This window comes from Pinus tabuliformis, chromosome 3_2, assembly GCF_031772625.1.
Source record: "Pinus tabuliformis cultivar Carrire ecotype Pingquan chromosome 3_2, CPIR1, whole genome shotgun sequence".
NCBI classification, from domain to species: Eukaryota; Viridiplantae; Streptophyta; class Pinopsida; order Pinales; family Pinaceae; genus Pinus; species Pinus tabuliformis.
Window position 1 is genome coordinate 505,062,694 of NC_142302.1, and position 72,089 is coordinate 505,134,782.

At 36.3% G+C, this 72,089-nt stretch overlaps 1 protein-coding gene and 1 pseudogene across 1 annotated transcript; both read left to right on the top strand.

The window, feature by feature from the left end:
* The first annotated feature begins 9,221 nt into the window (after window positions 1-9,221).
* LOC149181517 (putative pectate lyase 5) lies at window positions 9,222-12,722 on the top strand. The gene is made up of 5 exons (XM_089418337.1): window positions 9,222-9,434; window positions 11,183-11,819; window positions 11,915-12,018; window positions 12,142-12,280; window positions 12,373-12,722. The coding sequence occupies exons 1-5, from the start codon at window positions 9,226-9,228 to the stop codon at window positions 12,592-12,594; spliced, it is 1,311 nt and encodes a 436-aa protein (XP_089274463.1). The 5' UTR covers window positions 9,222-9,225; the 3' UTR covers window positions 12,595-12,722.
* A 19,916-nt stretch (window positions 12,723-32,638) lies between these two features.
* Window positions 32,639-51,695, top strand: LOC149181518 (ubiquitin-activating enzyme E1 2-like; annotated as a pseudogene).
* The last annotated feature ends 20,394 nt before the right edge of the window (window positions 51,696-72,089 follow it).

Here is a 72,089-nt window from a genome sequence, read left to right on the forward strand (position 1 = left end):
GTACCTATTTTGCAACATTATGCAAATGTCTTCCCAAAGAAGGTTCTTGGATTGCCCCCTCATAGAGAGATATATTTTCTATTGAGCTCGTACTTGGAGCAACACCAACATCCAAGGTACTGTATAGGATGAGCACCCCAAAGTTGGTCGAGATGAAATTGCAACTAAAAGAAATGTTTGACAAGGGATACATAAGGCCAAGTGTGTCTCCATGGGGAGTGCCTGTATTGTTTGTGAAGAAGAAATATGGAACCCTTAGAATATGCATTGATTTCAGTCAATTGAATAAGGTGACCATCAAGAATAGGTGCCCCTTGTCAAGGATTGATTATCTCTTTGATTAGTTGAGGGAAGTAACAATTTTCCCCAATATTGACTTGAGGCCAGGATATCATCAAGTAAGAATCAAGGAGGATGACATTCACAACAATGCTTTCAGAAAAAGATATGGGCACTCTGAGTTCGTAGTGGTACCATCTAGGCTTACTAATGCCCCTGCCACCTTCATGTGCCTGATGAACAGTGTGATACATCCCTATTTGGATAAGTTTGTCATCGTGTTTGTTGATGACATACTGGTGTATTCTAAGACAGAAGAAGAGCATGAAAATCATTTGAAAACAATGCTACTATTATTGAGGGAGGACAATCTTTGTGCAAATCTCAGTAAGTGTGACTTCTTCTAGTCATAGATACATTATTTGGGCATATAGTCTCCAAGGAAGGAAACTTAGTTGAAGTTGAAAAGATCAAGGCCATAATGGAGTGGCCAACTCCAAAGAATGTGGATGATGTTAGATAATTCATGGGATTGGCAAGATATTATAGGAGATTCATCAGAAATTTCTCTAAGATAGGCCATCCCATCAAAACTTCGTAGAGAAAAGGAAAAATATTTAAGTGAATGACACAATGTGCAGAAAGTTTTGAGCAGTTAAAGTAGTTGCTTACCAACACACCAATGTTGAGAATTTCAAATCCTAATAAGGATTTTATCATGTGGACATATGTCTGCAAGGAAGGGCTCGATGGAGTCCTAATGCAGGAAGGGAAAGTGGTATGTTATGAGTCTAGTTAAATGAAAATGAGTTGAATTATGTAACCCGTGATTTAGAGTTGGTTTCCACGAATCATGCTTTGAAAATGTGGAAGCATTATCTTCTTGGTAGGGGATTTACACTCACGATAGACCAAATTGGGCTCAAGTATTTGCTTGGCCAACCCAAGTTAAATGCTAGGTAAGAAATATGGTTGGCTTTGCTTAGTGAATTTAATTTTGAAATCATGTATATAAAAGGTAAGGAGAACAAAGTTGTTGATGCCTTACGCAAAAGAATTCAAGCGAATTGCTTGGCAGCTGTAAGTTCCTACAAAACAAACATAGTAGAAAGGGTCAAAAGTGTTGGGTAGTGAGACGAAAAATATCAGTAGGTGAGAGAAAGGTTACTGCAAGATGGTGATGATGAAGAATACCACCTGACTGAGGATTGCCTAGTCATGTTTAAAAGCCAAATTTACGTGCCAAACAACGCTGAAATAAAAAGACTGATCCTGAAGGATTTCCATGTTAAGCCTTATTCAGGCCTTCTAAGGTATCAAAATACCCTTACAACCATTAAAAAAAACTATTGTTGGCCGAATTGCAAGAAGGAAGTGGTTGATTTCGTGGAAAAATGCATAGAATTCTAGTAAGCAAAGACTGAGTGGAAGCCTCCAACAGGATTGTTGTAGCCCATTCCCATTGGGAGGTAATTTCTATGGATTTCATAACTGGATTGCCTAGAACCACCAAGCAACATGATGTAATCATGGTGGTGGTTGACAAGATTATCAAGGTAACTCATTTTGTGGGAGTCAAGTCCACTAATTCTGCAAGTGACATAGCACAAATATTCATAATGGAGATCATGAGACTACATGGTATCCCCAAGAAAATTATGTTAGATAGAGACACTAGGTTCACTTCTAGGTTTTGGAAGGAATTGTTTGCATGATTGGGAACAAAATTGGCATTTAGTACCATAAACCATCCACAGATAGATGGGAAAAAAGAGAGGAATAACAAAATCCTTGAGTACATGTTAAATATGTATGTAATGCATAAGCATAAGAAGTGGGACTAATATCTTCCACTTGTGGAATTCACATATAACAATGGATACCAAGAATCCATAAAGATGAGCCCATTTGAGGCATTATATGTCAGGAATTGCAACACTCCTATTAGCTGGAGTGGTCCAGTGAATAAGGTCCTTGTTAGACTTGATATGCTCAAGGAAATGGAGCAGAAATTTCAAATCATAAAACAAAAATTGATAGTGACACAATATAGGAAAAATAGATAAGCATATTAAAATAGGGTGCACAAAGAGTTCCAAGTTGGGGAACATGTTTACCTGAGAATTAAACCCAAGAGGAGATCCCTAAATATTAGATCATGTGCCAAGTTGGCACCATGGTATTATGGGCCTTTTGAGATCCTTGAAAGGATTGGACTAGTGGCTTATAGGCTGGATTTACCTCCATCATTTAGAGTTCATGATGTTTTCCATGTTTCTTTGCTTAAAATATATGTTAAATATTCTTATTATGTGATTGATTGGTCTGTGTTATAGGTGGAACCAGAGGGAAAGTTCTAGCCAGAGCCAATGTGCATTCTAAATCGGAGGAGTCCCATGCTCTAGAATTGGGCCATAGAGAAAGTCAAGGTGCATTGGAAGCACTTTGGGCTAGAGGAGGCCACGTGGGAAATGAATGATTCCATGAAAGCTAACTACCCTTCTTGTTTGATAGTTAAAGCAAATGTGTATATGATTGTAAATATTGTATAGAGTTGTGTATATAGAGCTCCATAAAACAATATGTGATTGTGTTTTATTTCTGGTTTTGCATATAGGCAGATGAACACTGAGGGAAATTTTCCCTCAAGGGGGAGGGATTTTTTACAACCCCACCCATGGTTCTCTCGTAAACTTTGTTTGTAAATATTTTTACAAATATGTGAAATTTAAAAAAAGGGGATTGAGTTAAAGGGACACAGATTCTAGAGTTGAGGAGGAGGATTGCTTGGTTGGGATGTTGAGGTTTTCTTGTATAGGAAATCTAAAATGTTTGGGACACCTATAAAAAATTGGCTAGTGCATGAATTTAATGAACTAATCATTGAAATTAAATGGCCTACAAGAGAAGGTACAAATCTCATGTTGCTTGAAAAATAGTAAAAGGAAAAAGGAGAAGAGATCCAACAGAGGTTGCACCTTACAAGGAAGAAAGGATGAAGTAGTAAATGCGACTCAGGAAAAGAAGGAAAGGATGGTATTCAAACAAATGCAGGCAGCAGGAGAGAAGACACACATAGAGGAGAGCAATCAAAGACATAGAAATTTGATTCAAATGTAGGGAGAAACGCAAAAGATAAGAGAAGGTGGGTGGTCCTCAACTTCCCTGGAGGTTATGTGTTGAGTCGCTAGTCTTTGGATCCCTGTAACAACTTGGGGCCCTTGGAGATTGTGGGTTGAGGTAGAACTCATGGAGCCCTGTAACAGCTTGGGTCCCTAGAGGCTTTGGGCTGGAATAGAATATCTGGAGCCCTATAATAGCTTGGGTCCCTTGGAGGCTATGTGTTCAGATAGTAGACTCTAGAGCCCTAGATAACTTGGGAAGAGGTCACTCCTAGAGCAACATCAAAGGAAGACTGGATTGAATACATCTGGTTACTGCATTATCGTTATAGTGGATTCTAAACTCCTTGGAAGGGAGTGAATCACTGTGTATGAATTTTTGGGTGAGATAAAAAGTCTCTAGACTCCCTGTGCTGAAGAAGATGATCATTTTTAGCTAATGTGATTGAGGAAGACGTCCTATCGAATTCCCTGTTTCAGTTGGAAATTGGTGTTCCATCCACTTAAACAAGCACCCCGCTTAGACGCTGAAATCTGGCTTGGGGGTGAAAGATGCAAGTAAGTGTGGCTGCAATTGTTTATGGTTGCATGGAGAGTCCTTGTTCCTAACTCAGCTACCTTGCAAATTTAAAGATAAGTAGACCCTGCACTTGTTTTAAATATTAATGAATTTATATTGCATTATGGTTGAACTAACACTGTACCTATGGATAAAAAGGGAGGCTATCAATGTATGGACATGTGATTGCACCCATGTGGGGAATATGTAACTAATGGATATGTTAAAAATACCTTTGCATGTGTATTGCCTCCCTAAAAATGAATGATGTTGTTAAACAAACTAAGTCAATGTGTGCATCTGAACTGGAAATGAAGTACCGTGTGATATGATTGTTGGTGTATACAATGAAAGGATCCATAAGGATCTAGAATATGACTTGGAAACCTTGGGCATATAGATCACCTTTTATTATTATGAAGTAATTACAAGGATACTGCTTGCTTGACAAGTTCCATGGTTACATGCATGTAATTAATTGTATAGCTACAAGCCTATGATTTTTACATAGGAGGCATTGCTCAAATGCCGGAAGAATTACTTTATCTTCTAAGTACAAGGATAGCCAAATCCCTTGCGTCTAGGCTTAGTTAACCTTACATTATGAGCAACCTAAAAGTCTTCTTTTAACTTCTTAGTGTCGTCGGTAGGGTATCAAATGGTTTTTCATAGTGCCATAAAGCATTTTGTTGTCTTGCATTGAAGTTAGAGACCCTTGGCATGTGGTAGAAGAGGTGAATCCATTTAAGGATTCATTGCAGGCCCATGAGAGATTACAATTGTAGGAGAACCTACATCGGCATGCCGAGGAGTTCCCTGCTTCGGTACTGGGAATATTAGATGGCGAGGAACTCTTTTAAGTGACCTGCACCTAAGCTTAGGATGGGTCAAACTGTTGGGTGTGTTAGAAAGCCACTTTTGTCATTGCTACCACCGAGAAACAACGCCATTCTTAATGGTTACAGAACCAATATAGTAGAGCTTTAGCCAGATCAGCCGGTGAGGAGTGATTGATGAAGTGTTGGGGAAAACTTCTACAATTTTGTTCAAATTCAAGATCAGACTCATAACATAGAGGTTGACAAGGTTTCCTTGGACGAGGCATGGGCAAAGCTCAAAGCATTGCAGGAGGTCAAGCCTTAACCTTATAACAAAATTTGGGCAAACCTTATCCTTGCACCAATCAAAACAATAGTCGTGGTGGTCTCATATTGACGCACTTGATTTGTTGCTAACATGATTGGTCGTGGGTGTACTGATGTGGACCGGAGGTGGAACCCGAAAATTTCACCCTGAAAAATCATGTTGAGCACCAGAGGAATGAGGTGTCAGGATGATTTGGTAAGATGACATGTGCCCAATGGTTATGTCGTTGGCTGGAGGGGTGGCCCACTATCCACATAATCTTGGAAGCTTTGGCTGAAGGGATGAAAGCAAGGTGCAACAAAAGCGTCAGGATGATGTCATCTGATGTCACCCTAGAAGTCCCACCATGGAGGAATGTTGGGGTGGGATAGTTGAACGTGACAGAAAAATCCTTACAGGATGGCATAAGGCAAGTGTGTGGCAAGGCCCACACTGTTGTAGTGGTTCCATGGCTGGAAACTGGCCCACATGACCATTCAGCTCGATGGGTTCATCCCATAAGTTAAAAGGAGGATTCAATTGTATGCAGTAAGACACCAAAGAGCGAGGTAACATGTCCCTGAGGGACCCACCTAACAGATTAAATGGCACGCAAGGAGATGAATACATGAGCGTTGGATGTGAGCACTGGGACGATGTTGTGCTATAGCCACGTGGGTCCATTGGAGAAATGACAGAAGAGAAGGGGGAGGCCCACAAATTCCATGCAAACCCGAAGGTATTACCCTTGAGGTGAAAAGGGATATTAAAACATATGTGCCAAGAAATGGTTATGGGATGACGTGAGCCAACCACATCATGGAGGGTGCACCCTATTAGTGGAGAGGAGGTCCCACCTGCCAAGTCATCCCAATGGTTGAACCTAGACATATCGAAAAGAGTAGTAGGAAAAGGTGTCGGGATAATATGGCCAGGTTGATGTGAGCAGGTAGCAGTGATAATCAACATGCAGGCTTCGAGCTAATGAGGAGGTGGTGGAGGTGCCCACTGTCCACAAAAGCTAGGTATATAGACCCCGACAGTAACTTAGGTGCACACTTTGGAAATTGATGAGAGAAGTTAAGCGGGGTGAGGTGACTGGTGGAACCCACTCAAGAGGCATAAGGGTTCCATGAATAATGGTGTCAGGTTGGTGCAAAGAATGGAGGTTGCTGCATTTGACATGGGCCAATAATATGTGTATATCTATAATTATACATAAACACACACAAAGTGGAAGCTCCAATTGCGAGGCTCTTATGACGAGTTAGGAAGCCTAAATGGAGTGTGGATAAGAAATAATAATAATAATATATGCTTTATCCCATTCCTCTAATAGTAATTAATTGAGGGGTTAAGTATGTTACAATTCTAAATTTTCATTTATCATGAGTTGATAGAGAGAATTGAAAACCTTGTTTAAAGTGCAATAAATATGTCATTAAAATAAATCAATGCCAATTTGCTTATTTTTTATAATTAAAACATTTTATATAAAAAAAATAAAATATTATATTTAATTAAATATTTAAATATTTAATTATTATTAAATATATATTATATTTAAAATATCACATTTCAATTCCATACATTTCCTATAAACTTAATACCTTTCAAAATAATATATAAAAAAATAACACATAATAAAATATAATAAAAATATAACCAACAACTAAACATGTGGCAAATATCAAATTTATATAAAAACAATTAAAAAAATTCACAATAACTAATTAAAGTCTATTAACACATATATGTTAATATATTACAAGGACGTAAACCACTATATTAATACTCAATTCCTAAGATATAAACCATATATATACACAATATTTCTATATCATTGACTAGTAAAAAAAAATCTAATTTATAAATAAGGAAAATATAATTAACACAATAATTAATTTTTTCATACATACAAAATAATAATAATAATATATTGATTATTAATTTAACATCTCATAAAAATATAACACAAAAACATATTACCAAATTTTCATACACAATTATTCTATGATTTTTCTCAAAAATATATTAAAAAAACTATTACAATATAGTGTAATACAAAAAACACATACCACACTTTCTAACCTAAGACATATAACACACTTTCTAGCGTATAACACACATTCTCTTCTGATCTATATGTTAAATATGTATTTTCTTATGATCTATATAGAAATGTAAAAAAACAAATTAATTAACTACCATTTTTATATAAACATTAATACTCACAATCAATTAAAATTACTACTTTATACATGATATTTTACTCCACACTCTAGGCCTTATATATGGTTATCCACTTAAAAAGACATATGTTTCACTCTTATCTTCTTTAAGTGATACATATAAGACACATATTACACAAATACCAACACATAATCATGGCCAACATTATGTCAAATATTTCGTGATATTATCATATGATATCATGGCATCGTCATATTATATATAGATATTTTTTTTGGTAGGTAAACACCCATAGGCGATTTGAACTAGTGACCTATGGCAAGGAGTGCCTTAACAGTGCACCCATTCACCGTCAATCCAAAGTTCCATAGGCTATTAGATATAGATAATTAAAAATTAGTGCAATTATATTAATAAATGTGATTTATATATCTTGATAGGCATTATTTTCCACTTTTTAAAAACCACATTTATTAATATAATTATGTTAATATTATTATTATAAAACGTAACCCAACCACATAAAATCTAATATTATTAATTTTAAAATAATAAAAACTAATGTAAGCCAACCTGAATAATAAAATCTAAAACTTAATTATTTAAAGTAATAAATTTAATTAATAGAATAAATTCTAAAACCTAAATATTATAAATAATAAACCAATAAAACTTAAAATAATAAAACAAAAGTAATAAAACCTAAAATAATCTAGTAAAACCTACTGAAACAAAATAAAACTCTAAAGTAATAAACTAATAAAACCTAAAATAAAACCTCATGAAACAAAATAAAAACCTAAAATAAACGAGTATAATAAAAAACTAAAGTAAACGAATAAAACTTAAATAATAAACTAATAAAAGCTAAAGTAAGTGAAGTAATAATAATAAGAGATTATTTTTTATTAGATTCTCTAAAAAGAAATGCACATTATTATTAGGTCAATAACAACAAATTTGAAATGATTTATATGGGATGGAATGAAATTTGATACATGTTATGTCACTGAGTTGATAAAAGGCGCCTCTGATAACGGGTCGGCCGGAGACTTTAACCCTTCAGAATGTTCACGGAGTTGGACAGTTGAGTGGATTCCCATTTGCTCCGAATAATTTGATAAAAGATAAATCTGTGAGGAGCATGTCAACAAATTTCATGTGAATAGCCGCTCTCGGCTCAAAAGTCGTCGTAAATAAATACCTTAAAACACGGGAACAACCCCGTTTATTTTGGGGTTGCATGTGAGGCACACATATATAATGTGCAGTCTTTAGGAACGATTTGGATGGTGGGCAAGGCCAATGATAATACTCTGTATTGTTGGTTGTTGTAGAATTTTTTTTACCAAAAGAGAAATCCTAATTTGCACTTGAGTCATTCATATGAATAATACAACCCCTAAAACTATGCCAGAGTGGTGGAATTAAGAATTTGGCCTTCTTGGAGTCAATAATTTTCCCTTATCAATGTTGGTGTTTTGAACTGCCGTGATTTTGGGGCATGTCATTCGTAGAAGAGATACATGACCGTTTTCTAGGTACAGTTGTGTCATTCACATGGTGACAACTGTTGGATGGCCAATTTAGTTGACTAGGTATCAAGACTAATTCCTATTTCTGATGAGTCTATTCCTTCTTAGGAACTCGTTATTTGTTATATAAAGGGGCGAAGTGTTCATGCAGATTAGTGCACCCGCCCTGAGTTCAGCTCATATTTGGTCATTCCATTTGCAGTCGACTGACAGTCGAGATTCCTTCTGCTGTTACAGATTGTAGGAATTAGCCCAGCAGCATTTCATCTATGATCTTGTTCGCAGAATAAACTGAGTAGAGATCCCGTATTATTGATGATTTATATGTATATGATCATAGTTTGATATCGTACTTGCTGCAGTGTGTGGACTAATTAGAGCGTTGAACGGTTCAACCCCTTCTGTAACCAAAATGCCTGGCTATCGAAGTGCACTCGCATTGTTTGTTTTGCTATGGATTTTCTGTATTGGATCCGAGGCGGGCAATAGCTTTAGAATTTTCAAAAAATTGACGGGCACTGTTCCTGGACGGCCGGTGGTGGTAGCTGGGACTAAACGTGGACAACAACATGCAACGAAGTACGTGGAAGAGCCTGATCGAGTAGTTGAAATGGTCGAAAGGTAATTTCTGTAATACAATTATTCTAATAGTGGGAGTTGGCTTGTAATGGCTAAGCTATGTGTTAATCAGATTCATCATCGTTTGTAATAAAGATTTCATTGAATTTTCAAGTGATAAGGCCGTAGTCTATTTGTTTTGTTACAAGTTTTTCCGGCTAATTTTCTGTTTAATTTGCTTAGAATTATTAGGCAAATTCAAGTTTCTAAATCTTTTTTAAGGTGATAATATATTTATTTTAGATAACACAAATCAATATATGACTTAAAATATTTTGGTGAGAAATTTAAAAGTGTAACGCTGCTGATATATAGCGTTTATGGATCAAATTCAAGTCTATATTTAGACAACGTTGATATATAGCGTTTATGGATCAAATTCAAGTCTATATTTAGACAACGTTGATATATAGATGGTGAGAAATTTAAAAGTGTAACGCTGCTGATATATAGCGTTTATGGATCAAATTCAAGTCTATATTTAGACAACGTTGATATATACATGGTTGATTGGGATCAAATTTATGTCTATATATAGAGAGTTAATTCCAACTACTTGCTAGGGGTTACAATTGTCCATCTAAGTGCTACAATGACTTAGAGTTTAGTCCAGTTTAGTTGAGTTCCAATTCAGTCATTTATTATTGATGTTTTTTATTATTGATAATATGAATAAGAGTAGTATCTCTATTCCAAGTTTTCCATTTTTTAGCATAGTATCAAAGAGGATTTTATCTTTTTCATCTAGCATAGTGACATTTTAGTTTAAATTTTTGTGATTGTAATTAAAGAATAGTGTTGGAAAATCTAATTCCAATTTCCAATTACGTGCTTGTCATTATTGTCCATTTACATGTCATAGTCAACTAAAATTTAATCCAATTTAATTGAATTACATTCGATCATGTTTCTTATATAATTTATTCAATCATTTATTATTGATGTTTCTTATATAATTTATTTAATTATTGATAATATTGAAAAAAATAACATCTCTGCTTCACTTATTCCATTTTTAAAATAGACAAAGTAGATATATAGAATGCTGATAGGGATCAAATTTAAGTCGATATATAGCGCTTAGACAAAGCCATATCAGAAAACCCTGATAGGGATCAAATTTACGCCAATTTATAGAGCGGGATTAAATTTACGCTGATATATAACGCTTAGACAACGCCGATATATAGAGCCCTGATAGGGATCAAATTTATGCCAATGTATAGAGCGCTGATAGGATCAAATTCAAAATCTTTTACATCTGACTGCACGGCGCCGGTTTCTTTTGAGGCAATTGTATATCCACGCCCGCGCTGCAATATAGAACCTTGCCTCAGTCGAGGCCATTATATATTGCGATGCAGAGAACATTGTAGAAGCATTGTTTAATGAGGCAATAAATTTGTGTGGATGGTTAATTTAGGGTAGGAATTTGGTTAGAATTTTTTTGAATAAATTTGATTGTGATAGTGTTTGGATATTTTTTTAAGGTGGAAATGGTATTATTAGTATTAAGAATTTCTATCCAAAATTTTGAAACTTCACCAAATTTCCAAAAAAATTTGCCAGATTCTCTTAAAATATTACCCGAATTTCATTGGTGGCGGGCTGGAATGCAGGTCAGGCGGGTTCCAGAATGTTCTAGGATTTCTGTCCGTCGGGTTTTTCCACAATGGAAATAAGGACGTCCGTGCATAATGTGTTACATAAGGGCAGGAGCATTAACACTTTATTTATGGCATGTATTGCAGGAACATTACCAGTTCGAAAAGGGAGCTAAGTTATCTGTCTTGCGGAACGGGGAACCCCATTGACGACTGCTGGCGCTGCGATCCAGATTGGGAAAACAATCGAAAGAGGCTTGCAGACTGCGCCATTGGGTTCGGGAGGAACGCCATTGGAGGGCAGAATGGCAGATTCTATGTGGTCACTGATCCCAACGACTACGATGCGGTCAATCCCCGGCCCGGCACGCTGCGCCATGCCGTTATTCAAACGGAGCCTCTGTGGATCACCTTTCAGAGAGACATGGTCATCCAGCTCAAAGAGGAGCTTATCATGAACAGTTACAAGACAATCGACGGCAGAGGCGCCAATGTCCACATTGCAAACGGCCCTTGCATTACGGTACAGTATGTGAGTCACATTATCATTCACGGGATTCACATCCATGACTGCAAGCCTGCGGGAAATGCCATGGTGAGGGATTCCCCGACACATTACGGGTGGAGAACGATCAGCGATGGAGATGGAGTTTCCATCTTTGGGGCAAGCAATATCTGGGTAGACCATTGCTCCTTGTCAAGCTGCACCGATGGGCTCATCGATGCCATCAGGGGGTCGACTGCAATTACTATTTCAAACAACTTTATGACCCACCATGATAAGGTTTGAATCTGAATTTCAGCTTTGAAATAATAAAGGTTCAAACTTTTCTATCAATGTTCGTCCAGTTAATCTATTTGCTATATTAATTGTTGCAGGTCATGCTTTTGGGCCACAACGACGATTATACTCAGGACGTTAACATGCAAGTAACAGTTGCTTTCAACCATTTCGGAGAAGGACTCGTGCAACGCATGCCCAGGTATCCCAAAACGATCTGAATTCACGTTTTCCATTTGTGTTTAATGTATGGACAATCTCATAAACAATAGAGGTTAGAAGTTTATCTGCAAAAGAAGTTTAATGCACTGATGCTGAAAAGCAGATGCCGACACGGCTATTTTCATGTGGTGAACAACGATTACACGCAGTGGGAAATGTACGCCATCGGTGGAAGTGCGAACCCAACAATCAACAGCCAAGGCAATCGATTCCTCGCACCCGACTCTCACTCTTCCAAGGAGGTAAGCGTTGCTTCCTCAATTCTGTTCAATTCATTAATGTCAACATTAACATAGTAAGTAGATGTAGTTGGTGAATATAAATGAATGAACAGGTGACGAAGCGCGAGTACACATCGGAGAGTGTATGGAGGCAGTGGAATTGGAGGTCAGAGGGAGACTTGATGTTGAACGGGGCGTTCTTTGTTCCGTCGGGCGCGGGTGCATCGTCCAGCTATATGAAGGCTTCCAGTCTCTCAGGGAGGCCTTCGTCTCTCGTCGCCTCCCTCACAGGGAACGCCGGCGTTCTGACATGCAAGAAAGGCTCTGCATGCTGATTCCAACAACACAATGCAGACGGCCACCTTAAATTTCCCTGCCTCTCTGAATTAGCTCTACTTTCCTTCTTTGTGTTATAACAGCAGTACTGAGGTCAATTAATGTGACGAAGCTCATCTACCTTCCAGCCTGGGCGTCCATGAATGGGCCCCTCTTCTCCTCTTCATGGAGGCTAACGGGCAAGTGAAGACGCCTTGTAGAATTGTCGTTTGCGTTAACAATTTGTGGTGAGAAGCAAACAAGTTTGCTTGTTTTATTTTAATCAAGCCGTACGCACAAGAATTTCCGTATTTGGTCTTCTCGTTAGCATGAAATATTTCCGTATATGGTTTTTCAGTTTAGCATGAACTGTATTTATGTTATTTTCGTTTTGGATTTGAATATGGGATAGAGTTAATTATCCAAGGTGCGAGGAATGTTAATACGAGGAGAGGTGTAAGGAATGTTAATTGGAGTAGAGATATTTGGAAGGAAATAATAAAGTCAAATATATGGACAATTAAATATAATCAAAATTTGAATTTGAATTTTGAATTTGAATTTCTATTGTAGCAAGAGATATTAAATTTAAGAAAAAAATTTACATTAACATAAATGTTCTAGAACAATGGCATAGTAAATCTTTCCCCTTCCCACTCTTTCCACATTCTACACTTTACTATATGACATTTGAGAAAATTGAAAAAAAAAAGAAACTTGAGAAAGAGATGCTCATTTGAATATCACACTAGGCTCACAAGCATTTCTAGACAAATTTGGCTACTATGTGAAGCTCCTTTGAAATGTCGGTATCTTTTTTCATTGCATAAAGACAAGTTACCAAGCAATGCTCATTGTATAAAGTCATTTCATAGGTTAAAATAAGAAGCTCATAAAAGTAATACTCTTTGAGCAACCAATGATATTTTTATTGGACATTGCATACCATGACTATATATATGGGTGGGGGCGAGGAGGGGTACGGGGGGAAGTCACATTAATATTTACAGAGTAATGAAAAGACAAAAAAAACTAGATTGCACATAGTTCAGGTGTTTGTAAGCAATTACCTTGATTAAAGTTCTACATAATATCAAGTTGGCCAATCATCCAACTAACTGCTCAGTAATCCAAAAATTCATATACAAGATTTGGCACTATTTTATTATCAGTAGGTTGCATTCAAAGTGAGCACTTGGAACATCTAGAAATTGATTTTAAAACATCTCTAGAATGAGTGAATAATAATAAAGACTAATTTGTGTACAAGCTACGAGATTCAGAGGTGTAGGAGAGTATAGTGGCAACAAATTCCCATATCAAGATAATGTCATTATAAGGACATACTTTGCAATTTCCATAAAAAATTGTCAATACAGAGGCATAAAGTTGCTATCAATTCACTAAGAAAAAGAATATACAAATGAGAGCATCAACCTGTCCTTGTTACTTTACCTCGGCATTCCTTCCACCACAGTACAAAATCCAAGCTTACAAATTTTCCAATCATTGTCAATTAGTGTCATTAGAGTTCATGGAAGAAATCTCAGGTTTCTAATACAAAATATATTTGAGATATGTAGTTCCATCGTGTTAGTAATAGTAAGAAAAATGTGTACTCTAATTTTAATACAAAATGAAATGAGATTATAAAACATATGTATTAAAGTAAAAATTTGCACATTGCTACTCTACAATAGTTGAAAATTGCATTATAAATAAATACTACTCTACTAAACTTCACCCTCACTTTAACATTGAATGGTCTCCACAGTTAACAAAAAATTGCTTCCTATAGATACAGGGAATAGAGCAAATGGAGAGAAGGTCAAGCATGTCATGGATTCTACACTTAAATATGACTCTCAACATAATAATGAGTCAAAAGTTGGGAGCAATATCTCCCATAAAATATGAGCAAGTTGTATAGCTTGGTAGCCTTCTCAATTTTGTGATGCAGCTCAGTTGCGTCAAGAGAATCAAATATATTCTTCATCCTGGGTCACAAATCAGAATTTGCTTCTACACATGCAAGAGCAATATAAAATATAAAAATACATCAAGTACTTATCTTGGCATGGAGTGATGGATCTACAATTCTTGATAATGGGTGTGATGTAACCAAAATGAACTTGGCACCAACTACCCATTCTCTACACCATTAACCTATGTGAATTCACATTCACATTTCAATTCATTCCTTAACGATTCACAACACTTCATGATCATCTTGATAAAAAGAACTCACCCAATAAAATATAATATAATTTATGTGAAGCACTCACTATCTCACCACTCATTCTCACTCCTTCCACTAAGCATCTCCTCTTCCATAAGATCATCTACTTACATTTCAATTCAACATAAAATAATACCACTTTCTTTCTTAGGAAATAAACACTCAACCTATTTATTTGATAAACTCCTTTTTGCATACAAATTTCATTTTCTTATTAAATGACGTCTCCCCTAATTTCCATGCTTAATGTATTTATGTCCAATGAAATTTCCCATGCTACACTAAGGGTCTACCATACGCTGGAGCGAAGATCCATGCTATGTTAAGAGATTTCAGGGTCAAGTTTGCCTAATTCAACTTAACGCAGATTCAATTCAAACTATAACAATAAAACCCCAAGTCTCATAATTTATCATATGTAGGGTGTTTGTGAGTAGTTGGGCAAGTTTACATTCAATCTCGATTTCCAAGACACAATTATTAAGGAATTGAATCCCAAATCATCTTGTTCACGCCTCTTTTGAAGTTCAACAAAGTTTGAATTTCATATCTGCACCACCATACTAAAAATAACATCCACAATAATTTGACCAAGAGCTAAATGATTTATTGAAGGACAAAATTCTAATTCAAATGAGAATTCTAACTGGAATCAATTCACACCGAATTCACAACTCGGGTGCTCGATTTCATCTCTTCAATGCAATTTTCCCACACTTTTTAACACAGAGAGCCAATTATATTTTTTGTGCTTCTGAGAGGAGCATTGTCCATGGCACCCTTTCAATTTTCAAACATAGCTTGGAACCTTCCTATGATATGCAATCTATAAGGCAGATAAAATGACAATCACGCAACTATGCACAGATTCATAAGACAATTTTGATAGGAAATATGCATCACAAAATACACATATAATTTCAACCAATGATTCTCACATATGTAAACAAAATTCTTCATACAAGAAAATATAGTGAAAACAGTTAGAGGAAACTTACCGAGAGTTCGAAGAATTGGGCTTGAAAGGCTATTATAAGAAAGATTAAGAGTGGCTGACAACAAAGTAAGGTTATAGACATCCTTAAACTAATTTGGGTTTTATTTGGAATGCACTTCTTAGGTAGGCCTTGTATAACCCTTCCTGTTTCAAAAATCAGTTTCAGTGTTCGATCTTGGTGCATCCTTGACACTACTACACCACCACACCTGCTTCAAAGTCAATTACATCCCATTCAGAGTGACATGTTTCTAAGGGCAAGCTTGGAAGTTGAATTCTGCACTTCGAGCCTCTGCCCTGAGTGTCGAAATTCTCTCGAGCATGTGTAGGTGACGAAGCATATCATCAACTTGGGTAACTGCAGCGAAGTACTAGATATGGTAGAATTTCAACTCCGAGTGCTTGAGATAAATGTCAGTTTTTAAGTAGAGGGAGAGATGAAATTAGGCGCTTTCAATTGGCCAGGGTGAACAGTGTTTTCTCACCCAAATCCTGCAAAGGAAAGGCATAAATATAAAGTTTACGCTTATGAATTGTATTTAGTTATAAAAAAAAATTGTTTTTATTAATTTTTTTATGTGAATTTAACTAACTAAAAAAGTATCTCTATAATTTTCAATCCAATTGCATGCCTCGTCATTTTATTTTCTTGAATATTTTGTGTGTAGCACATTTGTCAACACAACGCCAATAGTCAAAATATTGTATAGTACAATGCTTATGCCTAGTTTCATTTGTGTTTTTCACTTGGCTCATTTCATTGCTATCAATAGAACATTATCGAGTTCGGATATTGTAAGATGTACTGATGAACAACCCAGATCCTCATTTTTAGTTCCGCTAATGATTCTGTGGCGATCTCTCATAAGACCACTCACTATCTCTTCGGTTTAGACGTGACTACCTCACTGGCCCAAACACGCTCTTCACATGCACTTAGATAAATGAACTTGAAATCCTCTTCACCCCTGATTCGATTTCCTTATTGTTCGCTTCTAGTAATATTTATTCAAGTTATGTAGTAGATATCACTTATTTTTGGCAAGTACCAATGATTAGGCTTGGACAGCGAGTTAACTCAATATGACCATAATAACTAACACATCTCAATGTTTAACTGTGTGTTCATGTTTGGAATTTCCATTATTGAGCTAAAATACATAAGAGGGTTCAATTTTCTATACCTCCAAGACTTACATTCCTTATATTATGAGGATAATTGTTCTTGGGCTCCTTGTGCTTCATAAAATTACTCCATAGATTGTACTAATTATCTTTGAAGAGATCCATAGATTCCTTAATAATAATATAGATGGAAATTAATAGAGAATCTTCATTTTGTTCCACTCTCAATTCCAAGAAATTTTAAGAACGGGCTGAAGAAGACGGATGGAGGTAGAAAGTTAATGTAATTTTCTATCTATCCAAGAATTACATTTTTAATATTATGAAGGAACGTTGTTCTTGGGATTGTTGTATTTCAAAATATTGTTACTCACATTGTACCTAATCATCTATGACAACCAAAGATCCAAAACAAGTGTGGATTTGAACTCATTCCATTGAATTTTGTTTTTAGCTTAGTATATCAGCTCTAAAATGAAATCTTCATGGCCTGTGCTATGAAACAAAACAAAATATTCATGAAGAAGAAGTACTAGTATAAGATCAAATTGCAAACATACTTGGATACAACATTATAGTACATATTAAAAAATGAATGCACATTAATTGTTCAACATCGATACAACCTGAAAATATACAATTCTTTGGTATAAGAGAATCAGAGCTATATTACAAAAATTATCAAAAAGGGAACTCACAATGGAATTTCATAAATGATACTTATTTTTATAACCAATATATATTTTTCAAAAGATGGCATCCTCCTAGATCCCAAATTTAGGGAAGTTTCAACTCCCTTTATCATTCCTCCCACCCAGAGCATTTGCAGGGCACTCTAGCATTCTTCCATTATGATCCACATTTATAACAAAACTCATAACCAAATTCGAAACAACACAACCACAACATGTTTCAACTCTCATTGTGCTTTAAATACATAAAAAACACCCCATATATTTCTTGCTTGCAATGAACAACAAATTGAAATGAAAGATTCACTTAATCCCTGGAAAAGAGAAGGAAAATTAGTGGTTGTCAAAACACTAAATTTGCCTAAGCTAGACATAATTCAAAAAAAAACTCTGCTAAGCCATTGCCCACTAGTAATTAGCTTCAATCTTCAATTGAAATAATAATTTATCCATGTACAAACATCAAAGAGACTAAATCCTACTGCTAAGGTTAATGGTCTCTTTTTCAAACTGGAACAATACAACAATTATGGTAAGGGATGCAAAGGAACGCCATTTTTTCGATTGGAAACAACTATATTTATCAAAAACAAGTCACAAAATCCCAACTTAAAGGAAATTACATTTGTTAAACAAGTATGCATTTTACCAGTTTACCGACTTGCAAGTCATGTGACAACATCCATCCATTCTTTCAACAACTTGTCCACATTTCTCACGCTGTTACCATTCTTTCTCTTTGGTGAGCCTAAATAACATCAAATCATCTTTTCCTTCTCGCAAGGCGACAATTTCTCCAAGTCAGTGCAATCCAAACCTGTATGCCATGGGACACAATATTGAGCACATAGTAACATTTTTCATTTAGGGCATTCTGAGCTTTTAATACCAAAAATAGCTACCCCCCTTAAGCTTCCTTCCTCAGCCACATCCTTTAACAAAAGTGTCAAGCAATCTTTGAAAGGGAAATAAAACATCTAGGAACTTGGAATCTCTGCTTCCGCTAATGCCAAACACCATTCCTTAAGGGTTTGTTTCAGAAGAATCAATTGACACTATTGAGGCCCTCAAGTGCTTGTTGCAACTGGGCTTAGGGAAATGGATGGTCACCAAATTTTCTTGCAATTTTCTACTGATATGTAGTGTTATAGTGTTTTCTCCTCGAAGGTGTATGAACATGAAACACTTAAGACTGTGGATGAAAAATAGTTTGAACAATATAAATTGCTGCTAAATATTGTAGATCTGCAGCAACTGATAGAATAAAAACCTACCAAAGTCCTGATCTATGCCACAATCATAGTTAAACAACAAAATGAAACAGTAATAATAACTCCAATAATCCAATGGAAACTAGATATACAAAGAATAGATTTTATTATAACACCTGTGAAGGGAACAAATAAATGTTAGTCCCCCTCTATGGGATGGGTTATTGGCTATCCTCAAACGTCTTCAGCTTGTGTAGAGTCTCTCTCCTCTATAACGTGTAAACCCAACAAATAGAGTGTTTGAGCTCAATGGGAACTCAAGTGGAAAAAATGGTGTGCGAGAGCGATAATAATCAGAGTTACAATAGTGAGTGCAACAATGAAAATAATCAAAAGTGAATAATGAATGGAAAACCCTTCTATTTATAACAAAATATTAGGTTATCCTCAAATAATGAGCAATAATAAAATATTATTAACCCCATTCTCAAAATAACCACTTGAAATATTTTATTATATTTGGTTAGGAGGGAAAAAGTATTTAAACTTTTATTTAGAAATAATAAATAAATAAATGATTTATTTATCATCTCAAGAAATATGGGTAAGGAATAATAAGCAAATAATGGTTTATTTAATTATTCCTAAGGGATTTAGTCAAACTTGACAAGGAATAATAATTAATTAGTCCTAGAGAAAAATAAGAGAATTAATAATTTATCTATTGATTTTTCATAACTGGTTCAAACATGACAAGGAATATTAATTAAACAATGGTTTAATTAATTATTCCTGGAAGATAATTAAATAAATAGTGATTTATTTAATTATTTTTCATGGTTTTAATTATAAATTACTTTAACAAATGTGGTTTATTAAGTAATTTCTCATAGTAAAAGCATTTTTACTATGGTAAAATTGGCCTTACATGGTGTACTTTGATCCATCTAGTAAATTAGGCTAGATGATCAATTTTTTGGTGATAACAGATTGCCCCCCAATGTACGAGTGTTAGGATAAAAAACGTATGACCGAAATACGTTGTAAAGACACAATCACTAGACAACAAAGTGGAGTCAGAGAGAGAGAGAGAGAGAGAGACCAATAGTGTTGAAGTGAAAGAGGATAGGGACAGAGGGGGCGAGACCAATAAAAGTCTCCTTTTATGTTGTGGCACTGGATCTCAGTGAGGCGGGGGAGGCATACCTATACCTGCTGAGATGACTTAGTACAAAAATAATAATGCGCCCAGAAACATAAAATTGAGCAATGAAGTACATGTCGAATGGTACATGACACGTTGGCATAACTGAGCCAGAAAATAATACATGTTCCATATACATAATGCACCTGGAAAAACATGAGCCATGAATGAATACAATAATATTTGAGTACATTAGATAAAATGGCCCTTCCCTAAAAATTATGGGTGGGAGGGAGGGTAGGACAACCGAAGAAGCCTTCCTGAGAAGGGAAGGGCTCTGCAAAACTGAATGGATCATCTAAAGGAGATGAGCATGCTATGCACACTATGATCGGTAGGAACCAAAACCATCAAATATGCATAATTTCATTTGAGGTTGTAGCATTATATGGAGGCATTTGAGCATGTGGGGGGCCAACTGAAGGGCCACCACTCATGAGGTCTAAAACATCTCACACACACCCAGGAATCACTGGTACAATCCGCTGCATCAATGGACCATCAAGTGTATGAATCGCGAACATGAAACAACCAAGTCAAAGGGCAATGATTAGTCCCTTTGCTTAATCCGAGGCGTCGAACAAGAATGGAAGCTAGAACCAAGATACAATGCCCTTTAGGCCATTCTTCTTAAATAAATGAGTTGATGTCGACAGAATAGGGCTCACAATAGGTGAGGCAGTGAGGATCGTCAAATAAGGCACGAGGGAAAATAATAATGTGAATCATTGTTAAATTATGGTATGTTCTATGCTTAGAGCATTTTACTTATTTTCTTTAATATTATCTACAGATTAGCAATTATGCAGAAAGTAAAGTGCAGATAGAACATTAAACGATCAACATAAAACAAGCCAAGACAAGAGACACAAGATGTGGCGGCTAGCCAGGGACAAACCCCAATATGGGGAAACCCTTTGATCAAATCTTCTTTTATCTTCAATAGTTCAGTAGAGAGAAATAGTACAAAATCTGATTTCTGAAATTTTATATCAGCAATAGCAAACCCTAGATCAACAAAGTCAAACATAGTCAAATGAGTGGAAATTTACCTCCAATATGCTTAGTCAATTTCCACTCAACTTGCCCTTGAACATCCTAAAGAAGAAACCCTAGAACAACCCCAAAAATTCAGTCAAAGTGCAGATTTCTGAAGTTGACTACAGCCCTAAACTAGGGCAGTCAATATCGGTCAAATCTGAGGTCAAATCACGTTGATTTTTGTGCCAAAAATTGCAACCTGCCTAGGAGAGGCAACCACATCCAATCCACACTTCTTGGAAGGTCAATGCTAGTCAACGCTGGTCAAAGATGACTTTTTGTCCTATTTCTGCATCCTCTTTACCCTAGGACGTCTTCCTTTCAGCCACATGTGTGAGAAAGAGGGAGAGACTCTTTCTCCGCAGGAGAGAGAGAAAGATGTGTGTGATGATGAAGTGTCCAAATGAGGAGAATGCTCCTTGTATTTATATGAAAAATGTTGAGGTTGAATAAACATGACTGTCGGGCTTCTGATCCTACATAAGTTACTTGCCGACTTTGATAATTTTTCCATAATAAAAATAAATTCATATCTCCATAAATACTTATCGGAATTGGATGATCTTTAGATAAATCCTACACCTCTTGATGAGAGGAATCTAGGAAAAATATTAGTAGTCACAAATAAGGTGATCCACATGGATTTTGGCCCCAGTTTCCAATTTTAACACTCGCTCTCAACTAGGGAGAACTCCATCAACAATCCATTTGATTGTTGCTACTATTCATCCATCAAATGCACTGCCCTATACAACTTGTCCCCTACTCTTATTTGTTCTGCTTCGCTCTGCTCTTCTTTGCTCTGCTCAGCTCTTTCTCGAACTATGAAGAAGAAGAAATGACCGAGGATGTATCATACCATCCTCCATTGACCCAAAGTCAGTCTCAGAGTGTGTACCACTCTCACCGATCCCAGATCAGTATCATTGATCCAAAATCAATGGAGGTCATCCTAGTATAGGGAGTATGGTAGATACAACGATGCGTCCATCGATAGTACTACTATGGTCCCTATCCACATTTCCCTGCTCATTGATCAGATGAGAGGTACTTCCCATGAGTCCCAAACTGCATGGGTAGGATGCTTGGACAAGAGAACGAATCATCTTGTCCACAGGAGAACGAATCATCCTATTAGTAGATGCCATGGAGAAAAAATCGTCCTAGCCCACAGGAAAACGAATCATCCTGTCCACAGTCTCCATGGAGAATGAATCATCTTGACCCACAGGAGAACGAATCATCCTGTCCATAGTTGCCACAAAGAACGAATCATCCTGGTCCACAGGTGATCCGGATTTAAACAGGAACGCAACAAATTACAAAGATAACCATATACACAAAGATGCAGCGGAAATAATACTTCATTTCATTAATGGAAAAATACTGAAATATTCTTACAACCAGAAATGGAAATAAACCAGCTAGGGCGATGGTAGCTTATCTCTGAGAAGAGATGTGGTGGCTACATGCCTCTGAACTGTGTTACAATGAGGCTCGAAGGCCTATTTATTGTTGAGAAACAATGGAAAACCCTTAACATTCCAAAACCTAACCCTAGAAGATGAAACGCCAAACTGTGGGCCTCGTTTGGGTAAATTGGTACACCAACTTCCCGGGGTCGTAACTTTGGCATACGATCTCCGTTTGACGCGTAAAATAGCTCGTTAGAAAGATCTATCCAAGCACTGCCACTTTGGGAGGCAACATCGGTCCATGGACCCACATTGCCCCAGATTTCCCAAAAAACGTCGTTTAGGGCCTCAAAACGGCTCTGGAAGTTCAGGACCCGAAAAACTGCTAAAAATAGTAAGTTGTGCTACAATTAAGGAAACTGAAAATGTTGAGAGAAATAATGGTGGGGGTCCAGGTGGACTTGGCAGGTGGCCACCAATATCCACTTGGATCATTCCTCCCCCCTTAGGAAGCAATGGTCCCCATTGCGTTGAGTTCCTCCATGAGATGAGGAAACTTTTGCTGAACTTGTTCCCTGGTGAGCCACTTGCCCTGCTGAAGGAGTTGGCCTGATTTGACAATTCGATACAGTTGGATATTCTGTTGGCGAGTGTTCTTGATCTGTGTGTCCATGATCCGATCAGTTGCAGCTTGTTCCATGCAATCTGGATTTAATTCTGTGGGTGTGAGTTGTTCTGCAATGTCGGATGTGTCTAGCAATGGTGGAAAGTATGGCCGAAGGCGGTCCACATTGAACACTGGGTGCAAGCCAAGGAATGGGGGAATGCTGAGCTCAAATGCATTGTCCCCCATAGCCTTAGCAATGGTGTAAGGACCATATCGGAGTGGTCTCAGTTTCCGATAGGCTCCAGTAAGGCGTTCCTTTTGCAAATGCAACCAGACATTGTCGCCCACCTGAAACTTGTGTGGCACCCGATGTTGATCATGTCGCTGCTTGTACTTGGCATTTGATTTCTCTAGAATGTCATGGACCTACTGGCGAATATGTTGGATGCACTCAATGAAGCTGGTGGCCTTATCTGTTTCAGACTGGAAATGAGCTGAATTTATGTGAGTAGCTGCAAGTGGCATGGCCACATCAATGGGGCATAGTGGCTGGAATCCCAAACCCACCTGAAAAGGGCTATGGTCAGTGGAGCTATGAAGAGCTCAGTTGTAGCTGTGCTGAACATAGGGGAGGCTCTCATCCCATGTGCATGGATGCTTTGAGTTATACATGCGCAGAATGTGCACAATCATCCTATTGACAACCTCTGTCTGGCCATCAGTTTGAGGATGGAAGGCTGTGGACTTTGTGAGTTTGGTGTCCAGCATTGACCAGAGACTGGACCAAAATGTGCTGAGAAACCGACTGTCCCGATCTGAGATGATAGACTGTGGGATCCCAAAGTGCACCCACACTTGTTCAAAGAAGAGTTTAGCAGTGGCTTCTGCTGTGATATTCTTCTTGCAGGCTGCCATAATGGCCATCTTCGAGAACCTGTCGACGACCACAAAAACACAGTCATTTCCATGCTTAGTGGAAGGAAGGCCTGACATGTAATCCATGGAGATGGATTCCCAAGGTCGACTAGGGGTAGGCAACAGGGTATAGAGGTCATGCTTCTTGATGGTCGGTTTGGCAATGGCACAGGCAGTACATGATCTGATGTACTTCCCAACATCCTGTCGAAGATTTGGCCAATAGAAATAATTTTGCAGTACTGCCACTGTTTTCTCGACCCCGAAATGCCCAGCAGCCCGACTGTAGTGTGCTTCCCAAATCATCTTGGCACACTCGCTTGAAGGAACACAAAGGTGACCCAGGTGGCATAACAGGGCATCCTGGAGGTGAAAATCAGGAACATGCCGACCCTCCAAGAGTGTCTGGTATGTGTGGCCGAATTCTGGGTCGCTTTTGTAGAGAAGTGGCCAATCAGAAGTCTCGTGCCCACAAGAGTTGAGCACAGTGGTTAACGCCATGATCGGTGGTCGACTGAGGCAATCTGCAACATTATTGGTGCTGCCCTTCTTATACTTGATATTCAAGTGGAACTGTTACAGGTATGTAGACCACTTCTGATGGCGATCATTCTGCAATTTCCCTTGGGTCCATATGAACTGCAGGGGTCGGTGGTCTGTGTGGATGACCATTTCCTTCCCCAAAATGTAATGCTTCCATTGTCGGCAGACCTGTACAATGGAATACATCTCTTTATCATAAGTGGGGTACTTCCGGACGGTGTCAGAAAGTGTTTCACTGTGATATGCCACTGGATGTCCATGTTGAGTAAGGACTGCCCCAATAGCATAGTCAGAGGCATCTGTCTCGACCTCAAATGGTTGTTGTAAATCTGGTAACGCGAGCACTGGTGCCGTGCAGAGGCGATCGTTCAACTCCATGAATGCCTTATGTTGAGATTCTGACCAAAAGAATTTTGCTTTCGCCCCTCCCTTGGTGACTTGATTCAAGGGCCAAGTAATATGAGAAAACCCCAACACAAACCTACGGTAGAAGTTGGCAAGACCTAGAAAGCTGTGGAGCTCTGTTAGAGTGGTTGGAGATGGCCAATCCCGAATGACTTGGATCTTGGCTAGATCGACGTGCACCCCCTGTTCATCAATGATGTATCCTAGATACTGAACCTGGGTCATGCCAAAAGTGCATTTCTCCAAATTGGCACATAGCTTGTGTTGCCGCAGTGTTTGGAGAACCTGTTGGATGTGGTGGAGGTGCTCTTCCCAACTCTGGCTGAAGATCAGAATGTCATCCAAGTATACTACTACAAAGGAGTTGGTGAATGGCCGCAATATGTCATCCATTAGCCTCATGAAGGTTGCAGGAGCATTCGTCAATCCGAAAGGCATAACCAACCATTCGAAAAGGCCCTCCTTGGATTTCAAGGCAGTCTTCCACACATCAGAGGGTTCGATTGGTACCTGGTGATATCCTGACTTCAGATCGATCTTGCTGAAATATTTCACCCCCTTTAGTTGGTCCAAGAGGTCATCAATCCGCGGGATCGGGTACCTATTACGAACAGTGATCTTGTTCAGCGCCCGATAGTCAATACAGAGTCTCCACGTCCCATCCTTCTTCTGTACCAACACGATCGGGCTCCCACAAGGCGATGAACTCGAACGGATGTGACCTTTCTGTAGGAGCTCTTGAATCTGCCTCTTGATTTCATTGTTCTCTAGAATGGAGCGCCGATAAATTGGTCCATTGGGTAGCGGCGCACCTGGGGTCAGATTGATGGAGTGCTTGACCTGACAGTGCAGAGGAACCCTTGTAGGGGAGGTGAAGATGTCCTCGTACTCCTCCACAACCTTGTCCATCTGTAGTTGTCGTGCAGAGGGACCCCGTCTGGAGGCCGCGGCCACCATCTTCTTCTTTCCTTGAGGGCGTATCATCAGGAAAACAAATTTCCTGGTTTTGGAAATGATCTTACTGCATTGTTTTGCAGTAATCAAAGAGATGGCGGTAGGTGGTGCTACCTCTGGTATCCTGTACAACTTATTTCCCAATGTAATAATAACAGCACGGGGCCTTGATTCATATACATCATGTCGCTTCCACAAGTATGGCTATCCTAATAATACATCACAAACTTCAAGGGGAGCAATGTCACACAATACCTCATCCGTGAAGGGCTTGATGTTGTATGGAAGGTGACACTGCTGGCTCACGCGAAGATCTCGTCCTTGGTGAAGCCACCCAATGGTGTATGGTTGTGGATGTGCTGTGGTCGGTAAGCCCAACCGCTTCACGACCTCTTCCGAAATGAGGTTCTTTTGACTCCCGCTATCAACAATGAACTGTATCGGGGAGCCCTTTACTCACATCTGGGAATGGAAGAGACGCTCCTCCTCCTCTGGATCTTCGGGTTCATTTTTCTGGATCTTGGCGGTAGCAACAGTGGCGTTGGGATCTGCATCAATGATCTGCTTCCCTTTGTCATTCCCCTTATCGGGTTCTGACTCAGAGTCGGAACATGCATCTGATTCTGAAACCTTTAGCTCAGCCACCAGTGACTGCTTGGCCCGACACTCACTTGTGTTGTGAGTGGAGCTCTTATGGAACTCACACCATTTTCCCGTGTCTTTTTTCGGCTTCGCGGCGTTGTTCTTTGCTTGCAGCTTCGGTGGGTTGTCTTGGGCTGTCCCGCCTTGGCTTTGTCCTTTGTTCTGTGGTTTAGGGGCACCTTTCCCCTGCTTTGGATTTGCAGATCCAAAGTCTCGCTTCTTTTGTTTAAACTTCTGCTCGACCTTGACGGCATATCGGTATGCTGCGCCGAGCGAGGAGATGTTCAGGAATTGTATTTCTTCCTGGATGTATTTGTGCAGGCAGCCACGGTATTTGAGTATCAAATGTTGCTCCGAATCCTTGATACCCAACTTTGTACGAAGGGTATGGAAAAGATTGGTGAACTCCGGCACGTCTTGGTCCCTTCCCTGCCGCAGTGTGGTCCACTTTATGTATTCATCCTCATAGCTTCCGACAAGGTAGTACTGCTCCTTGATGGCATCCCGGAATGAATTCCAAGTAGGTGCGGCTGAAAATAGTGAGCCAGTACTTTCATCCTTCTGCTCGCAGTAGGTTTCCCACTAGTCCTTGACGTGGGGGGCTGCTTTGAGAAGAGCGAAAACAATCTTTTCCCGACTCGAAAATTCATGAACAGAAAAATAACCCTCTAGCAGATTTAACCATTTATCTACGGCATCTGCGTCTATATGACCCTCGAATATGGGGATTTCAAAATTAACTTGTACCTTATAGGGCGTGGCGTTTCCAAAGTAGCTGCTGGAAGCCGATGCGTCGATTCTGGGTAGCCGCTGAAGGATCTGGGCAAAGTTGTCCATCATCGCGTTCCGTTGTCGCTCGAGGGCTTCTTCGAGCAAGATTTTGATGGGATCTCTTGCCCCCTCGTCTTTCTTCTCATCCGCCATGGGAGGCCGTCGGGATTTGCGAGGCTGGTCTTGCAAAGGTTCGACCAGTTCAAGCCCTAACTCCTTATATCCCGACCTTGTTGGGGACATGCAAAGAAAAACAGAGAAAAAGCAGACCGCTCTGATACCACTGATTCGGATTTAAACAGGAACACAACAAATTACAGAGATAACCATATACACAAAGATGCAGCGAAAATAATACTTCATTTCATTAATGGAAAAATACTGAAATATGCTTACAACCAGAAATGGAAATAAACCAGCTAGGGCGATGGTAGCTTATCTTTGAGAAGAGATGTGGTGGCTACATGCCTCTGAACTGTGTTACAATGAGGCTCGAAGGCCTATTTATTGTTGAGAAACAATGGAAAACCATTAACATTCCAAAACGTAACCCTAGAAGATGAAACCCCAAACTGTGGGCCCCGTTTGGGTAAATTGGTACACCAACTTCCCGGGGTCGTAACTTTGGCATACGATCTCCGTTTGATGCGTACAATAGCTCGTTAGAAAGATCTATCCGAGCACTGCCACTTTGGGAGGCAACATCGATCCATGGACCCATGTTGCCCCAGATTTCCCAAAAAACGTCGTTTAGGGCCTCAAAACGACTCCGGAAGTTCAGGACCCGAAAAACTGCTAAAAATAGTAAGTTGTGCTACAATTAAGGAAACTGAAAATGCTGAGAGAAAAAATGGTGGGGGTCCAGGTGGACTTGGCAGGTGGCCACCAATATCCACCTAGATCAACAGGAGAATGAATCATCCTGTCCAGTTGCCACAGAGAACGAATCATCCTGGCCCACAAGAGAATGAATCATCTTGTCCACAGTTGCCACGGGGTATCGCAGGGAAAAGGTTGAACCTCTTTACCCTATACATAGTGTACCACCAGGGGATGGTGAGTTGCCCTGTGGTAACATGTCACTCCAAGAAGTACCCCGTGCCTCCCTGGAGCTCCCAGAGCTTAATACATCATACTTGACCCTCATAAGAGGGTCTCTGAACGACACCAAGTCATTCTCGAAAAGTCAAGAATTTGACCTTTCCCAGGGGCTTTGTCAAAATATCAGTGATTTGTTCATCTGTACCGATATGTTGGAGCCTTATAACTCCCCGATGCACCATATCTCGAATATAGTGGTACCTGATATCAATATGATTTGAGCAATCATGGAATACGAGATTCTCTAATAAATGAATCCTTCTCTGGTTATCACATAGGATCATGGTGGTACCCAATGTAAATCCAAACAGCTCACTAAAGAGATTTCGCAACCAGATTGCCTCGCAGGAGGCCATACTGGCAGTAATGTACTCTGCCTCGGTGGTCCTCAAAGCTATCGACTTCTGCTTCCTGCTCATCCAGGACATCAAGGTAGATCCCAAAGATAAGCAACACCTGGAGGTGCTCTTACAGTCCACCACACTGCCTGCCCAATCAACATCAGTATATCCAAGTAGTCTAACATCTCTGACAGTGTATCTTAACCCATGAGTAATTGTGCCATGAACATATCTCAACAGATTCTTGGCACCAATCCAATGTGTGTGGTGAGGTTCAACCATATGTTGACTCAATGTGTTGACTGCAAAGAATATATCCGAACAAGAGTTCACCAAGAACATCAATGCTCCGACGAGTTGACAATACTCGGTAGCATTTCGTAAGACAAGTCCAGCAGCAGTACCGCTTAACTTCTTGAAGTCAAGTTCCATTGGGGTAGTTACGGGCTTGCAGTCCACCATACCAAATCTTTCCAATATCTTCACCACATATTTTCCTTGAGATAGGAAAATCTTCCTTGGCTTCTGCCAGACTTCCAATCCTAAGAAGTAGTGCATAAGTACTAGGTCTTTCATCTCGAACTCAGAAGCGAGCTCCCTTTTACATTTGTGAATGGGAGGGTCTGCACCTGTTAGAAAGAGGTCGTCAACATACAACACTAGTATGAGAGGTTTTTCGTCTTCAACCTTAAAGTAAAGGTTAGCGTCAGCTTCACTCCTAGTGAATCCCAGCTTTATCAAGTAGCTATTGATCCTTTCATACCATGATCGGGGTGCTTTCTTCAGCCCATAGAGGGCCTTCTTCAACCTACACACATGAGATTTTCGATCATAAATATCAAATCCTTCGGGTTGTTCCACGTAGACATCCGCTTTGATCGAACCATGTAAGTTCGCAGTCTTCACATCCATCTGATGTAGGTTCCATCCTTGCGAAGAAACAAGGGCTATGATCGAGTGGATGGTGGTGTATCGAGCAATAGGTGCAAATATCTCATCATATTCTATACCTTCCTTTTGAGAGAAGCCACGAGCGACAAAACGAGCCTTATATTTTTCTGCACTTCCATCAACTGCATGCTTTATCTTGTAAAGCCATTTTGAGATGACAATAGCTTTGTCCAGAGGTCAGAGGACAACATCCCAAACATCGTTTTTCATGATGGACTCATATTCCTTGGTCATAGCATCCTTCCATACTTGATGCTTGATGGCATCTATGAATGATGAAGGCTCATTTTAGATGATCGTGTTCATGATGGTCAGGTATCCCTGATACCTGTTTAGCTTCTTACTTTCATGGAAGGTGCCTTGGGGTGCAATGTGTCCTTTAGCATCATCAAGTGTCCCCCTAAGCCATGAAGGCATCTTTCTAGAAAAGGAAGGCTCAGGCAGAGGGGGATCAATGGGATCCATAGGTTCTTCCACATCAGGCATCGTCTCTTCTTCCTCTTCGTTTGGTTCCCTAGTGTCAGCTTCTTTAGATCCTCTTTGAGTAGGAAGATTGTATACTTTGCTAAGAGCCATATCTTCATCAAAGGTGATGTCATGACTAATTTAAACTTCCCTTTGACTAGCCACATAGAGTCTGTAGCCCTTAGCTATAGTCCACAAATATTCCTTTCTTTCTAGATGCACCCAATTTATTTCTTTTCTCCTTCGGTACATGAAAATATACAGGGCTTCCAAAAATTCTAAAATGAGATATGTCAGGTTTATTTCCAGTGAACATTTCTTTGGGAGTCTTGGAACCCAATGTTTGATGAGGGCATCAGTTTTGTACATATACGACAGTGTTTGAAGCTTCGGCCCATAGAAACTTTGGAAGTCTTTGATCATGGAGCATAACAACAACAGCTTCCACAATTGTTCTTCCTTTCTGCCACACCATTTTGCTCAAGAGTATATGGTGTAGTAGTCCCCCTCTTAATGCCAGTCTCTTTACAAAAGTCATGAAACTCATTGGATTCATATTCAGTCCCATTATCGGTTCTTAGGATTTTTATATTCTTCTCAGTTTGACTTTCGATCAAGGCTTTGAAGTGTCAAAACCAGGAGAACACTTCATCCTTCTTTTTCAAGAAGTATGTCCAAGACTTGCATGAATAATCATCTATGTTCAAAAGAAACCCAGGACAACCATTTGTCCTAAGAAGGAAGTTGTATTTGGTGCCCAAAAAGATACGTCATAGTCTACTGCTAATAAGTGGTGCAGGTGTGTAGGTCTAGTAGTGTGTCTTCCTCCAACAACTGTTGAAAATCCATAATTTTGTCAGGTGGGCAGGAAAGGTGAACTTCCTCTTTCATAATAGGAGGTTCATAGGGCTTGAGATGATTAACATTAACCACATTGTGGAGGAAAAGCTGACAATGCAAATATAAATGATATGCATTCACAACAACCTGCTTCAGAGTATTATAGGGACCATAGTAGATGGGCTTGAGTTTATGATGACACTTCCCCTTTAAACATATTTTGTCTAAATAAAATTAGACTCAATCACCTATGTAAAATTTTACAGACAATTGATTTCTATTATGGAGTTATTTATAGCAACTCGAGGAAGTTTGAAGAGCATCAAATACTTGTGAATGGATGTTATCCAATTTCTAAACAAAGGAGGATGTCATGTGCTTCTTCTTGCACTGGTGATGGGAGACAACTAGAGGAAGAGTGTTGGGAAGCTTATATGGGGCCAACCTTTGGTAACCATAACAACCTGATTATATCTATGTTGTAGGACATGAAAATAAGAATTGCACTGTTTATTTTTGGTGTAGTGAACACAAAGGGCTTGTAATAGGCAACAATTTATTACTTAGGTCTAAACATTTGGTTTTTGTCTTGGAGTGAATTATAGCAAGCCTAGGGGGTGTGAACATCATCAAATACTTGGGAATGGATGCAAGCCAACTTATAAACAAATAAGGATGCCTTGTGCTGCTTCTTGTGTTGGTGATGGGAGATAACTAGAGGAAGAGAGATGGGCAGCATGTAAGGGCCAACCACTGGTAACAATAACAACCAGATTATAAATGTGCTTTAAGACATGGAAAAAAGAACCCCACTGTTTGTTTTTGGTGTAGAAACACATAGGGCTTGTACCAAGCTACAATTTATTACTTTGATCTACCCATTTATTCATTTGAAAATGAAAGGAAGTAGCAAAATGAAGCTGGCAACTCAATAACTGTTGAAATATCTTCTAAAAGGTGTTATAATCATGTGAGAGTAAACCTTTGCATACAAGTCTTCAAACCATTGGTAACCATAACAACCCGATTATAAATGTGCTTTATGACATGGAAAGAAGAATCCCACTGTTTATTTTTGATGTAGAAACACATAGGGCTTGTACCAAACTACAATTTATTACTTTGATCTACCCATTTATTCATTTGAAAATGAAATGCAGTAGTGAAATGAAGATGACAACCCAATAACTGTTAAAATATCTTTTAAAATGTGTTATAATCATGTGAGAGTAAACCTTTGCATACAAGTCTCAAGGGAAGGATTTCATTGTTGATATTGTTTTACATGCCTGATTGTCCAAATTCTCTATTTCCTCCATTTTTTCTTAGCGAAATGAAGCTCACAACCCAATAACTATTCAAATATCTTCTAAAAGGTGTTATAATCATGTGAGAGTAAACCTTTGCATACAAGTCTTCAGGGAAGGATTTCATTGTTGATATTTTTTTGCATGCCTGATTGTCCCAATTCTCTCTTTCCTCCATTGTTTCTTGAAGAGAGTGAATGGACCAACTTCAATTACTTGTAATAGTCTTCTCCTAGTTTTTGTTTATGTATTGTTCTCATAAATCATATAAATTATTTTTTTCCTTACATCAATTTTTTTTGTAAATGTATTCAAACATTTTGCAAGTGGTTCCCATAAGTGTTGAATCCCATGGAAGCTATGTTTGGTGGAATCATTGGGCAGGAGGTTGTAAAATCTTGTTATGAAAAATTTCATCCAATTTTGCAAGTTTTATTTCTTTGGTACCCTACTTACTCTTTCTATGTATTTCTCTTAAATATAAATGGAAGTGTGCCCTTTTATATAGGTCAGGAAGGGCAAGGTAGAAGAGAATTCAATTATTTATTGTCTAATATCACTTTCTATATTCCTACTTGTGTCCTTCTTCTATTTCGATTCATTGGAATCTCTTCCTATAGAACCCCTTGGGCTAGAGGATGTGAGACCTTTGAATAGTCGTTATGATGCTCAAATTTCTGTATTTAGAAAAAAGGTGCATAAAAAGTTGGAAGATGCAAAATTATTTGTTGTGGGGGATGGTGCTCTGGGATGTGAGCTTCTAAAGAACTTAGATTCATGCGAGCCAGGGAAAGCAGACTATAATAGATGATGACATTATTGAGAAGAGAAATCTTAGTAGACAATTCCTCTTTCGGGATTGGAATCTTTTGCAGGAAATGTTAAGAGTGGTAGCATCAACATCCAATGAAATCAACCCACATTTACAAGTTCAAGCAATGGAGAATCGTGTGATCCCAAATACTGAAAATGTCTTTTGTGATTCATTCTAGAATGGTGAGGTTGATGTTTATTTGAATACTTTGGACAATGTTAATGTCAGGCTGTATGTAGATTCAATGTGTGTTTACTTCTAGAATCCATTGCTAGTTAAAACACTAGGAACCAGGTGCAACACCCAAATGGATATCCCTCACTTTACTGAGAATTATGGAGCATCACGAGATCCCCCTGAAAAGAAGGCATCCATGTGCACACTTCATTCATTTCCACATAATATTCACCACCGTCTCACATGGAAAATGTCTAAATTTGAAGGTTTGTTAGACAAAAATCCAGCTCAGGAATTTTTATTTTATTTTTAAATTAGAAGAATGATATCCCACTACTGAGAACTATGGAGCATCACGAGATCCACTTGAAAATTAGGCACCCATCTGCACACTTCATTCATTTCCACATAATATTCATCACCGTCTCACATGGGAAATGTCTAAATTTGAAGGTCTATTAGACAAAAATCCAATTGAGGCAAATGTCTTTATATTAAAATTAGAAGAATACATAGCATCAATCAAGTTTGCAGGGGATACTAAGGGCCAAGAACTTCTAGAGTCTATTGTTGATTGTTTGGTTTCACACAAATGTCTAACATTTAAAGATTAAGTCTCTTGGGCTAGATTCAGGTAAGTAATTAAAACCCCTTCCTTTTTCCCTTCCATCCCCCTTATATGATTATATACTTTTCATTTCCACATTGCATTGCAACAAATATTAACACAATTTACTATTTACAAAAATATCAAATTTCGGTAAACTAGATTTGCAAATCACTAACTCATTTGAGGATTCAGGTTTGAAGATTTATTTTCAAATCGTGTGAAGCAACTTACTTTCAACTTCCCTGAGGATGCAACTACAAGAGAAGGTGCACCATTCTAGTCTTCTCCTAAGCATTTCCCAAAGCCCCTCCACTTTTCTTCCCATGATCCTTGTCACATGTCCATGATTCTTACAACCTCCATTTTAAAAGCTAATACATATGGCATTACCATTCCCATTATAGTCTTCTCCTAAGCATTTCCCAAAGCCCCTCCACTTTTCTTCCCATGATCCCAGTCACATGTCCCTGATTCTTACAACCTCCATTTTAAAAGCTAATACATATGGCATTACCATTCCCAATTGGAATTCAAATCCAAATTCAATCATATTGGCATAGGTGGTTGATAAAGTTCATATTCTAGTTTTCAAGCCAAAAAAAGGATGAAGATTGTCACAGATGAGAAAGCTACATATGTGAACCCTTCTTCTACATTGTATGATGATGATGATAATGATGATGATGAACAGATTGACAAATTCATTGCCACACTGCAACATGGTGTTCAAAATCTACCTTCAAGCTTTCACATGAGTCCTATTAAGTTTGAAAAGGTATTCTCTAACTTTCCTCATTAATGATCCCTATTGTCCTCTACTAATTACACAACTTATCCTCCCTTAAATAAAATATTTCAATTCAAAATTATCCATTGGAAGAAATATTAGTCTAAAATTTTGGTTATTTCTTCATTGCAATGTAGGATGATGATACAAACTTAAATAAAATATTTCAATTCAAAAGTATCCATTGGAAGAAAAATTAGTTTAAAATTTTGGTTAATTTCTTCAGTGCATTGTAGGATGATGATACAAATTATCACATGCATCTGATCATTGGACTTGCTAATATGTGAGCAAGGAACTATAACATACCTGAGGTGAATAATCTCAAGGCCATACCTACCTTAAGTGCCATACTTCTTATGATTAGTATGCATGAGATAATAAAACCAAATCTCAAGGCCATACTTCTTACTACATTAAGTGTCATACTTCTTATGATTAGTATGCATGAGTTAATAAAACCAGTATAACCACCATTGGCTAGACAGATTGGCAAAATTCTTCTTAGACCAAAGTTGCACAATTACATGGGATATTGCTTACAACTATATTTAACGACCTTTTAAAGTCATTTGGGAAATCCCAATTGGGATGAACATTAGTGGCATAACATATGAACAATATTTTTTTATTTGAGACAGTATCTACTCCAAATACAATATGAATGGACAATGGCCAAATCTAAATTGTTAATTAAATGATTGATAATTTTAAGTCTTATGTATGTAAATTACTTTACAATTGAATATCAAATCTTTTATTTATTTATTAAGAAAATATCATAGTTGAATAACAATCAATTTGTTAAACTTAGTTAGAATGTACTAAAAATAAATTAAAAATAACAAAAACAAGTGATACTATATGTCTAGAAAAAACACATAGGTCATTATTAATATGGAACTTGCATTTAGAATATAATTGTGTTTTACATTGACAATAGGGTTCTACTCATTATTAATCAAATATGTATATGTATTAGAAAGAATACGATATTAATGTCTACCATGGATGTCTGTGGTAATTATGGTCTCCACAGTATTATATTAATTTTGTCTCTTAACTTTTATAATCACACTAAGATTGTCTAATGCAAGCAAGTGATGCTAAACAATCACAAGGAACTCCCTCTTTCTGTCACACTTGAAATTATATTAAACGAACTCCCTCTTTGTGTCACACTTGAAATTATGTCAAATGCTCCAACAACTAAAGAAAGTACAAATTATGTCAAATGCTCCAACAACGAAAGCAAGTACTACATGTCTATGTTCATATTTTAAGCTTCTTCATAATAATGTATTAACACATATTAATAAACTATTATACCAATTTTTTTTTATATTTTTATATTTTTTAATTTGAGTTTTAATTGAAAGAAAATGATTCAAAACCAAGCATTCCTTCTAATGGGATAATAAATATGACTTTAATTCTGATTGATAATTTTTTTTCCTATTTTATAATAAAATGTTCCTCAAGTTTATGAAACTTAACTTTTGTGAATAACCATCCTAGATTCATCTTAAGTTTAGATCTTTATAATTATTTATTTTATTTTATTTTATTTTTATGCAATTTGAGTCAAAATGTTTAATTGTTTGATAATATTCTACATTTTAGGTATTTTTCTATTTTCCCATCTACATAATCCAACTAAACAATATTTTCCAAAATTTGCAATTTGAATTAATGGAATCCATATTGTTAATGTAAAAGAGGACTCAACACCCCATAATTCCCCTATTATAACAAGATTGTAGAATATTAATGTTAATATTAAATATTTGCATTTTCATTAATTCAAAATGATTATTGTTATTTCAGAGTAAACATATTTGATTATATTGATTTTTTCTTCCCTTTATTTTGAGTAATTAAAAAATACCATTTCCTATCATTTAAAAAAAATCAGATTTTGAATTTAAGTTTTAATTTAATCATTTGTTTTAAATGGCATATTCAAATTTATTCAAAATTAGATTGTACATGGATTAAGGGAAATGCCAATGTGAGGTTCCCTTGGGTGAGCCCTCAGATTATATTCTATCCTTTTTATCTCTAGCTAGGGGCAGTGAATAGTTAACTAATATACGAACATAACGCTAGTATACGAACATACACAAGGATAAATAATAATACTCATTTTTCTGGATTATATATGGATGTTTCTAGTCAATTTTATTTTAATATTTTTTGAATTTGGGTTATATATATAACTTCTTATATTTATTTAATTTAAATACAGTAAGTTATTTGAAAAAATTTAAATTTGATATTTATATATTTCAATATTTGTATTATAATAATCCTAAAAACAATAAACTAAACTAATTGGAAAAAAACATTAGAAAATTTATTCAAATAGAAAATTGTATCATTTTCACATTAGCTTTTTAATTTAACAATCACTTCCACCCAAAAAAACAAATAGCATAACCTAGGAAAAAAATTATTTGCCCCTAAAAGCTAGAACCAAATTGACAAAAAAAGAGAAAATCCTACAACGATAGAAACCAAAGAACAATGATTTTTCACACGTAACAAAATTACAAGAAGTTCCCACCATTGACTCTTCAGTCAGTCGAAGTTCCCACCATTGACTCTTCAGTCAGTCTTGAACTTCACGCATTGAATTGTAGATTTTTCCCACTAATTGGTTGTTATAAAAAATTCAATTAAAGAAGATTGAGATCTCAAAAAGATGTTGCGATCTCACAAATATATTCAGAAAACTAATAATATCAAACAATCGAGTTTCACAGTGAAACTACTTTATCTTTTTTTTGCTTAAGCAAGAGCAGAAGCTTCTATTCATTTATTTACAAAAAGAAACATAATATACCCAAAGACCAAGGAGGTATGACCCACCAATAAGACAGGCCAACCAAAGCCTTGTTCCTGAGCCATGATCTCAAACAATGGGCCGAGGGCCCACAAAATAAGAAACAAAGTCCACCTAAGACTAGCGACCGAGACTCATTCCGATGACTAACAAGCACACCCTTTAACCATCAATTTGGACCCAATGAGCCCAATGAACCATATTTAATAAGTATATCGGGTCCGTTTGGGGCTCTAACCTTCGAGCACTTTATCTGCCTGAAACCCCCCATTTGCGCGTGATCCCGATGAGGCTATAAGACTAGCATGGAATTTAACCTTTGATTCGGACCCGAAGCTTGATTAATCTCTCGCCTATATAGTTTCGGGTCCAGTTTCCTTGTTATCCTTCTTGTTGTTATCCACGGGAAATGCATTGGATGGCTGCGATTTTGCTGACCTGCTTCCTTTTTATCTACATCCATATCCCAATGAAACAGGGCCCGTGTTCTATCCTTGATGTAATTAGGGTCCATAAGTGTATCTTTGGCCCACCTAATCTTGTTTGTATTCTCCAACTTGAGCACCATTAATATATATATTTCCCGCCCAAAGGCCCACTTTCCTGCCTGAAGGCCCAATGGATACTTACCCTTCTTCACGTGCTTTTCCATAAGCTAATTATCCATGTGGACCAAATTTCTTTGTCTCCCACAGTCTTCATCCTGCGTATTTTCCTTGCTCTGATAGAGCTCTTTGTCTAAGGTCACCTGTCTGGCACGTTGTTCCCTCAAATGTCCTTGGGGAGTCCCTGTCTAATCATATCTTACATTGGCTTTTGAACAGAGCACGCCTTCGTTTGCCGAGATATCCACTAATTTATTGGCTATTCTTCGCACATGGACAAAATTAATGGTTCTCATGTTTTGCAAGTGGGATTGAATACATTGATAAACTTGCAATAACCTCCAATGTCTCGACACTTTGTCTAGTGCTGATCCATTACCAATTTTCTTGACCGAATTAATTATCAATTCAGAATCAGCGTCAATTATGATGTTGTGTAGATTTGAATCCCTTAGGATTTCTAGGTAATGTTCCATGGCCATGAGCTCTACCATATTGTTAGTGGCCTTCCCCAAATGACAGTGAAATATGGTTTTTACGAAACCTCTTTCATCTCTTATGACTCCTCCATATCCAGCCGATCCCGGGTTTCCTTTTGAGGCTCCATCTATATTGCATTTCATAAAACCCTGAGGTGGAGGTTGCCAGAATTCCTTATGAGCTATTATATCACTTACTGTCTTGTTGTTGCCCTTGGGGGTAAGCCCCTGCAATCCCAAATTTAGAAGTATCTTCTCATCCTGATCTTGAGGTTGATTATCAGGGAGATTTTTTAAAAGGGTTCCTATAGTCTCTTTGAGTTATCTTATGATCTGAGTCATGATGTTCTGTGGTGACCCAATCTTGTTCTTGAAGATTCTGTTGTTGCGCTCTTTCTAGACATCCCAAATTATGAATCTTGGAACCAAAGTCCACGCTTTGTTGATTATGTCATTTTCCGAGAAATTTTTCCTCCAATTCTTCAAAGTCCTAGTAATGCTGCCCATGTCCCTATCTATTTGTTTAAAGATTGAAGCCACCCAATTCCATAAGTTGGAGGTGAAAGGGCATAGGTTGAGAAGTTGATCCATTGTTTCTTCCTATAATTCACATAGCTGGCACTTGGATGGTCCAGCTACCCCTCTTTTCCTAAGATTTCCCCAAGTTAGAATTCTTTTATGTTGCACTAACCACATGAACAATTTAATTTTCATCTAGTTTTGGTTCTGCCATAGGTCCTTCCATACCTTATTAGGGTTTGGGAAGTCTAGCCCCAGGGCTATTCGCTTGGCCTCTTTGAGGTTAAAGTTGCCTTCATTGTTTTTACCCCATCTTAGTTGATCTGGAGATGTTGATATTAGAATCTTTCTCTATTCCAAGATGACTGTAAGAGCTTCTGCCTGGGCTTTCAATGGGGAGTCATCTCTGTAAACTAGGTTCTTCCATTTTCTCCATTTTCCATCACTTCTTTCCTGATCCCAAAAGTCATTTACTTTGAGTAACCCTTTATTATCAGTTTCATTCTTGAGATTGACAAATTCTTCTTTTAATAGTCTAGGTTCCTGTTGCCAATTATCCTCCCAAAACCAAGCGAGGTTTCCATCTCTGATTTCCCAGAAACTGTGTTTCTGAACTATAGCTCTATTTTCCCAAGCTTTGTTCCAAATGTGGGAGCCTTTGATGAGTCCCATCATCCTAATGTAATCCCTTTCTTGCCAATTGCTTGCATATTTCTGTTTCCATACTTTGGCCCAAGGGGAGACCGATTCTTTTAGCCATCTCCACCATAGTTTCGCCCCCAGGACTTTGTTTAGTATTTCAGGGTCATCAAGTCCCAATCCTCCATGTGTCTTAGGCTTACATATTTTATCCCAGGCTACCAAAGCCCATTTCTTTTTCTCTTCCCCTTTGCCCCAAAGAAAATCCCTTTGGATATTTCTGATGTGTTGCATTACTCCTTTAGGAGCTGGAAGGACTGAGAGCATGAAGATGGGGACAATTTGTAGGATAGATTTTGTAAGTACTAGCCATCTTACTATATTCAAAGATCTAATAGTTCATTTCCTAATTTTGTCCTGAAGTTTATTAGTAACCGACTCCCAAATTGCCTTGTTGAGAGGTTTGTCTGTTAGGGGCACTCCCAAATATCTAGAGGGTGGCATATCTCTTTGGAAGCCTAGAATTCTAGTGAGGTTTCTCTGAATAGCAATGTCAATATTAAAAAAAAAAAATCTTTGATTTTCTTAGGCTTACCTATGTCCCCGCAGCCATAGCAAAGTCATTCAGGATTTGTTTGAAGGCTTGAGCTTCCTTGACTATGGGTATACCCTGCAGCATGGTGTCGTCCACAAATTGTTGATGGGTCAAGGCATCCCCATTTAAAGTGAGTTTGAGATCCTGGATTTTGACTTCTCCTTTGGCATATTTAATGATATTGCTTAGCCCTTCCATCATGAGAATAAAGAGAAAGGGTGAGAGCGGATCACCTTGTATGAGTCCTCTTGAGGGCTTAAAGGTCTTTGATGGTGAGCCATTTAGCAGGATTGAAAAACTTGGGGTGGTTACAAGGGCCATTACCCATCTTATCCAATTATGGTCAAAGCCATATGCTTTCAGTACTTCCTTGATGTAAGCCCAACTCAGCTTATCATAAGCCTTTTCTAGGTCAAGCTGAATGATCATACTTGTCTGCTTATTACTCTTAAGTGAGTGAACCACCTCATGAGCTTGAATGATGTTATTAAGAATTTTCCTTCCTTCCACATATCCAGTTTGCTCCTTAGACACAAGAGTTGGGAGCAGGGGCTTAAGTTTATTAGAAATTACTTTTGAAATAATTTTATACACCACATTGCATAATGCTGGGTCTAAATCTGTCAGGTGTGATAGCATTCTCCTGCTTTGGAATCAGGGCTATGAAAGAGGAGTTGAGTGCCTTCAGAACAGTTTTGTTTTTCCAGGAGTCCTCCACCACATCGAGGATATCTTGCTTGACTATTTCCCAGTAAGCTTTGAAGAAGTCAACGTTGAAGCCATCCAGACCTAGAGCTTTCCCATTTTTCATTTCATTGATGATTGCGCTGATCTCCTCTTCATTCACTGTCCTGTTAAGATTATAATTGTCTTCTCTTGTCACTAGCTTAGGAATGTGCTTTGTGAAGTCCTTGATAAATTGAGATCTGTCTATGAGGGGCTCCTCGGCTATGCCTTGGAAGTGCTGAACCATAACAGTTTCTATTTCTTGGTGTGTAGTGAGCTGATTTCCATGATTATCTTTGATCTTTGAAATCCTGTTTTGCGACCTATGATCCATGGTAGATTTGTGAAAAAACCTTGTATTTCTTTCTCCTTCTTTTAACCATTGTACCCTCGATTTCTGTTTCTAGAAAATATCCTCTTGCTTGCATAAGCCTTCCCATTCTTGTTGAACATAATCAGCTTTTTCCTTTCTCTCCTCGGTGAAGCCCTCTGTAATGAGGGTTTGGTTAATTTCCTATAGTTTATGTTTTGCTACTTTTTTGGCTTTGAATATATTGCCAAATTCATTCTTATTCCAATCTCTTAGTCTTTATTTGACGTGTTTCAATCTTTGATGTAGAAGAAGCATTTTAGTACCCTGAATTTTCATATCTTGTGTCCACGATCTTGCAATATTATTGATGAAGACAGGATGGGTAAGCCAAATGTTTTCAAACCGGAAAGGTCTGTTTCTTGGAGTTCCTATAAAGGACGCTTCAAGTTAAATAGGCTAGTGGTCCGAGCCTCCAAAAGGAAGTATCGTTGCTGCTAAGTTATGGCCTGTGAGGATTAGGTCCTCCGAGATAATGAATTTATCAAGTTTAGAGGCCACTTGAGATGCTCCTCCCATCTTATTATTTCATGTAAATATGCCATTACTTGTTTCTGTATCTACAAGCTTCATGTTATTTATGAAATTCTGAAATGCTATAGAATCTCTGCCTAGTGATCTAGTTCCCCCTTTTCTTTTCTGTTAGAGATCTGATCATATTGAAGTCCCCTCCCAGAATCCAGGGGATACCTGGATGTCTTCCTCTTAACTCCTCCAATGAGGTTAGAAGTCTGAGTTTATCTTCCAGCTTTTGTGGACCATAAACATTAGTGAGCAAATAAACTTCCTTGTCCCCCAAAGGTTGGATGACCACTAATAAATAGTTCCTGGATGCTTCAACATCTAGGATATCAAGTTTCTGAGGGTTCCAGAGTGTGAGAATCCCTCTTGTTTCTTTGTCTGCTTTAACTTCTAGATATTCATATTTGATAAGCCATTTGCTATGTATCTCTCTTATTTTTTCTACTGAACATTTTGTTTCCTAGATGAAAATCATATCTGGTTTTTCTTCTTTCATTCTATTGCTAAGATTCCTTTGTTTCCTTTTACTTCCTAGACCCATAATATTCCATGTTGTGAGCTTCATTAAGAAATACTTGTAAATGAGTAACTAGTTAGGTCTTTCATCTTACCTGAATCGATCATGAGTTTTCTACACTCTATCAACAGCTCATTCTGTTTTTTCCTACCTCTTTTCCTGCCTAGGTTCCTAGGAGCTAGTCCCGATGTTGCCTTCATTATTTTCACCCCTTCATTGTCCTGACTATCATGGTTTCTTTTGACTCCTGAACCTTTTGCCTGAGTTGTCCATAGGAATCGCTGTTGCACTCTATTAAACTCCTCTTGTGGTAGGGAATCTATTCCTTTGGTGGTTCCCTGCTCCAAGAGCTTTTACAGATCTAGATGTTCCCTATCAAGAATATCCTACAGTTGATGATCCTCCATGCTCTCTTCCTTTTCCTTCTCTACAGGGCTGTCCTCTAGTATCTGATTTGCTTTATCTTGCTCCACTTCTTCTTCTAATACCTTGTACCTATTCTGACTTATCTGTTTTTCCTCGTTGATTTTATTTTGGTACTTTCTCCCTCCTTTACCTCTATTTCCCACTTTGTTAAAGCTTTCAGTTTCTTTCCCTGAGGTTGTTTTAGTAATGCTTTCCATTTTGTTTAAGGGGCAATTTCTGAATAGATGCCCATGTTCATGGCATTTGTGGCATCTGAAAGGGAGATGCTCATAGTCCATCGCTTGCACCCATTCTTCATCAAAAACTTCCAGAATTACTTCATCCGGTAGAGCTCCAAAGAGGTCCATCTCTACGCATATACGGGCAAAGGAGGTATACTTTCCCCGCCTAGTGGCCTCTGATATTTTTACAAAATGCCCTAGTTTATTTCCTATTGCTTTTAATGATTCTGGCTGCCAATAATCCAGAGGTAGGGAATAGAGCCTTACCCAAACCGGGACCGAAGTGAATGTCTCACACTCCGGGACAAAATTCATCACCCAAGGCCGCATATAGAGGCTTGCAGCAGCATAGAAGTAGGGACCTCCTTCAAACACCCTGTCTTTATCCTCAATGTTTGTAAAAACTACAATGAAGAAATCCTTGGATCTAAGGTGTAGATCTATATCCCCTTTAGGTTTCTAATGATTCTTTATCCATGCCTGTAAAACCTTATCTATAGGCCATAACCCTATGAATTTACAAATGACTGCATAGGTTGCCATGTGTTCCCTATGCGCCTGTAGCGCTGGATCACTTAACACCACTCGGGGTGTGATGGTTACCCTAGGCTTACAAGGTCCAGTCTGATTTCTGGTGTCAGCATTCTGATTTTTTCCTTCTATTAGCTTTTCTCTTCTGGCTTCTTCCTGCGTATTTTCCTACCCATGTGAGCTTCTGTTTTCCTGTTTCCCACCTCCTAAAACTCCGGTTTCAGCCTCCAGAGGTTTTTTGGATCGATTAGAGACTACCTTACTATAGGAAGGAGTGGAACTCCCCCCCCCGCCCTATCCATGGTGCGCAACAATAAACTTCTACTGCAAACTCTAACTTTGCTTGTTTCCTCTCAGTGCCAATCCGACATGTTCCAGGTTAAAACTTCTTTCACTATCACCCTAAAAATGATACATCAAAAACTCGTTGTCAGGCATAAGGTGATGTTAATGGTGGCTTCGGTGAAACATCCATTGAAACTACTTTATCATCTACAATATTTTTTTACTTATAGCTATGAAAAGGGTAATATCCATTTTCATGAAAAAGAAGAGGGCTTGTTGTGTTTGAGAGATGATGCTGGCCTAATATAATATCTCACATCAATCAACAGATGTATGAGGAGGCTCATGTGAAAGAAATTTTCTATTAACTGTAACACCTATTTACCACGTGGTAGAAAGAATTTTTTTGTTGCCGCGTTACCAGGTTTTCCCCTGCAGATTTAGTTTAGTCGTTTTTTTGGATTTAGTTTATTTGTTTTATAGAGATGAAAGTGATATATATACTTAACAGTCCGTTTCATGTTTTTAGAACATTGTAATCCAAGGAAGAATTACCCAAGCTCTGGTTAGGCAATCGTCCGCTATATTAAGAAGCGTATGAAGCCATTTAAACACTCAGAATTAAATGGAAATAGACAAATACACAGAACTCGGAGACCTAAAGATAGAGCAGGATACAACCATTATAAAAAGACATATATATTGAAGTATATTATTATTTTTATAAATTCATAACTAATTATTGCATCTTCATTATTTTTATAAATTTATAATATAATTATCACATCATCAATTCTAATGCTAATGCTAGTGGATGAAATTGAAAAAATGAAATACTATACTACAATTTTCTAAATATAATAAAAGCAATATAATAGAAATATAATGCATCCCTGGTACTGAGAGTGATGTTTCCGGGATGAAGAGCAGGCCATGTGTAGATAGACCAAGAACTCTTTCTTGTTTCTTGCAAAATTAGTTAGTTAGACCCTAACTGAATCTTCATGCTTAATTATCTCCATACTTAGGTAAGACGCCTAACTGAATTTTGATGCTTAAAACGCCTGCTCTCCAAATCTTGATGCTTACGTAGAGAGCTTACCTCCACCATAGATGAGATGTTAAGAAGAAGTATATTCTCTAACGTATAAATCTTGTCCTGTCCTTTCAAAAGTCAATGAACCTCCTTCCACCTCTGAAGTTGAAATATATAAACTTTTGGTTATTATTATACAAGCCTTCCTAAAAATAATAAAATGTTAAGTTATTATATAATAAAATGTTAAGTTATTATATACGCATTAGGCTAAAAAATAATAAAATGGTAAGTTAGAGAACGAGAAAGGGAGAACATCTCCAACAATACCTCATTTTTCACAGTAAATGAATGAAGAATGCAGTAAATAAATGAAGAATGCGTGCAATCCATGGGCAAGAAAGTACAACGATTGCGTTTGGAAAAGCAGCCAAAACTGGAAAACATAATGAAGAAACCAGACGTATGCAGCCATATTTAAATGGAAGCAAGGGGAAGACTGGTATACTCGTTCCAATCCAAACCGCAGTGGTAATTCTTGCAGGAGGTTCCACGGCTTGTGATGATCGAACGACGCAAAATTTTCTAATCGTCTAACACAAAGATCGACGGTCCATGACAGGGTATGTTGACACGGGAGAAAGTTGGTCTGAAGAGGAAATATCTTTTCCTTACTACATAATTAAAAAAATTAAAAAACTTCACAATAATTAATTAAAATCTATTAACCCACGGGTACGATGACATAAACCACTACATTAATATCGAATTCCTCTAATATGTCAAAGAATCTAATTTATAGATAAGGAAAAGATAATTAACAATATCATTTAAAAAATACTTCATTAATTAAAATCTATTAACCCACGGGTACGATGACATAAACCACTACATTAATATCGAATTCCTCTAATATGTCAAAGAATCTAATTTATAGATAAGGAAAAGATAATTAACAATATCATTTAAAAAATACTTCATTTATTAATTAATTTTTTATTATGGATAATTAATTTAATATTTTATAAGAATAATTTATTGTTAATTAATTTAATATTTTATTAATATAATTATATTAATAAATGTAATTGATATAAAATAGAGATAGACAATCAAATTTAATCAAACTACTTTAATATTTAATAAAAAAAACTACTTTAAAATTAATAAAAAAAATTAAATTAATAAAAAAAAACATTTTAATATTATTATTGAAATATTTAATATTATTTAAAAAAACCATATATATCTATATACAAAAAAAAATCCATTATTTCTATATACTAATCATATAGACCTATTAATATCAAAATATTTAATTAAATATAAAAAAAACCCTTATTTCTATATACTAATCCTATAGACCTACTCATGCCAAAATATTTAATTAAAGATACCTGCCGCAACATCTTAAATGGATTTAACTTGTACATAAAGTTTAGAACAGACCCACTGATACTCGACACAATCAAACTTATTTACAAGCAGACAATTATAATATCAATTTTGGTGAATAAAGTAATACTTCCATTTAAATACAAAAATGGAATATCTACATTAAAGTTTGTCTCACAAATAACAAAGAGCTAAAAAAATTTGTTATGGAGAAGTTTCATAAATGAGTATGGAAAAAAATTGAGTAGAAAGAAGTACTATATTGAGGAATTCAAGTTTACAAAATAGTTCATTGGAGTTAACATTTCGTGGGGGAAAAGGTTCTTATTGTCCAATTAAGAACCAAATCGCATCAACTTCGGTGTGAAAAAGGAACTAACTCGCATCAACTCCGTTGTGAAACAGGATTGTGGAAAAAGCCTAAAGAAGATTAGGAAGAATGGGTGTGTACATTTTGCACGTCTTGGGCATTGGAATCCGAAAAATATTTCATTTTGGAATGTGATGCAATCAAAGACATCATAGAAAGTTGTGGGAATATGGTAGCATCGATTTCTTGGCATTGTCTTTTCAAAGAGGGGATTGTTGGAAGGTTGGGCCAGCTCATCATCAATTTGAATAAGAAAATATTTGAATTGTTAAAGAAATGATTGAATTGCAAAAAACAAAAAACAAAAAATTAATAGTCCCATAAATTATTTTTAGTCATGTAAACGTTAAAATTTCATTTCATTTTCTAGAAATACCAATATTAGCTAGACAATTCAAAACCCAACTAACCTAAAAAAAAATACAATAAATAATTTAAAAAAAATCAAATTCTATCCACTCATTTGTTTAAAAATAAAAAATCCTCAAACCAAATTTCAATATAAACTATTAATAAAAATATAACGCAAAAACATATTACCACTTTTTCATACATTATTATTCTATAATTTTTCAAAAAATAAAATAAAAAAAATCATTACAATAGGTACCGAAACAAAACCATATAACAACATACCTTCTCAACACACAGTCGTAGCCAACATCATATTACACATCTCGTGATATCATCATTTGTCATCGTGACATCCTCATATTATATATAGATAATTAAAAAAAATGCTAATAAGTGTCGGAATTTCAAACCGAAACCGGTTAAATTTGATGATATATTCAATCTTAATATCAATTCTGATGGTTTTAATAAAAAAATTGAAAATTTTACCATTAATGTCAGTTCTGCTTGTTTGAAAGATATTTTGTTCATTTTAACAAGTTGACCCCTGACAACAATCTCCTCTCAAATTTCAACCGTAATACTCACAATGCAACCGGGAAAATTATTATTAGTTACACAAGGATGCTCTCGGCCCATTTTCCAACCCCATCGCCGAAATAGCAGCCTAACCGAAGACACAGGTAACCCTAATTCTCTTTGAATAACGTCATCCCACGTACTCATCCTTACGACACGATGAATCACACCGTCCTATGCATGCACTTCAATTGCATAAACTTTCCGGAGTTATGAGCCGCTTTATGGATAAAAAGTACCCCCTGATAACGGTTCGGCCGGAGACTTTAACCCTTCAGAATGTGCGCGGAGTTGGACAGTTGAGTGGATTCCCATTTGCTCCGAATAATTTGATAAAAGATAAACCTGTGAGGAGCAGGTCAACAAATTTCATGTGAATAACGGCTCTCAGGTCAAAACTCTAGTAATTAAATACCTTAAAACACGGGAACAACACCGTTTGTTTTGGAGTTGCTTGTGAGGCACACCAGGTGCAGTCTTTATGAACAATTTGGACGGTGGGCAAGGCCATATCATTATGTATTGTTGGTAGTCATGAAAAAGAAGTTCACCAATAAAGGAATCTTATTATTTCTTTGAGTTATTGTCTCGAGACACGTTTTACGCTCATCTTAATTTATAAAAAGAATTTTAACAAACAAAAAAATAAAAATTAATAAATTGGATATATAGATTACAAAACCATTGATAAAAACTAAAAACTAGTATATTAAATAAATATAAAGTACAAAATTATTAATTATAACTAAATCATGGACAATAACTTTTTTCCAAAAACTACTTTAAGAGAAACAAAGTCAATGATTAAAAATTAGTTTAATAAATTATAGATTCAAGTGATATTTATATATAATATTTATTTTAATAATATTTTTTCTTACATAGTTTCAAACTTGTCACCTTCACATCATTGAGTGACTTAACAATAAACCCCATCACCATATATTCTACACTGGGCCAACATTTCACCTACCAAATTAAATTTTCCATAATAATTAATTTTTATTAACACTTAACAATTAATAATTAAAAAATAATAATAAATATTCATTTATTATAATCTTTTTTCAAAATTTTCAATGTAAATTACTATTACTATTTTATATTAGTTTATAAAAATACTATTTAGTAGACAAAACATTATTAATACATTAGTATATATATATTTTTTTTCTAGGTTAAGACTAAACTAAGTACCCACGGGGAATTGAACCAGTGACCTATCGCAAGGAGTGCCTTAACAGTGCACCCATTCACCGTCAATCCAAAGCCCCGTGGGCAATACATTAGTATATTTGACACATCAAATAAAAACTATAAATTATATTATTTTTAAAACCAACATAGATTTATTTTAAGCTCGAATCTATCAAGCGCCAAGAGGGATCAAATATCTTTTCACTTTAAAAGTTGTTTGTATGATTCCAAAAGAGACTTGATCACTCCCAACGCTTGATAGATCAGGAAGAAAGATACATCTAAACTAATTCATCTGAATAATACAATCCCTAAAACTATGCCAAATTCATGGAGTTAAGAAGTTACTGGTCATGGAGTCAAGATATTTCCCATATCAATGATGGTGTTTGTGAACAACCATTATTTTTAGCCATCTCATTCATCGAACAATGGTACTTTTCCCTTCTCTTGGTATAGTCCTCTCACCCATATGGTGGCAACTCTTGGATGGCCAATTTAGTTGACTAGGTATCAAGACTTATTCCTATTTGTCCTTTTTATATTCCTTCGTAGGAACTCATCATTTATTATATAAAGGGGCGAAGTGTTCATGTAGATTCACGCATCCGATCTGAGTTCACATCATGTTTGGTCATTCCACTTGCAATCAACTGGCACACGAGATTCCTTCTACTGTTATAGTTTGTAAGAATTAACCCAACAACATTTCATCTATGATCTTGTTCGCAGAATAGACTGAGTAGAGATCGTGTATTAATAATGATGAGTTATATATATATATATATATATATATATATATATATATATATATATATATATAATCATAGTTTGATACCATTTTTGTAGTGTGTGGACTATTAGAGCATTGAATGGTTGAACCCCTTATGTAACCAAAATGCGTGGTTATCGAAGTGCACTCACATTGTTTGTTTTGCTATGGATTTTTTGTATTGGATCTGGGGCTAGAAAGAGCTTTGGAATTTTTGAAAAATTGATGGACACTTTTCTTGGACAACCCTCGCTATAGAGAACCTTGTCTCAATCGAGGCAAATATATATTGCGATTCACTTTCACTACAACATAGAGGGGGGTTTTAAGACAATATTTGAGACATTTTTTGGGTAAATTTTCTTAGCTTGAGACAAAATAAAACTTGTGTATTGTCTTAAATACTGTCTTTAAGCGGGTGTCTCAAATTATTGTCTTAAAAAATTGTCCCTATAAAGACGATATATAACACAAACATTATTGTCTTTCAGGAGACAATCTAATTTTTTTCTCTCTAGAGATAATTTCATTTTTGCCTCTTTAGAGACAATAATTAGGATTAACTGCTTATTGTCTTTATAGAGACAACATGTCTTTAATCCTAGCTATTGTCTCTCTAAAGACAATATGTAATTATATTTAAAGACTATAATATCACTTTTGTCTCTTTAGAGACAATATAAAATACAGAAAAATATCTCACCATTGAAATAAATTAATATAAAAAGTATTTAATTAAAAATAAATTACAATATTATTGATTAATTCAAATTAGGGCACAATGGAATTGAACCAGCCACCTTCTTCTTATAAGGCAAGAGTTCTTCCATTGAGCTAGCACCCTTTAAATAATTATGCGAGTTATGACAGTGCTTGAAATTGCATATATAGGCATTGATTTTTAAAAAATGCTCAACAATAATCTTTGTAAATTCTATAATCATGCAATCCCTATTTTTAACTTAATAAAAATTAATTCAACAGAGTTAGCTAAATGTCACAACCCTATAGAATAACCCATACATGATGGTGGATTAGGATAAGCATCTAAAACATTGCCAGTTCATTCTGAGGGCATGAATGGACTCCACTGCCAAAGGGCAGAAACATGTTTCGTTTTGGAGGTCTCTGCAACAACAAAGACATAAATCTTATTTCGTATGAAGTAAATTTAATATACTTGCAGATTTTGAAAAGAATACAATGAAAACCACAAATTTTCATTAATGTCCACTGTAAACCCTGGAATATATATATATGACATTGATCCTCCTTAAAATCGAACATTCTTAGAGACATCACATTCACTAACCTGAAAATGAGAAGGATCAAATGTATGACGATCTAGGATTATTTTTGAATTACAATGAATGTTTATGAAGAGTAGCTTGACCTTCTAACCCTAACAAGGATAGATCCCTCTTAATAATGAATTTATAGAAAAGGGTGAGAGAACGATTTTGGTGCAAATGTTACTAAACGACAATCTTATTAGCATTTATAGTTGTAAGTTTTACCTCTAAATCTTGAGCAGAAGCTTCATCAATTCCTCCTTCCTTTATATCTCCACCATTTGCTTTTATCAGTATTTGACTCGTGAATGGCATAAAATGGCAGAAGAAGAGTAAGAGGAAATTAACTAAATCTACCATCTCTTTGATAAAATATAGTTGACCCTTATGTTGTTGCAACAATTGCAGTTTCCACTACACTTGTAGGAACCACAACAGTTCATGTTAATGATGCAGTAGTAGCTAGTGGTACTGTAGTTCCATTAATCAATGGCACAATACCTATGGAAGGGGAAGTTGTGAGAACATATGTGGTCATGGAAAATGAGACAAATTTAATAGATGCACCGATAGTTGGTGTCAAAGAAGCGATAACCTTAACTAGGTTTGTCAGCAAAATATGCATAACTGGTGTAGCAATTGTTGGAGGGCTTGTTGATGCTAAGGTTGTAGTAGATACAAATATTTTGTGAGTAGACAAATTTGGTGATGCTTTAGATGAAGATGATGTGATAATGACTAGAACATGTGATGCAGTCGTGGACAATGGAACAAAGATACTTCAAAGTTTCTAACTGAAGACACTGCTTTTTCTGCTTTCTCTTAAGTGATATGAGGAAACCCCACAAAAGAACTTACTAAAATAGATTACTAAATGTTGACAAAACAAAAAGGCACCAACAATCTCATAGAAAAATAAGAAATAGTACAAAATTTTAGTTCATAAAAAATAGTCCACTTGGATTTTTTGTGACCTTATTGTAATAGTACCTATGCATATAAAAGTTTTGGGAAGTGTTGTAGGGAAAACCCAACACCCCCCACTTTTGACTTATTTATTTCAAATAATGGGGACCCTTTCCATAAATTTTTGGCTAAATCACTTTTTAATATTTTCATTTGGTTAAGTGTCCTACAATTTTTCCATTTTTTCATTTTCGTCAGATTTCTATTTTGATTACTTCATTGAGTTATACTTTTTTCTATCTTTCCATCGGTACTCATTTCATCTTATTTGGTTACATGGTTTGCAAATGGTGCTCATCCGAAGTTCGATAATTTTTACTACCTAGGTTAAAAAATGTACAAAATGTATATTATTTTATTTTTTGTAAATAAATTAGTAATTGATTGTAAATATTAATTCCTAGTCAATTTTCACTAATTTCTTCATTTTCTACTAATGGTCCTACAAAATCGCCCAGCCAAATTATAGAACAATTAAATTATGCATTTTCGAGATCTCGATAATTTATTCCAATTCCTAATTTTAAAAGAGATAATGAGACTTGATATATCAAAATTGCATAGTGGCTGTAGTCCATTTTGTAGGATTTTTAATTACCAAAGTGGGCCCCACTTCACCTTACCTTCCCCCTCCCTTCACAAAAAATCCTGATATAAAATTTTCCGATATTTCAAAATTTTCCGATATTCAATTTATATGTCGGGTTATTAGTTTTTACCAAAGGTTTCTCACCATCATTTAATAGACCCGAGATCAAGAAATTTGAAATATAAACCAAGTGATTATGTTTCTATGGAGGGAAAGACCCACCGCCATGTGGTCTTCACTATACGTCACTCCCAACCTTATATTGAAACCCCGACACATTTTTACATATCGGAAGTTTTTTTCAAGACCTCTAATATCCCTTATCCCTCCAATATCTCCCACCTCCTTATTAACACACTCCTCCTCCATACGTCACCCTGCTCCATTAAAACCCCCCTCCATTTATTTTTTGATTCACTTATGAATATAAAAGCCACTCGGAGTTTTGTAAATTGTGATTTGTTTTTTATAATTTTATATTATATTAATATTATGATATATTATATTATAATTATAATTATAATTATAATATAATTCAATTATAATTTTAATATAATATAATTATAATCTTAATTAATTTAAATTTTTAATTAATTGAATTTTGTTTTTATTTAGTTTGTAAATAATTAATTTAATTTTGTAATTACAATTAATATATTTTTTTTTGGTAGGTAAGCACCCACGGGGATTTGAACGAGTGACCTATCACAAGGAGTGCCTTAACTGTGCACCCATTCACCGACAATCCAAATCCTCGTGGGCTACAATTAAATAAATATTAATTAAGAAATAATTGTAATTTAATTTAGGATTAATATTATAATTAATTTTTTTTTTTTTTATCCAAGGCAACAAATTTTCCATAATTCTGGCAATTTTGACACTTCAACTTTGGAAGCTCATAAGTTGAGTTTTACTTGGCTAAATGAGGCCCAATATGGCACGTTGGATAGATAAAATCATAGACTATGAAGTGGTTGCATAACTAGATTTGATTATTTAATGAGTTTAAAATTTAACAGAAGATCAAGCTCTGAATTTTTAAACAAAATTATTTTTCTGAGTTTAATTTTCTACATTTTCACTTGCTCATAACCTCTGTTAAATACAGATCCATTTGTCTATGTTCTCCTTGACCAATTAGATCTTTATAGGGATCAATGAAAAACCCAGATTTCCTTTTATTTTTTTATTTAATTAAGTTTTGATTGGAAATATTTTGTGTTCCAGATTTGGTATTTTGATTTAATTTTGTATTTTAATTGAATTTTAATTGGTTTTGGCAAGAAAACTATTGAAGAGGCGAGGAGGAACAAATTTCATTCAATAAGATTTCTCCAACAATAGAAGAATATGAATTTGGACCAATGAAAATTGTTGGAGCATAATTTCTCTTCAACAACTCTCCTATTTGGAATTAGTTTTGTAAATTATAAATAGTGGTTTACAGAATGTACAAATGGCTTCTCTGTTCTGCAATTTTGTCATCCTTAAAACAGTATTGTAATAGTGACTTTAGGTTGTAGATAGAGAGGGTCAATCTTAGATATGAGGAATATTGAGCTTTATTTTTTGCAAATTTGAACTATGTATGAGAGGTAGAGCTTGCACTATTGCAGCACTTGCTTTTAGCAACAAAGTTTATGCTTTGGAGAAGATTGTAGGAGATCAGATTCAAAGAACAAAGTAGGAGAACCGATTCAAATTTATTTGTATTAGAAATACTAATATTTTTAATATGAAATTCATTTTTGATGACATGATTATGTTAATTGGATTTATATTATCAACTATTGTAGATATGAATTCATGTCTTGCATATTAGCTATATAATCTGTTTGCTTCATAGATATGTTGTTAATTTTCTCTTATGCTCATATGCTTAAATCATATTTCTAAGTCACTATTTACTCAGAAATCGGTCATCTCATTCTTATTTAATTTCCATTGGCATTATGAGAACCATTTCTTGATGTTATTGGTTCATCATTCATTGTTAATAAATCTCTAAACAACATGTTTGGTAAATTATAATATTAGTTAATTGAACTACTTCATTAGCCATATATTCATCATAAACCAGGCATGTTGAAATTTCAATCATTTAATTTCTTTGCTCTTGATTGGTTTAGATCTATATCTTCCTAATCGAGATAGGCTTAGAATTTTATTTTTTTTGCATATAGATTTAATTCTACATTTCTAGATGTCCTCTTATCAATGAAGAAAAATTTAGTTGTGGCTTGGCTAAACCCTAGATCAACTTAAAGATCACTTTCTTGCCTGATGAGCAAGAGGGTTGATCTAACGCCTCTTCTCTATTGGTAAGTGAAATTTATACTTTAAGCTAGTAGAGATGGAGAGAAGGTAACTGGGCCTAGTTTAACCAATTGGAACTAGCATTCCAAACAAAAAATGAGATGCTCTAAGGTCCCGACTGGGTGGTCTCCCTTATAATGTTGACGTAGAAAATTTCAAACCATGAACAGGAAGTTAGGAATTTTAGATAAATACAACAAAAACTACCAGTTTGAGTTAAAAATTAGGTCAATAATGATTAAAAAATAATATTTATTCACTTTCACCCCTGTTGTGAATTCTTTCCAAACAATGGTTGCATCTTCCCACTGTGTTAGGAATGTAGAACAACATTTAAAGAAACTCAAAAGAATCAGAGTATAATGGAATAAATATTGATGTGGAACAAAATCCCACAACATGGATTTTCCTCTCTAGTAATAGCTTTGTTGTAATAAATATCTTCTATACATCACAAAGATACATCAACATAAGAATATAATTATTTGATTAACAAAAGAACAATGAAACTGCTCCAAAGAATAAGACTTCTACTTTCTCACCCAATAAAAGAAGAAAGGAATTGTTCCCAAGTAGGATATTTCAAATTTTTCACCCAGTAAAAGAATCTTCATCTCTGACATGATGCTGATCCATGATTACAAGGCCCATGACTAAATTATCATAGCTGATTCATACCAACTCAAGCACTACCTAAGCATTGAAATTTAGAGGAGTTCCACATCACAAAACTTTCATCCATGGAACAATTAGTGAGAGGAATTTATATTTCTTTTTCACTTTGAATTCATGTAAACTAATTAAGAATTATGTGTACATTCAACCATGTACTTCAAGAAGCACCCAAGTAACTTTAGACCTCATAATTAGTTGGAAAAAAGAAAGTGAAATGTTCTCCCATTTTTATGTCATTAGCAACAAATTTTGGGCAAACAAAAACCTAAATCAACCTAAAACATAGTAAACTATTCTCCATAAAAATTATCAAGCAGAGAAGAGATTGCTTCTATAAATGTCAAGGATATTTATATATATTGAATCTCTAAAGAATGGCATCATATATTAAAATAACTATCCCAAGCATATAATGAGAGAAATCCAGTGTTATCTCACTTCAATTGGTGTCATCAATTATAAAGGCTTTTCCCAACTTTGCTTCCTTGTCTTCTTGTTAAAATAATATCTACACAAAATCAAAAGATTGCAATTCACTCAAAAGTATCATTTCAATTAAGACATTGTAAAATATAGAATTGGTAATTATTGGAATGTACAAACTAAATTTCTTCCTAGAACAAGCAAGTTCACAAAGATTCCAAAGTATTAGATACAAAAGTTCTTTGTTGCATAATATAAATGATTTTAATGCTTGTAGTATTTCCATTGAAAGTATTAACTAAATAGAAATTGAACATGTAAGCAATGGGAAGCACCAAAACATCACAACTACATGTATCCCTCATCTTGCTATTTATGAGATCAACCTTATGCTGTCACTTCTAACTAAATAGTGACATATAAAGACAAGTAATACACCTTTGAATTACCATTACTCATACCTTCTTCCATCCATGGTTGTATGTTCTTTCCATTCTCAAGAACTTTGTAAGTTGGAATTACCAGGTTGTACAATAGCTCCCTTTAAAATATAGAATAAATTTCAAGCTAGTTCAAAAATATACCACTCATATGATTACAAATATAGTAATACAGCAGCTCCATGTTTTTCTGAATCTAGAAAACCTAATTAGATTGGAAGATATCTATAATAATACCCGTGGAATAAATTTAATATGATTCAAAATATTACAGGAGCTGAAGCAAAACCAATAGTAGATTGTTGCTCTGTTTGCATCCCTTGACATGCAGGGACACTATTTGGATTTGCAGATCCCTAGTGCTAAGTTCTAGAATGCGCCATTGGCATGTGTCAAGGATGATAACAACTTGATAGTGTGGATTAACACTATGAATTTTGTGACTGACCATAGGTAGTTGGAACAAACTAGAGAACATAAAATACATGAGTCAAGAAAATATTGAAAAGCATACTTCCTACAAACCTTGTTCAAAAGAAAATGCATTAAAATTTTATAATAAATATTATATAAATAAAAGTCGATGGCATCGTATAAGATGATGACAGTGGCAATGCCATGGCACCTAAACTAGGTGGAGGTGGCATACTAAGAGGATGCTGAGGTTGTTGAGGTTGCTAAGATGGAGGAGCCCCCCTTCTCATTGGCCTTGGTTGCTGAAGACGAGTCATAGAAAGAGCATGAGATAAAGGCAGAGCTTGTTGTTATTGCCCTGGACATGAAGGAAAATGTTGCATTTGTGGAGGATACTGCATAGGTTGTGGTTGAACAAATGGAGCAGTTATAATGTTTGGTGGTGGTATGGCTTGAAACGCAGGGCGAAAATGTTGGCTACTTAACTTCATAAATTGTTGACCTATTTGTAGTGGTGCTCCAAGTCCAAATTTCATTCATTCATCAATTTGTTTGTCAAGCACATCATTTAATAGAAATCACATGCACATGTCCAAATCAACACTAATCAGTATGGCACATATGTAAAGGCAAGAAAACATCAACAAGACACATATCATACTTGCATTGGCTGTAGAGGTCCAAATTTTTGAATTCCTAAAGACACCATGCCAGGTGGTTAAGATGGCTACAAACACATTTAGAAAAGTCATAAACAAGAATTAAGATGTCATTATATTTGTAGAACCAAAATAATCTTCAATGTGATTCAAAACATCAAACCCATCCTTACTATCTGTCCGGATGATACAAGATTCCCTATAATGTCAATATGTGGAGGCCCAACAACATGCCCAGAAATTGCTAAAGTGGCTACTGTGTTGGGTCCTTAGACAATTGTCATTCTTGAAAATCTTATAAAATGTGAAGGTGTTGTACAAAGAGTAAAATATGAAACATGACATCAAGCAGGGTTCTTGAGGGATTCTTGCAAGTAAGCATATGAAGAATTATCAAACCTTACCATAAGATTGCCCAAACCTTCAGCTTAGCCATGAAAATTTGATCAAACAAATGCACAATCATCTTATTTTTGGACAAATATTTTTATCACTACCACTCTATATTATATTTCCAAATTGTGAAAAAATTAAAATAGGTACATGATGTTCATTCAAATAAGCAAGAATCAACATGATTTCCAGTCTAGATGATCCAAAACTTGGATGGGAAAAAATGTCAACAAGGCCAACGAATAATAGTTCAACTTGAACTCACATTAGGGGAGTTTTGAGGTCTAAAATGGGTTTCCTAAGGAAATTATAAAATAATAGTGAAAATAATAAAATAAGATTACATTACATCATCAAATTTTAGAGGGAGAAAAGAAAAAACTATTTTTTCAACTCGTATTTTCAAGTTATCTCCCTATGGTTTTACTCAAATTTTGAGTGGAAACACTCGTTGGGTGCATAATTTGATTCCTCATCCAAGGAATACCCATATTGCATACTTTTGATGGACCCTGCTATACAAAAAATGAGAAATACATTAAAAACATGATTGCAATCACGTTTTTTCATGTATTTCTCATTTTTCATGTAGTAGAGTCCATCCCAAGTATGCAACATGGGTACTCTTTAGGTGAGGAATTAAATTTTCCATCCAACGAGTACTCCTGCTCGAAATTTGAGTAAAACCTTAGGGATATATGTTGAAAATACGAGTTGACAAAGTGGTTTTATTATTTTATTATTTTTTAATCTTTTTACTCTTTTATTCCAAAAATGGTGAATCATCCCCCATGGTTGACATCATCATCTTGAATCATATTGGTTCTTGTAAAGTCTATTTTGGTTGTACATTTTTCTTAGGAGGCCAATTTTAGACCTCAAAATTTCCCTAATGAAAAGACTAGGGACAATATCTTGCTTAATGTATTAGGAGTAAGCAGAGTTGCGTATACATAAATTGTATTATGAAATGTGTGGCTATAAGGTTGGTCTTCCCATTTTGGGTTACCATTATAAATGTTGTGTAAAAAGTCTATATGCCACTACTTTCCTTTTTTTCTTAAAAATATGATAACTTTTCTCCTCTTTCATAGGTTTACAAGTCATTGAGAAAAAACACGAAAGAAAACATGCAGAAGATCCTGCCAAAAATATGAGTAGAATGGGATTTTATGTTTGATTTTTATAATGGCATGAAAAAATCATGTAGTTCATGAGACCCATTAGTCAATCTCACTAAACAATTATAAATAAAAGCTTAGCACTTACTTGCCATTCAAAGTTCAGGCTAACTAGTGCTTGCAGGTCAAACTCACTGCTGACAAGTCACACTGGTAGGTAGAAAGTTTGCCTCATACACAAGTTAAAACAACTAATTTTCTGAGCTATGTAAAGTCTGAGAGGAGTCCAAATTAAATAAGTGAGTTTCATTACTATTGTTAGAAATGAACTTGCTACTATGGACTGTATTGGTGGATACGTTCTCAATGCATGAAAAAAATTGCTACAAGGAAACTAAACAATCAAGCATAAGCCAACATCAAATGGCTAAAACAAAAGAGAAAAATCAAAAGATTAGGATAAGAAAATAAATCCAAGTGAAGCATTTGGAAATACATAAAATATATGTAGATGATATCCAAATGTTTAAAAAATAATGAATTCCATTGGTAACCAAAATCCTAAATAAACTTTGAGAATGACATATCCTACAAGCAAGTATTTCAGAATGAAATATTTGGTTGTAAATACAATGTCATGATATCCAGGATGTTTGGAAAAGCCGAAATAAACTTTTGTAATATTGTGTCATCAACTTTACAATGTACGCAAAAATCCCAAAGCCATAAATTATAACTTCAAACTTCTTCAATAAATTTATAAATTAATTTACATTGTTATCTAATTAACTATTGGACTTTATAGAGTTATATATCTTTTTTTTGCTTTTCGGAGAGCTCTGCATCCATGTCGACCGCAGAAGCAATGTTGGTGACAATGACAGAGCTATAGTCTCCTCCATCCGTTGGCCTCGGCACCCCGCCGACTCTGGCTGTGAATGGCGGGGGAACTGCCAAGGCAGGCAAGAAACAAGCCAGGGCCTCTAGAAAAGCGCCGACGACGCTGTCAAACACCGATACTTCGAATTTTAGAGCCATGATGCAATGTTTCACTGGAAAAATGGCGAGGGTTTTTCTTCAGGCCGACAGACTGTTTACTCTTCTTAGCGATCTGTAAGACAAGCATGGCTACATGAAGGAAACTAGTAATCTTCGCAATAAGCTGGAGGAGAGAGTGGCAACGAAAGGGAAATGGTACCACTGCCGAAAACACCAGCTGATCTTTTCTTTCCTAGATCTACATTATGGCTCAAAAAAAGGCCAGAAACCATTTGAATGGATCATCCAACACACCGATCTATTGCTGCAATGGTCAGATCTGAAAGCATATGCTAGATCTGGGCTGCCTCTCTACAGATCCGTGGATCTTGAGGAAAAATATCAATCTGGGTTATCTGGAAAGTTCGATGGATGGATGAAGTTACTGTAGAGGAAATACACAATCAAGGACTTGGTCCAAAGGACAGATCCCCAGGGTAGAGAAGAGCTTGAGGAGGCGAAGGAAATGTTTATTTTAGATCCCAACCTACACAGTTGGGGATGCACAGACATGGATCCCTGTATCATTAAGATTGATCTCTATTTCATGAAGGCTTAGTGGACCTCCAAAGGACCACAACTGCCTCTACGCATAGGGATAACTTACAAAACCCTAGATCCAGAGCAACAAACCATAGATGTTTCCTTTGGCGAGACTAATTTTCCCAAATCAGAGATCTTCGTTGCAGATCTGCACTTGAGGAGGTCATTATCGGCAAATGGCCCACGCTTTTGGGGGTTTTCTTGGTCTAAAGTCGAGGGTTTCCCACAACAGGAAAAATGGGGTGCCATGAAGAAGCTTCACGAAGTAAGGGTAGCTGCAATCCATCGGAGAAGGGAAAAGTAGCATACAAGGTCTAGTGCTAAGGATCACCTTGGAACAGTATACGACGATCACCGGTGGGTAACGTGAGTCCACAAACTAAACAACCTAGATCAACAGAGAGCTACAACGATTGTGCAAGAACACCACGAAGAGGCAAATACCCCAATATTGGATCTTGAAGCCTCTGCAACTGAACTGCTCAAAGGTAAACAAAGTACCCTCTTTATCAGATCTATGGAAGGGAACATAGTATGCATCAAGATATGGAGTTGGGAGGAGATAAAAACACTCAAACAGAGGATACAAGAAAGGATAGGTATCCCACCTTGCAAACAACTTCTAATCTACGCAGGAAAAGTATTGTAGGAGGAGCACAAGCTAAAAGAATACAACATAGGCAACGACTCAACTATCTACCTCAACACAAGACTCTGTGGAGGCTACTCGGGCACAAGTTCAAAAGGACCTATTTCATTCAAAGACGTACTAAAAGGAAATATGGGAATTCAAGCGCAAATAGAGGAGCAAGCTACGACCCCTGGTTCCTACATTGTTGAGCAGACAACTCAGAACCCTGCATTAACAATTGCCATACCTAAGGTAAATGAAATACATGATGATTATTTATCTAAAGTAGTGATATGTAGGTTCAATGGGTTTTGGCCCAAACCGGAAGCCCTTCGTTAATGGATTTACTCCATATGGATAGAAAACTGTGATATCCACCTCTGCTCAAAAGGATTTTTTATTGTTAAATTCTACACAGTCAATGACAAGGAATATACATTGAATGAAGGACCATGGTTCTAGGGTAATGCTGGCCTTTTTATGACATCTTGGTTTCCGGAATTTGACCCAAACACCATGGTGGTTTCCAGAATTCATGTGTGGGTAAAACTATACAACCTAGCTCTGCACTTTTGGCACATCAAAGTTTTAGCAAGCATTGGCAACGCTTTGGGAAAATTCTTAAAAGTAGATAGTGAGCGCCTTTGCAAGGATATCTACACTTTTGCCAGGATCTGTGTGGAGGTTGATCTCAGTCAAGGATTACCAGACCACATCCTCTTACTCCACAACGAAAAGCAATGGGCCCAGCCACTTGATTATGAAAACACTGCCTTCAGATGCCACATTTGTCGTCAAACCGGTCACCTACAAAGTGCATTTCCAAAAGACAAAAAAGACAGGAAAAGAAGACAACCACCAAAATTGAAAGGATGGCAGTTTTCAGCTACACCAACAGATGACATAGAAGAGGAAGAAAACACAGAAAATGCCACAAACAACATATTCCAAGAAGTGGAATATCCAGGAAATAATCCAGAACCCAACAAACAAAGAACCCTACAAAACCCACAAAATGATGAAAATCAGAATTGCTCTGCTTTAGTTCCAAACACAACCTTTCCACAGCAGCAAAGTGAGCAACTCATACCAGGGCAAGAATTGGTGGCAGCAAGCGAGCACACTCTACAAAAAGTTTAGATTCAGACAAAGAAACCCCAACCGCTACAAATGAAGCACAAATGTCTATTGTAACATCCACTCCCAACAATGGAGGTTGGTGGAAAGTGGAATAAAAGAAAGGTAGGAAAGCATAGATAGCCATTAAATTATTTTTTAGATCCTGTTGTATTAGGACAAGTTTTGATAAAGCATATGCTATTTCAACATTTACAACATGTAATTTTGCTCAATATCAATAAAATTACGATTTTTCCATTGGAAAAAAAAAAACTATTAGACTTTATAATTTTTTTTATAGATATATATTTTTTAAAATAAAGTTTTAACATCAATATTTCATAAACTATTTAAAATCATTTTAAATAACAATACAATTTTGAACCATAAATCTATTTAAGCCCAAATAAACTTTTGTAATGTTGTGTCTTTAACTCTACAATGTACACAAAAAGCCCAAAGCCCTAAGGGTTAGTTCAATTATTTGAACCATCTATCCAAGGCATGGTACCAGCAGGGAAACCATAGGTCATAGATTCAAATTCAATAGAGTCCCTTAGGGTTGTCAATCACTATGTAGTTGGTGTTTGAGCCACACTCCTTCTAGGTAGTCCAGGGAAGAGGAGAGATCTTAGAAGGATTTCCTAAGAAAAAAATATTGAAAGCCGAGGAGGGGGGAAATAAGGGTATTTGAAAATAGAAAGTCATAATATAAATTAATTACAACAAATAACTTTTCCAGACATACTGCGCATTGAAAATATTTGGAAAAGGATAATTTCCAACCTATTTATCCATTTGCATGTTTATCGCAGATCCATTGGAACTTGAAATCAAACTCTGCTCATAAAGAAAACGTGCATGCATTTGTCAATGTGAATTAAATAATCATCTGCCGCAATAGATATTTCAATACTTTTCTCATATTTCTCATACCTCTATAATTTGGATTCTGTTTATGTATGTTCTGCACACACTAACCACTTGATGTACCATCATTTACACTCACCAAGCATATAAAGATACTATTTCCTAAATTTTCCATTGGAACAATTCATGTTGATAATAATACATGTGTTGGAGAGTGTTCACAAATTATTATCAGAATAAGTGAAATTCATATGTGGTTTGGGATTTGGTGAGAGTGTTCTGGTGGTGCAACTAGGGCAACTGTGTTTTCGTAGAATTTGTTTTTCATTGGTGATAATAGTCAGACAATTTATCATCTTACATAATTAAAATCCCAACATGGAGCCAATGGTATATCAATCTATTGGAAAGGTTAACAAGTATTGCATTATCCACAAGGGTTCTCTCCCAATTCATGATTGTTTTTTGTCACAACCAAACAACAAGCCAAAATTGGGCTGAGGTTGGTTGTAAATCGTAAGAAATTTGGTAGCAGAATATATGCCCCTTGAACTGGCATCTGAGCCCAAGGATATCCATGCCATGTGGTGCAGCCCCCAACATTAGGGTATGCTTCTCAAAGTAAATTCCAATGAACATGGTCAAAATCAACCCTCTTGTCACTAGAGAAAACTTTATATTCCCTAATAGTTAAAGCTGAAAATGAGAGAGAGAGAGAGAGAGAGAGAGAGAGAGAGAGAGAGAGAGAGAGAGAGAGAGAGTACTATTATACTAACAATATGAAAAAATAATAAACAAAAAAACAAAAAGGAAATGCAACAGTAACCCCATAAATTAATCTAATAGCTGAAGTGAATGACTACCATCCCTTTAACAAATTCCATGGGAAGCTAAAGTCACTGGCTAATTAAGGTCATATTCATAAATATGTAAGCAGTCATTGGCTAATTAAGGTCATATTCATAAATATGTAAGCATCCAAAAAAAATATATTTAAATGTTTTGGGTGGCTTAAACTAGAGTATCAACTTGTAAAATGTTTAAGAAGGGCTTCAACACCTTTAAGAAACACTTCCCATTGCTGACTAAATCAAACTCAAAATTGTTATTCTCTATTATGAACAAGAATTTTGTCAAACAATGTTCTAGATATCCCAATAATTTTAAATTATTGGTAAAGGGTGTTGCATTTTTACCTGGTGCTTCCAAAGAAATTCCAATGTTCCCCTAAGATACATTGAGGTATGCGTTTGATAATGTCGTCAATTTGGTTTAGCTAATTTGGTGTGTTTACAGGTTGTTTGAATGTTTGCTTAATTATATGATATGAGCATGTGTCTATAAGATTGCATGAAGGAATAATCTTGTTTTAAGTTGGTTGTACTAACACATTATGGGCTGAGACAACTGATATGTACTTGAGTCTAAGTGGGTGCTAGTTTTAGTATCATGATTAATGATTGTAAGTTTATTATGACATGACTGTTAGTATTGGTAAAGATTGATTTCAAATTAATAGACGTGATGTCTTGATCTTTGGAACATGTGACTGACATGCGTGAAGAGTTGCAGGGTAATATGCTTGGTATCAACATGAGAAAGTAATAGTTTATTTGTTTATATAACTAACAATTGGGTGATGTGATAGGACATAATAAGACTCATTTGTAGCAAGGTAAAAGTAAAACAAAGGAATTGGGTGAGAATTCCTTTGGCTATGTTTGGAAACCGCAATTTCAAATGGATGAGTGTTTTGTATGAATACAAGAAGTCTTCATAACCTTGATTTTGTTTGACATTATCTGGAATATGCTATATTCCTGAACATGTATTTGACAAGTGTAACAAATGGATTTCAGTGTGGTTGGATATGTCAAGGAGTTGGAGTACCTTGAGAGGACATATGTACTTGTTTAGTTACAGGTCAACATGCATGACACAATAAGGTAAGGTAATTGGTATATTGTTACATTTAGTTATGCACTGATAGTTACGTGTTTATAGCAATATGATGTAGGGGATTGCATGGCAAAAGAGACTACCATGAAATCTTGAAGAAGTCTTGCGTTGAGCTTTCCCTTGGAAGCATTGGGAACCCATGGGGATTGAGTCATGGTTTATTGTTAGTTTTGTACTTTCAATATTTTGTGATTTGTTTGTACCTAATTTGTAGTTTTGTTTATGTCTCGTGCATGGCCATGCCACTTTGTTTGTGGTGTCATATTTCTATTATTTTTTCACGATTTTTTTCTTGGTTTCTTTTGGTTATTTCCTTTTATATTTTGAGGGTCTTCAGAATTAGTTGGGGAAGGAGGAAGTTCATGATTATGTTGGTGTCTATATATGCATATATGTATGTATGTATGCCATTTTTTGACAGGGTTTTCAGGAATCATGCTTGTGGAGGAATGACTGTTTATGCATGTGAATGGTATGAAGAGGTTCTTGATCTATGAGGAATCAAGTGGGAAGAGTAGCCCTGACAGATCTATGATGTCATTATCATGTGGATATGAATTGATATTATGTTATTATACTATGTCTATGTTTATGCTATTGCGGGTAATGCTGAGGGATACATTAGATGAATGAAAGCAGTGAGATCTGTGAAATGATGAGATAAACATGGATAGTGGAAAGACACTAGAAGAAAGGTTTCTTGGTAAGGACAGTGTGGTATTAGGGTGTGTAGTATCAATATTGTGTACATGTAGCATATGAAATATTATGTACATATGGTGTTGTGTGCATATTGCATATATGGTGTTGTGTACATGTTGCATATATGGTGTTGTGTGCATGTTACACATCTGGTATTGTGTACATATAGTGTTGTGTGCATCTTGAATATGTAGTGTTGGGTACAAATGGTGCTATGTACATGTCGTATATGCGATGCTATGTATAGATGGCATTGTGTACATGTTTTACATGCGGTGTTGTGTACATGTGGTGCGGTGTACACATTTTACATATGGTGTTGATTACATGTTGTACATGTGGTGTTGTGTACATGTTGCACATGTGGTATTGTGTGCGTGCAGTGCTGTGTACATGTTGTACATGTGGTGCTGTGAGCACGTGGTGTTGTGTACATGTTGTGGAGGTGGTTCTATGTACATGTGGTATTGTGTACACATTGTGTAGGTGGTGTCGTGTACATGTTTTGTAGGTGGTGTTGTGTACACGTTGTGTAGGTAGTGTTGTGTACACGTTGTGTAGGTGGTGCCATGTACATGTGGTGTTGTGTACACATTGTGTAGGTGGTGCTGTGCACAAGTGGTATTGTCTACATGTTTTACATGTGGTATTGTGTGCATATCGTACATGTTGTGTCATGTACATGTGGTAGTGTGTGCATGTCGTACATGTTGTGTCATGTACATATGATATTGTGTGCATGTCTTACATGCGTTATATACATAGGGTAATATGCTATGTGCATTGTGTAGTTGGTGTATCATGATATGCGTAATCATTTTGTTGTACTATATGTATTTATATGTATTGTGTTGTAAATCGAGTGTAGTTGTATGTATTGCGTTGTGGTGTACACCGGGTGTAGGTGTATGTATTGTGTTGTGTGGTACATCGGGTGTAGGTTTATGTGTTGTGTGGTACATAGTGTGTGGGTGTATGCGTGTGATGTAAATTGTATGTATGTGTACGTAATTGAAGATAAGATAAGGTACTAGGTGCTTTTTGGGTTTGGCAACCGATCTGGTGTGTGTGTAGAAAATACAAAGAACAAAGGTAGAAGCAAAGAACTTATTTTAAGGATAAGTATCAGTTTTTATTTCTGCAGTAATTAAGCATGTGATCTATTATTTTAATTTATGATGGTTACATGTGATTTATGATTATGATTTATGATGGTTTCATTTTGAGATAGCCGAATGTGATATGTTTATTCATGATGATTTGATAAAACATCTAGTTTTGCTTGTTGTGATAGGAAGTGAACATAATTGCAAGTGTACCTTATTGACGGGCCATCGATGAAGTATGATGTGAATTTGTTTCAATTTATTTTGAATCTAATGGAAATTATGTGCTTGGTACAACAAAGCATGAAAATGACTGGTTGGGTGGTTAGAACTGGTTACAAGAATTAGCAGCAGTAGCAAAAAGGAATTGTGACAGGAATCAGTATGATGGTAAAGCACTTCAGGAGCAGGACTATTGTGGGACACTGATACCCAATAGTGTCAATTGATTTCCATGAGATTGCTATGAACAATATGATGGTTTTGAAGCAGGGACATGCCTTGGTTTTTGGACCTTTCGATGCAAGGAAATATTGCCAAGGGAGGGGTCACTCGAGGGACTGTGTAAGAGAGAAGGGGATGCACATGAAACTTGGAAGGTGTGTGACTACACGGAAGGGGGTGATTGGATTTCTCGAGGGATTGTGTAACTGAGAAGGGAAGGCTAGGGGATGGATTTGTTTTGGTCATAAACATTACCAGATGGAATCATATGCATATTGGGAGTGTTCCCTGTAAAAATGAGATGGTAACTGGTCACTGAGAGAACAAGTGGCGCAGGATCGTAACACTGGAAATTGGATGCAAACTTTGATTTTGGAAGTGGATTATAGCCTCTCTAGAAGGAGGTGAATCCTGGAACTACTTTGAGGGTGGAGGTGTGAGCCTTTGGATTCCCTTGTTGCTGATGCAAGCATCATATCATTTTATTTTCTAGTTAGATAAAATGTACATATGTGTATATTATTGTAAACACGGTATCGAGATGTGTTATAAAGCTCCACAGACAATATGGTTATTTTCTAATTGAAGCAAATGTGCATACGTATATGTGGTTTTTATTGTAAATATTGTAATGAGTTGTGTTATAAAGCTCCAGTACATGGTATGTTTGTCATGTTTTTAGCAGAGGTCATTGAAATACTGCAACGAGTTGGGTTATAAAGCTCCATAGGTAGTACATTTTTTCTTTCAGCAGTCTTGTTGGTTGTAGGTGTCATAGAACACTAAGGATGATGTTCCCCTAAGGTGGAGGGTTTCATAAAAACCCTTGGTTGAATTTACATGTAAAAAAATATAATACCAAGGTCACGGGGCATGTATTCCAAACTGAATGGTGGGTAAAACATCCTAGTGGGTGTTAATTTTGGTTAATTAATGGCTATGGAAATTTCCAAAGACATTGGAAAATACAAAGAGGCATTAATTGGAATTTATTTATGAAAATAAAGGAAAATAGGAGAAAAGGGAGATGAGAGGTCATTGATTTGCATGAGGAGGAAATTGAAGAAAAAATAGAAGAAAATGAAGAAAATAGAGGCCTTAATAATAAAAGGCCTTATGAGAACTAGTTCATGACTTTTGTCAGTGTTATATTTTGTTAGTTTAAGTTTGGAGCTCTATTTTATTCTCTCTCTATGATACTCTTGCACACTTAGAGTTTTATTGGAGCACTCTTCAAGGAATTTTGCAAACCTTGGAGTTGGAGAAAGAAGGCGAAGGAAAAATAGGATAGGAAAGTAGGACAGCGGGATCAAAAACTATAACAGTTTTATTTCTAGGTACATACTTGCATGTATGATTTCCTTTCTAGTTTTGGCATGCATGGTGTATTCATGTGGTTATTTTGTCGTGATCTGTCATTGGCATGGAGGATTGTTTGGATTGACAGTGGTTTTAGACTTACCATTTATTAGATAGCCATGATGTTGTAGGGTTTTCCATTTTTTTCTGATTGGTGCTAATGTTTCTTATGGCTTTGGGTTAAGTTATTAGTTCCTTGAGCCTTGGTTGCAAAAATACTCTAGAAGGCCTGGAACAACTTGGGTTTATTTACTAGTACTGGAAGCCTTAGTTGGAAAAATGCTCTGGAAGCCCTGGAACAACTTGGGTTGAGTTACTAGTCCTAGATTCCTTGGTTTAACAAACATTCTAGATCCCTTGGCGGGTTGAGTTACTAGTCTGGGAGCCTTGGTTGGAAAAACACTCCAGAGCCCTGTGACAACTGTGCGTTGAGTTACTAGCCGTGGAGATGGGTTGGAACAAATGGTTTGGAGCCCTGAACAACTTGGGTAGAGACCTATTTGGTGATGGTTAGTGATGTCTGACCATGATGTGGAATCACTAGTTAAGGGATGAGGTGGTTTGGCCTCTGGAAGCCTTGGTTTGCTTTTAATTGATTTATTTCATGAGATCCCACATTCATGCTTGGAATATGGTGCAGGGGTGATTGGTAGAAAGAGAGATTTGGTTCAACCCAATATATGGTCGGGTGGTAAGCGGAAGTCCCTGACTTAGTTGGATTTTCATATGTTAATAAGAGCTCTTTTCCTCTAGTGTTCTATGTGTAAATGTACTTTTTATTATGTGGTTATCATGGTTGTTCTATTATTGTTATTTATCTGGTTATATGCTAGTTACAAGCATGATTTTATGACAATCTTGAGTTATGGCTCTCATCATGTTTTCGTTAGTAGATGAAATGTTAATGAATGAATGACCTAATAGATGATAATGTAACTATTGTGAGAGGGAATCAAACCTTATTGACGATTCTCAGATAAGTATGCAACCCCTATAATCAGATATGTACTTATGACCTGTAGATTACATGTTTATGATATGTTTGATGAAATTTTTATCATGGATAGGCCTGGTTAGGTAAAATTCTTGTCTAAATTTTGTGTGAAAGGATTTTTCCTGGTGTCATTCATTATTCTGGAAAGTTTACTGAAGTTCTCGACAGTGGTCTGGAGACTAGCTTGAAAAAGTCGCTTAAATTTCATAGTCGTTGGCACAAAACTGGGTGAAAAAGTTTGCAGTCACATGGAGGCCTTGTTGTGGGAGTGACTGGAGGGTTACAATCACATGGAGGGATTTTCATGGGAGCGACTAGGGGTTTAGTTCAGTTAAAAATAAAGTTAACTCAGGGGTTTGGCACTTGGAGTGGTTGGTTAGCCCCTGGGGGTCCTGTAGCTCTCGAGGAAGGTCAGTTTGGTTTTGGTTTGTTGATTCCACTTCCTTAACTATACTTTGGGAGTTGAATCATATCATAGTAACTCTTCATCACATATTTACTCCGGTGGACCAATTAGCTTAGGTAAGTGTGGGAGAAGGGTGTTACATTAGCCAAAGTGTAGTTGTTTATTTAGATGATGTTACTGTGTTTCCGAGAGGAAGATTAGATCATGTACGTCATCTAAAGCAAATATTTGAGCCATGTCGTAAATATGGGATTTCTTTCAATCCCAAGAAAATCATTTTTGGTGTGTCAGACGGAACTCTCTTAGGACACATCATTGCAAAAATTGGAATCAAAGTTGATCGTTAAAGGGTCAAAGCTATTACTCAGATCCCATTACTAGTGAATAAGAAGCATATGCAATCTTTTTTAGGGAATATTAATTTCCTGTGAAAATTTGTCTCTGATTATGCTCAAATAGTTAAATCTCTTCAAGAGATTATTAAGAAATATGCTACTTACAAATGGGACAAAAGGGAGAAGGATGCCTTAGCTCAAATTAAACAAGTTATTGTTGATGCACTTGCAATATTCGGTCCTAATCATGGAAAATATTTCTTGCTTTACACTTTCGCTTCAGATTCATCTATTGTGTCCATGCTAACTCAGAAGGATGCAGAAGGAAGCATATGACCTATTTCTTTCATGAGTACTAACTTACATCGGTCAGATCTAAATTATCCTTCCATCGATAAACAAGCTTATGTTGTGTATAAGGTAGTGAAATACTTCAGGCCCTATCTTCTTAAAACTCACATGATCATATTTGTGTCTCATCCAACAGTCAAAACACTCTTTATGAAATAGGATTTGGGTGAGAAGAGGGAAAAATGGATGATTTGTTTACAAGAATATGATCTGGAGTTTAAACCGGTTCATTTCATTAAGGGTCATGGCCTCTATGAAATTTCATTCAAAGCGAGAGATGCTCCTGAGAAAGATCTTTCAGGTTGGGAGAAAGAAATAGAAATTTACAATGTTGAACATATTCCCCAAACCAAATCTACAGTGCCATGGTATTATGATATATGGAAATTCCTAGAGCATGAGACCTTTCCCATGCAGTTATCGAAAAAAAAAGAAGAGGTCAATCCACCTTAAATCTCTATCCTAACTTCTCATTCATGGAGTGCTTTTTAGAAATCACCAGAGCAGTGTCTTGCTAAGATGCGTTGATCCACAAGATACAAAGAAGGTGCTAAAATAATTACACAGCAAACCAACTGGTGGTCACTATGTGGGAAATACAACTGCACATAAAGTAATGAGGGCTTGTTATTACTAGCCCACCTTATTAAAATATAATCTCACTTATGCTTGCAAATGCCCAAATTGTCAGAGATGTGTTGGTCAAGATCAAGAGTCAGCGACCCCAATGATACCAGTTGTAGTCGAGAAACCATTTCAACAATGGGGACTGCATGTTATCAGAGATATATTTCCACATTCGTTGAAGAAACACCGATACATTTTGACAACGACAATTTATTTTACTTGGTGGATAAAAGAAGTTCCTTCAAGATGAGTTAATGATCAAGAAGTCACCCACTTCTTGAAGCAGAATATTATAACCAGGTTTGGCATTCAACGTCACTTGTCTTTGATAATGCAACTTATTTTTCTTCATTTAAACTTTATGAATTCACATTAGAAAATGGTATTGTACTAAAGCATGTATCTAACTATTACCCGCAGGGAAATGGTTTAGTTGAATCAACGAACAAAAATCTCATCTAAATAATCAAGAAAACCATCTTCTTTCAGCAAAATAATTGGTATAATGCTTTGACAAATGCTTTATGGGCCGACCGCATAACTCCTAAGCCTTCCATCAAAACCTCACTGTAATTTATAGTTTATGGTAAAGAAGTTATCTTG

Excerpts from the sequence above, each read along its gene's own strand:
- LOC149181517 (XM_089418337.1), top strand. The coding sequence starts at position 9,226 with ATGCCTGGCTATCGAAGTGCACTCGCATTGTTTGTTTTGCTATGGATT. Across the intron at positions 9,435-11,182 it reads GTAGTTGAAATGGTCGAAAG|GAACATTACCAGTTCGAAAA; the intron begins GTAATTTCTGTA and ends CATGTATTGCAG. Across the intron at positions 11,820-11,914 it reads TTATGACCCACCATGATAAG|GTCATGCTTTTGGGCCACAA; the intron begins GTTTGAATCTGA and ends TAATTGTTGCAG.